Raw genomic sequence first — 70588 nt, 5'->3', positions numbered from 1 at the left:
CCACATCTGGGTTTCCCACTGCTATTACAAAAGTAGAGACATCTGGGACATTGCAGATACCCAGTCCACTCCCTGTCAGCACAGAGCTCAAGCACTTGGAACTCATCTCAGAAAAACATCTCAACCATTAAATAAACAACTTCTCCCCCCTTGGCAAGAGTATCAGCTCCTGTGGTTCAGAATGACCAGATGTGCGTCAAGAGCATCTTTGGCCATTTGGAATCAATTGACTGCTTGGATCGGGTTCTATAACGATTCTAACAAACCACATGCGTAACTCATCTTGATGAATTGACGCCAAGCCATCTTATTGGCTCTTCTGCCAATTTCTGTTGGTCTTGTGGTTGTTTGGTGTGATATTGGGCGTTCCCTAATCTGCACGGTTAGAATCCTCCACTAAAGCAATGGTTGATGTTCAGTGGAGCCATAAAGTAAAACTGAAACAGATTCTCTGAGATGAGAAGTCCATGTCTTCTCTACCCCTCATAACCTCAGCCACTATGGCCCAATCCTAACGTATTGTCCCATCAATACATAATTTATGCTTAAGTTTGAGTTACCTGTATCTCGGGTTGGGATTCAGTGATCTGTATATACAGGACCATAATGAGACACAGACGCTGGAGTAGAGAGTAGTAGTGATGGTACAGGGGAGAACAGATGTTCTACAGAACAGTGTCTTGCTGGCCGTAGTGTGTGTGGGTGGGTATGTACCCATGGTGGCCAGGGGACATGGAAAGGTTAAGCACATGACGGTGTGTGTGTGCAGGAAGGGTGGAAAGGCATGCCCTGTGTGTGTCAGCATGTGCAGTGCAGCGTGGGGAAGCGTTCACGCGCGGGCGTGTATGTGGTGGTAGGCCCTGGGTCACCAGAGGGAAGAAGTTCCTGAGCAACCAGAGACTAGAGGAGAGCAGGAGACGTGTGCAGGAGGAACACACTGCTGTGTTTGCTCTCTCTCTGTGCAGGAATTTCTACCCACCCCCACCACCCCCCATTTAGAAGGCTGGAGGGCACGGGGAATCTGTGGGAGCAAGGCTGGCTGAACTGGGAAGAAAGGGGGTGGGGGACAGAGATCCCAGAGAGAAAGCAAACACAGCAGTGTGTTCCTCCTGCACACGTCTCCTGCTCTCCTGTAGTCTCTGGTTGCTCAGGAACTTCCTCCCTCTGGGGGCCCAGGGTCTACCACCACAGGAGGAATGAGAGATGTGTTTAGGGGATAAGTCAGAGGGAGGGAGGGGAAAGTGCGGAGAATTCTCTGGTGTTATCCTTCTCCAAACACAGGGGCCTGTATGGGAGGCTGTAGAATATAGATCAACATTCCCCACCCAGGGATCTATGGGAGGCTGTAGAATATAGATCAACATTCCCCACCCAGGGATCTATGGGAGGCTGTAGAATATAGATCAACATTCCCCACCCAGGGATCTATGGGAGGCTGTAGAACAGGGATGGGCAACTCCAGTCCTTGGGGGCCTGATTTTGCCCCAGCCTCAGCTAACACACCTGACTCCAGTAATCACCTGGAGGCTGTAGAATATATTCTAGATCAACAGGCAAAAGAGCACAGCTAGGGAGAACTGTGTCATAGGGTAGAACCATAACCTAGTATATTATAGAAAGATACCCATGTGTTAAATAGTGTGTAGCGTTGAATTGAAGGGGTAGGCTGTGTGAGTGAAGGGGTAGGCTGTGTGAGTGAAGGGGTAGTCTGTGTGAGTGAAGGGGTAGGCTACTTCATACTCTTTTTCCATAGCCAACATACATCATGTATTAACATACTTTCACACTTATGCTTATTTCACAAGTACTATTTTAGAAGGTCCGGTCACACATTTCCTAGGTGGCAAAGGTCTGAATTGATATAGTCATTTATCGGTGTAGTAACAAACCCCTACCTCGCAACCCCAAACTGTTCACACAACTCTTGCTGGTGGAGAGAACATGTTTCTTTCAATTCTACAAATTTTGCATGGGGCAGAGAATTGTTTTTGCTGTTTTAAAGCTAATTCTCTGCAGTTCTACACATTTTCCCATGTCTTACGTGCGTTTAAATGATACCAGGGGTCGAAGCTCGACCCCATTCTGGGTCCGGACCGCTGTTCGCCAGTTGATTATGAGGGATAAAGGGAATAGGGTGACTGTGGTTCATATCCTGGATCTGTTCTGGGCCTATAAAACAGATCAGCAGTGAGGCCCTCCAAGACAAAGAGTTCCAGTGTTCAGCTGCACATTAACAGGACCAAACACACTGGCCCAATTTGCTTAGTAACTAACGTCACAGCTCCATTTGTGTTGACTTAAAAATACCCTATCTCCCAGGCAGCTCCAGGGGTGCATCCCAAATGGCACCCTATTCTCTTTTATAATGCACTATAGGCCCTGGTCAAAGTAGTGCACTGTATAGGAAATGGGGTGCCATTTGGGACACAGACCAGGAGAGGAGTGTTCAAAGACCGCATTGTGTCAGCGTCCCACTGTGTGTCTACTTTCTAATGGCCACCTGCACTATTCACTAAAAGACCAAGTGTGACCACCGTTACTGTTCTGACCATTGGCTCAGACAGGTATAGGGCATTGGCCTAGTTCTCAGTCTTTTAGGTCAACAATTTAACAAAACATTTTTTATTTATTTAACTCGGCAAGTCAGTTAAGAACAGATTCTTATTTAAAATGACGGCCTAGGTTGAGCCACTCTAAGGAAAATGTTATGAGCATCAGTTAAGAGTAGCAGCTGGGTAGTTCCACTCATTTATAGATCATATGGATGTGTCAGGCTCATCAGTTGTTTTACTGTTTGGAAATCAAGAGGGTTGAAAGAGTAGTGGGATCTACAGACAGACAGGCCTCTGATTGGTGTCTGGGGTCAAATAGAATGGGCTTTCAACAGTCAGTCTGGCTCATGTGAGGTTTATGGAGTAGTATGAAGTTGCTCCTACTTCCAAGACACTGATCTAAGGTCAGTTTTGTGTTTTCCTCACTAATGGTTAAGGTTCGGAATAATCGTGGGCTGATCCTAGATCTGTGACTACGGGCAACGTATACCTGTAGTGGAGTTTAAAGGATGCCTGCTGGGTTTATTTGGGCCTGTTAAAACCCTATGAGGGGAGTCCGTGAGAACACAGAGCAGCCATTTCTCTTTAACTCCAGTCTTGCTGAGTGAACGCAAGGCTAACCTCTCCATATATGTGGAGAGATTTCTCTGGAAAGAAAAGAAGACATGGAACCACACTGAGTCACAGCTTTAGTCTCTGAGTATTTCAAATGTGGAAACTATTCTAGGAATCCTTCTACAGTGTTCATAATAGAGCTGTTGGAAAATGACTTACGGGAGGGAGGGAGGGAGGGAGGGAGGGAGGGAGGGAAGGAAGGTACTGTAGATTGAAGGGATTGGAGGCTTTCTCCTTCATGGTGTAGCAACTTTGAATGAACTAGAGTAGAACCAGGGTATCTTGAAATGTTTTAACAAGATGTTATCACTTTTCTCGTGGGTGACAGTGTGCGCATTTGTGTTGTTTTAACAACCTGTCAGAGAATTTACACCATCTACAGTGAGCCAGAATAGCCCCAGGCTGGCAGGTTGACGTAACATAGTAGAAATCTGTTTAAAACTTCAGCCTCCGGGCCCTGGCAACCACACTGCCTCCGGGCCCTGGCAACCACACTGCCTCCGGGCCCTGGCAACCACACTGCCTCCGGGCCCTGGCAACCACACTGCTGTCCAGGCCATTTATGCCCTGCTGGCTGGCCAGGGATCTGCTGAGTTGCCAGGGTGACTGGGTCCTCCCCTCTTTGATCAGGGAAGGTCTTTGTTTGCCTGGCATGGTCTGGCTCGTCCTGGTGGTGTGTGTGTGTGTGTGTGTGTGTGTGTGTGTGTGTGTGTGTGTGTGTGTGTGTGTGTGTGTGTGTGTGTGTGTGTGTGTGTGTGTGTGTGTGTGTGTGTGTGTGTGTGTGTGTGTGTGTGTGTGTGTGTGTGTGTCACATGCCTGTGGTGTCCTGTGTAGTTTTCCACCAGTCCTGGCACGGATGCCCAGCATCTCCCAGGGCACACAGGAAAGAGAGGGCATGCCACCGGGCACGAGGCAGGGAGGAGACGACTGGAGGATAAAAGAAGGGGGGGATGAGGGAGGGAAGAAAGAAAGATGAAAAGGGGACAGAGGGATAGAAAGAGAAGGCATGCCACTGGGCACGAGGCAGGCGGGCAGCAGGGAGGGAGGGAAAGAATAAATGACAGGAGGAAGGGAGGGATAACAGACAATTAGGAGAGAGAGGAGGAAAGGAAAGAGGGAGCATGCCATGGTTGAGGCGAGCAGGGTAAAGGGGAGGAGGGGGACTGAGTGCCAGGGAGAATGGGCCCAGTGTTGTTTGAGTTAGCATAGTCTGGTTATTGTTTTACCCAACTGCTTCGCTCCATGAATCAGCAGTATAGGTCTAGGACATGGAGGCCTCGTTGGGCAAGCCACATTTTTGATCTCTCTTCCCTCTCCTCTCTCTTTTGCTCTCTCTCGTTCTCTCTGTCTTGTGGGGGGAGGGGGGGGTGTATACGTGGAAACAAACTTAGTGTTAACAACATCTCTCTCTCTCTCTCGCTCTCTCTCTGTCTCCTCAAGACCTTTATATTCACTGATGGGGAGGACCAGGAGCTGAGGAGGAGAGCAGGTCAGTCTACACTCTAATAGGTGGATAATGGAGGTACAAATAGGAGAGCAATTATTGTGTCACTGTACCTTCTTAAATGTAACCGTTTGTCAAATGTGATTGGAGTTCTTAGAAAGACTTATAATATGTTATCAGGCGTATGTGTATTTGATATCCGAGCATTACTGTGTCAGTAGTACGGTAAGTAGACTCAACATCCCTCATCTTTTCTCTCAGGGGCTAATGTCGTCAACACCAACTGTTCAGCAGCACACACGCGGCAGGCCCTGTGCTGTAAGATGTCTGTGGAATACGACAAGTTCATCGAGTCGCAGAGGAAGTGAGTCTTTACATACTTTACCTTACTTCCTGCTATTCACCATCACATTGCATGCTAAGAACATAACTATAGATTAAGTTATTTATTATTTGGCCAATAAGAAGCCAATTCAGAAGTTAGTTTGTTCTCCTGCCCTGATCAGAGAGACCAAGTAGTCCCACTGGCTTGGTGGTTAAGATGCTGCCTTTGTCAAGAGTACTGAGCCTCTCAGTTTCAGGAGACTGCCTGTCTTATGTAAAGAAATATTTATCTTTCTTTACTGGTGAGAAGAGGAAAGGCCTATTTTGAGAATACATCTCACGCGTATGTCTTAGATTCTGTGTGTTTAGTTAAGGAGGTCAACAGATGGATAGGACTGTATGTCTTCAGGTACAGTAGCTCTTGCAAGCACAGATTGTAGGAACACACTGTCGGCACTGCATCTCAGTGCTAGAGGCGTCACTACAGACCCTGGTTCGATCCCGGGCTGGATCACAAACGGACATGATCGGGAGTCCCATGGGGTGGTGCACAATTGGCCCAGCGTTGTCTGGGTTAGGGGAGGGTTTGGCCGGGTTAGGCCATCATTGTAAAATTAGAATTTGTTCTTAACTGACTTGCCTAGTTAAAGGTTAAATAAAAACAGTGAAAATAGGGACACATTTGTTCCAGTCCCATGTACTATATATGATACTTTGTGAGCTGCTATACATTCCAATGAACACCATCATTGTCGTGATGATAACAACACCTTAACATGTCAGTAACACTTTATAAAATGTATTTTTAATAACTGTATTAATGTAATAACTTACATCTCTCTCTGTCCTCCCCCCTCCCTCCCTTTCTATTCTCTCTCTCTCCTCCTCCCAGGTGGTTCTGCCATATGGATGATGATAACTATGTGATTGTACCCAGTCTGCTGAAGCTGCTGTCCTCCTTCCAACACACCCAGGATGTTTACCTGGGCCGGCCCAGCCTCGACCACCCCATAGAGGCTGCAGAGAGGGTCAAGAGTGACGGATCTGTGAGTACACCCTGTCTGTTTGTCTCTCTCTTTCTCCAGACCATCCTTCTCTCTCGCTCCATCCCTTCCATCTCGGTGATTCTGTCTATGCCTCCCTTCCTGTCTCTCTCTTTATCTCTCTCCCTCTCTGCTGGTCTTACTCCTGACCTCTGACCCTTGTTTTCTTCTCCCAGGTGTCGGTGAAGTTCTGGTTTGCTACAGGAGGTGCAGGGTTCTGTATCAGTCGTGGTCTGGCCCTCAAGATGAGTCCATGGGCTAGGTGAGTCTGAACAGTTTGACACTCTCAATGTTCTTCAGATGCACATATTATTGTAGCTGTTAAGCTATTAAGCCAAACTGTTTTGAGCAGTTAACTCACAACCTCCTCCTCCTCCCCCAGTCTGGGGAACTTCATCAGCACGGCGGAGAAGATCCGTCTCCCTGACGACTGCACTATCGGTTACATCATCGAGGCGCTGCTGGAAGTGCCGCTGACACACACCCACCTCTTCCACTCCCACCTGGAGAACCTGCAGAGGCTGCCCACAGACACCGTGCTGGAACAGGTAGGGGTGGGGGGTCTGTCTGTGAGAGAGAGAGATTGTCTACACACAAGTGTGTGGGTGAAAGAGAGACACCCTACTTTGTCTTTTGTCTGTGATGTATACAATAGCTACCAATTGTTTGTGTGTGTGTGTCTAGGTCACTCTGAGCTATGGGGGTTTTGAGAACAGGAGGAATGTGGTCAGCATTGGAGGAGCTTTCTCTCTGGTGGAGGACCCCTCACGGTAATCAGACAACATCCACCCAGCATTCAGTGATGCACAAGGCAATTACATGACACTGGTTTACTAAACCTCTGCCTCAGTGCAAAGTTTGCTCTAGCTGAATTGTGAATTACATGTAAATGGTTATCCCCTCTCTCTCCACCAACTCTTTTTTTTTGTCTTACCATCTCCCTCACCCCCGGCATTGCTCATCTCTCCCTCTCTCTTCATCCATCTGCCCCCTCTCTCTTCCTCCCCTCCCTCTATCTCTCCGTCTCTCTCTCTCTAGGTTTAAGACTGTCCACTGCCTCCTCTACCCAGAGACTGACTGGTGTCCTAGTGAGGGGCACCATTGATGGCCACTAAAGTATATCTACAATACTTCCTACCAGCCTGGTTGACTGGTGTCCCTGTGTATGCTAGCTATATCATTGCCATGGCAAAATGACAATTTGGCCAAAGCAAAACCAGACTGGCACCCTGGCTAACCCTACAGAACCACTTCACTCAGATGAAATGGTTAAAAGTCTGTGTATCTTTGAGAGGAGACAAGATTAGGTAAATGGAGTGAGGATCACTTTGGTCGTGGTGGGATGATGAAGAAATGCCCCACTACTCTTATCATTACTGTGCCCTCCACTCATCGCAGTAAGTTGTCGTCGCTGGCTGTTGCTGTGACGATGTGTATCACCACTCGTTGCTTTAAATCCCAAACTCTAATCTTTTAGTATTGTGGTCCAGGGTTTTTTGAAGGAGTGTTAAGGTACTTAAATTACTGTTGAAAAGGTACCGTAAGATGCTGAACAGGGTGAAATGTTAATTTATTTGCTTTTAGGTCTAAACATTTACCGGACTGATGTTTTTTATACAACAGCTCATGACCAGAAGTCATCAGAGATGATTATCTGATATCAGTGTTCCAGGAAGAGAGAGAGACAGTTTAAGTAATGAGTGAGAGGTGTTTGTGCTAATGTAACGGAGTTAAGAACGTACCGTAAGCTGACTCCAAGGCTAGCTTGCAATGTTGCAGATGGAGCTATCCAATTGGATCCTTTTGTATAGCTCAATCGATTGGTACGTTGTCAAGGAGGGCGGTCACGTGTGTTTGCGAGCAGAGGATCACTAGTTGAAGCCCGGTATGGGGAGAGGGACAGTGGAGGAAGCTAATACTGTTAGCTGCATGTCGGTTTCACTTCAGACTACCCTTGTGCCCCTCATGTCCTGAAGTTAATGTCTTACCAGAAGAGGTTTCAAACTGGTGTGTGTACATATGTGCAGGTTTGTGTGCAACCTAATAGTTTAACCACTCAATCAGAATGCTTTTAATATCTTATAGCCAAAGATGATACCAGTGCCTTATGTTTCAATCAACTAGACTTTGGAAATGCTTAAGAGCACATAATGAAAAATGAATTGAAGGAATGAAAGGGATTGTATGTGTGATAGTAGGAATGAAAACAAGTGTGCACCACACATATACACACAGCCCTGCAGTAACCAAAACAGACTCCTCTGAAGGTGAGCACATTATCTTGAAGATCATTCATTAGAACCCTTTGTTGCGTTTTTCCCCCAATACATGTTATTTCTCTGTCAAAAAGACTACACATTTTGCACTCATCTCAATTCCCGTGTTTAATATTTCTGTGTATTAAAAGTTACATTAGTGTTGTTGACTTGTTGTAATGTGTGAGCTTGAGCTGGAAGTAGGTGTGTTTTACTGATGTCTCACATTCCTTTTTGCACGAAAACACTATAATCCAAATACCGAATCTGTCTTTCCCACTGCAGGTCAGTGGCTGAGAGAGAGGAGTCTGACTCAGACTCGAGTCAGGATGTGATATTTTTCCTCTCATCTTCTCCTGTCCTCCGTTTCACCACTGATGTATTATTTTGTTTTCTGTTGAATAAAGCATGTTTTGCAGCATTACCAAACACTCCTCTCAGCCCTTTGCTTTACAGATTCATTGTTTTTTATCATTATAATTATTAAGACACAATTACCAACACAGTGATGTACAGGAGGACAGTGGAACAATGTTAATGGCACCGAAATACGCTGTTTCTAGCTACTAGCCACCTTTGCAGTATTTTTTTGTGTGTTATTTCTTACAATATTTGCTCAGAATGTTTCTTGCGTTATTACCTACAGCCGGAAATAACTTTTGGATTTTAGATCGGTATTCACTCACCAGCATTTCGACCAGAAATTCAACTTCCCTGAATTGGTTCCTTTGTTTGAATTTCCCGAGCCAATTCCATTAATTCCAAGGTCTGCTGCAAAACAACGTCGCCAGAGAAGAGGAATAAGAAGTGGGTTTTTAGTCGGACTCAGGAGGCATGCATACCATCCATCACTTCCGAGTATATTACTCACTAACGTTCAGTCCCTGGACAATAAAATATACGAGCTCAGGGCGAGGATCTCCGTCCAGAGAGACATCAGGGACTGTAACATACTCTGTTTCATGGAATCATGGCTCTCTGGATATACTGTCCCCATCCATTCAGCAAGCAGGGTTCTCCATCCATCGCGTGGACAGGAAGAAAGAAATCTCCTAGATAAATAAAGGTTGAGGTGTATGTTTCATGATTATCAAATCAAATTTTATTTGTCACATGCGCCGAATACAACCATACAGTGAAATGCTTACTTACAAGCAGTTAACCAACAATGCAGTTTCAAGAAAAATACGTGATAATTAAATAAGAAATAAAAGTAACAAATAATTAAAGAGCAGTAGTAAATAACAATAGCGAGACTATATACAGGGGGTACAGGTTAGTTGAGGTAATTGAGGTAATATGTACATGTAGGTAGAATTATTAAAGTGACTATGCATAGACAAGAAACAGAATAGCAGCAGTGTAAAAGAGAAGGGGGGGGCAAAGCAAATCATCTGGCTAGCCATTTGATTAGCTGTTCAGGAGTCTTATGGATTGGGGGTAGAAGCTGTTGAGAAGCTTTTTGGACCTAGACTTGGCGCTCCGGTACCGCTTGCCGTGCGGTAGCAGAGAGGACAGTCTCTGACTAGGGTGGCTGGATTCTTTGCCAATTTTTAGGGCCTTCCTCTGACACCGCCTGGTATAGAGGTCCTGGAGTGCATGAAGCTTGGCCCCAGTGATGTACTGGGCTGTACCCACTACCCTCTGTAGTGCCTTGCGGTCGGAGGCCGAGCAGTTGCCATACCAGGCAGTGATGCAACCAGTCAGGATGCCCTCTGGTGCAGCTGTATAAACTTTTGAGGATCTGAGGACCTATGCCAAATCTTTTCAGTCTCCTGAGGCAGAATAGCTTTTGTCGTGCTCTCTTCACGACTGTCTTGGTGTGCTTGGACCATGATAGTTTGTTGGTGATGTGGACACCAAGGAACTTGAAGCTCTCAACCTGCTCTACTACAGCCCTGTCAATGAGAATGGGGGCGTGCTCAGTCCTCCTTTTCCTGTAGTCCACAATCATCTCCTTTGTCTTGATCACGTTGAGTGAGAGGTTGTTTTCCTGGCACCACACAGCTAGGTCTCTGACCTCTTCCCTACAGGCTGTCTCATCGTTGTCGGTTATCAGGCAAACTTAATGATGGTGTTGTAGTCATGCCTGGCCATGCAGTCATGAATGAACAGGGAGTACAGGAGGGGACTGAGCACGCACCACTGAGGGTCCCCGTGTTGAGGATCAGCGTGGCAGATGTGTTGTTACCTACCCTCACCACCTTGGGGCGGCCCGTCAGGAAGTCCAGGATCCAGTTGCAGAGTGGGGTTTTTAGTCCCAGGGTCCTTAACTTAGTGATGAGCTTTGAGGGGACTATAGTGTTGAATGCTGAGCTGTAGTCAATGAATAGAATTCTCACATAGGCGTTCCTTTTGTCCAGGTAGGAAAGGGCAGTGTGGAGTGCAATAGCGATTACATCATCTGTGGATCTGTTGGGGCGGTATGCAAATTGGAGTGGGTTTAGGGTTTCTGGGAGCACTTCATGGCTACAGACATGAGTGCTATGGGTCAGTAGTCATTTAGGAAGGTTACCTTAGTGTTCTTGGGCACAGGGACTATGGTGGTCTGCTTGAAACATGTTGATATTACAGACTCAGACAGGGAGAGGTTGAAAATGTCAGTGAAGACATGCTTGTACACGTCCTGGTAATCCGTCTGGCCCTGCGGCCTTATGAATGTTGACCTGTTTAAGGGTCTTACTCACATCGGTTACGGAGAGCGTGATCACACAGTTGTCCGGAACAGCTGATGCTCTCATGCATGTTTCAGTGTTATGTGCCTCAAAGCAAGCATAGAAGTAATTTAGCTTGTCTGGTAGGCTCGTGTCACCGTGCAGCTCGCGACTGTGCTTCCCTTTTGTAGTCTGTAATAGTTTGCAAGCCCTGCCACATTTGACGAGCATCGTAGCCGGTGTAGTACGATTTGAACTTAGTCCTGTATTGACGCTTTGCCTGTTTGATGGTTTGTCGGAGGGCATAGCGGGAGTTCTTATAAGCTTTCGGGTTAGAGTCCCGCACCTTGAAAGCGGCAGCTCTACCCTTTAGCTCAGTGCGGATGTTGCCTGTGATCCATGGCTTCTGGTTGGGGTATGTACGTACAGTCACTGTGGGGACGACATCATCAATGCACTTATTGATGAAGCAAGTGACTGATGTGGTGTACTCCTCAATGCCATCGGAAGAATCCCAGAACATATTCCAGTCTGTGCTAGCAAAATTGTCCTGTAGTTTAGCATCTGCTTCATCTGACCACTTTTTTATTGACCGAGTCACTGATGCTTCCTGCTTTAGTTTTTGCTTGTAAGCAGGAATCAGGAGGATAGAATTATGGTCAGATTTGCCAAATGGAGGGTGAGGGAGAGCGTTGTATGTGTCTCTGTGTGTGGAGTAAAGGTGGTCTGGAGTTTTTTCCCTCTGGTTGCACATTTAACATGCTGGTAGAAATGAGGTAAAACGTATTTAAGTTTCCCTGCATTAAAGTCCCCAGCCACTAAGAGCGCCGCCTCTGGATGAGCGCTTTCCTGTTCGCTTATGGCCGTGTACAGCTCATTGAGTGCGGTACTTAGTGCCAGCATTGGTTTGTGGTGGTAAATAGACAGCTACGAATTATATAGATGAAAGCTCTCTCGGTAAATAGTGTGGTCTACAGCTTATCATGAGATACTCTACCTCGGGCAAGCAAAACCTTGAGACTTCCTTAGATATCGTGCACCAGCTGTTGTTTACAAATATACACAGACCGCCACCCCTTGTCTTACCAGAGGCTACTGTTCTATCCTGCCGATACAGTGTATAACCCACCAGCTGTTTGTTATTCATGTCGTCGTTTAGCCACTACTCGGTGAAACATAAGATATTAGTTTGAATGTCCCGTTGGTAGGATATACATGCTTGTAGTTGGATAATTTTATTATGCAATAACTGTACATTGGCTAATAGGACCGATGGTAAAGGCAAATTACCCACTCGCCGCCGGATACTTACAAGGCACACCGACCTTCGTCCTCCATATCTCCGTCTCTTTCTCCTGCGAATGATGGGGATAAGGGCCTTGTCGGGTGTCTGGAGTAAATCCCTCTCGTCCAACTCGTTAAAGAAAAAATTGTCTTTCAATACACTGTCCTGATTTCTAGAAGCTATTTTCGGTAATAAGAGACATTTATTGTAGCTGGGGGATTTAATAAAGGAAAACGCTACCAACGTTTTATCAACACCTGTGCTTGACCATTGCTTCTTCCCCTTCCGGAATGGCTACAAGGCCTTCCCTGCCCCTCCTTCAGCAAATCAGATCACGCCTCCATTTTGCTTCTTCCCTCCTATAGGCAGAAACTTAAACAGGACGTAACCATGGTAAGGACAGTTCAATGTTGGTCTGACAAATTGGGATCTGAGAATGGTATTGACGTATATGCTGACTCGTGACTGTTCATCAGGAAGTGCATAGAGGATGTTGTTCCCACTGTGACGAAAATAACTTACCCAAACCAAATACCTATAGCTCCTCCCACCAGCTGCCTGTGACATGTACAAACAGATTAGCAATGCCCTCCGTAAGGCAATCAAACAGGCAAAATGACAGTACAGGGACAAAGTGGAGTCACAATTCCAACAGCTCAGACGTATGTGGCAGGGATTCCAGACAATCATGGATTATAAAGGGAAAGCCAGCCACGTCGCGGACACCAACGCCTTGCTTCTGGACAAGCTAAATACCTTCTTCAGCCTCCTGAGGTTGAAGAGGCGCTATTGCGCCTTCTTCGCCACACTGTCTGTGTGGGTGGACAATTTCAGATTGTCAGTGATGTGTATGCCGAGGAACTTGAAGCTTTCCACCTTCTCCACTGTGGTCCCGTCGATGTGGATGAGGCATGCTCCCTCTGCTGTTTCCTGAAGTCCACGATCAGCTCCTTCATTTTGTTGACATTGAGGGACCATTCTGCCAGGGACCTCACCTCCTCCCTGTAGGCTGTCTCGTCATTGTTGCTAATCAGGCCTACAACTGTTGTGTCATCTGCAAACTTTATTGAGTTGGAGGCATGCATGGCCACGCAGTCATGGGTGAACAGGGAGTACAGGAGGGGGCTGAGCACGCACCCTTGTGGGGCCCCTGTATTGAGGATCAGCGAAGTGGAGGTGTTGTTTCCTACCTTCACCACCTGGGGCGGCCCGTCAGGAAATCCAGGACCCAGTTGCACAGGGCGGGGTTCAGACCCAGGGCCCCGAGCTTAATGATAAGCTTGTAGGGTACTATGGTGTTGAAGGCTGAGCTACAGTCAATGAACAGCATTCTGATGTAGGTATTCCTCTTGTCCAGATGGGATAGGGCAGTGCGCAGTGCGATTGCATCGTCTGTGGATCTATTTGGGGCGGTAAGCAAATTGAAGTGGGTCTAGGGTGTTAAGTAAGGTAGAGGTGATATGATCCTTAACTAGCCTCTCAATGCACTTCATGATCACAGAAGTGAGTGCTACGGGGCGATAGTAATTTAGTTCAGTTACCTTTGCTTTCTTGGGTACAGGAACAATGGTGGACATCTTGAAGCAAATGGCGACAGCAGACTGGGATAGAGAGAGATTGAATATGTCCGTAAACACTCCGGCCAGCTGGCCTGCGCATGCTCTGAGGACGCAACTAGGGATGCCGTCAGGGCCGGCAGACTTGAGAGGGTTAACACGCTTAATTCTCTTACTCACGTCGGCCACGGAGTATGAGAGCCCACAGTCCTTGGGCCGCATTGGTGGCACTTTGTTATCCTTAAAACGGGTGAAGAAGATGTTTAACTTGTCTTGGGAGCAAGACATCGGTGTCCGTGACGTGACTGGTTTTCCATTTGTAATCCGTGATTGTCTGTAGACCCTGCCACATACGTCTCGTGTCTGAGCCATTGAATTGTGACTCCACTTTCTCTGTACTAACGTTTTGCCTGTTTGATTGCCTTACGGAGGGAATAACTACACTGTTGGTAGTCAACCATATTCTCAGTTACCTTGCCGTGGTTAAATGCGATGGTTCGCGCTTTCAGTTTTGCGAGAATGCTGCCATCTATCCACGGTTTCTGGTTTGAGTAGGTTTTAATAGTCACCATGGGAACAACATCGCCTATACACTTGCTGATGAACTCAGTCACCGTGTCTGTGTAAAAGTCAATGTTATTTTCAGAAGCTACCCGGAACATATCCCAATCCGCATGATCAAAACAATCTTGAAGCATGGATTCCGATTGGTCAGACCAGCGTTGAATAGACCTTAGCACAGGTACTTCCTGTTTGAGTTTCTGCCTATAGGAAGGGAGGAGAAAAATGTATTTGTGATCTGGTTTGCAGAAGGGAGGGCCTTGTAGGCATCTTGAAAAGGCAAGTATCAGGGGTCTAGTGTTTCCTAAGCGAGTACTACAGTCAATGTGTTGATAAAACTTCGCCAAGCGTCACGTCTGGAGGAAACCAGCCACCAGAGCGCTCAGGACATCTGACTGTGGGTCGAAGGTTCACCTTCCAACAGAACAATGACCCTAAGCACACAGTCAAGACAATGCAGGAGTGGCTTCGGGACAAGTCTCTGAATGTCCTTGAGTGGCCCAGCCAGAGCCCGGACTTGAACCTGATAAAAAATATCTGCAGCGACGCTCCCCATCCAACCTGACAGAGCTTGAGAGGATCTGCAGAGAAGATTGGGAGAAACTCCCCAAATACAGATGTGCCAAGCTTGTAGCATCATATCCAAGAAGACTCGAGGCTGTAATTCTTGCCAAAGGTGCTTCAACAAAGTACTGAGTAAAGGGTCTGAAGACTTATATAAAGTTGATATTTATATATTAGCAATAATGTCTAAAAACCTGTTTTTGCTTTGTCATTATGGGGTATTGTGTGTTGATTGATGAAGATTGTTTTTGTAATCAATTTTAGAATAAGGCTGTAACATAATTATTTTTTAAGTCAAGGGGTCTAAATACTTTCCGAATGTATATACTATATTATACACTGGGTGGGTCGAGTCCTGAATGCCGACTGCCTGAAAGCCGTGGTATATCAGAGGCCACATTATACTCGTATACCACGAGTATAACAAAATATTTATTTGTACTGTTCTAATTATGTTGGTAACCCATTTATAATAGCAATAAGGCATCTCTGGGGTTCGTGGTATATGGCCATTATACCACGGCTAAAATCTGTATCCAGGCACTCCTCATTGCGTTGTGCATAAGAACAGCCCTTAGCCGTGGTATATTAGCCATATACCACACCCCCTCAGGCCTTATTGCTTAATTGTATTCTAGTCAAGGCTCATCCTATATAACTACTGCTGTACACACCTTTCTATTCATATACTGTCTACACACACCATCATATACACATACTGTATATTTATATTCCAGACTCTGACATTGCTTGTTCTGATATTTCTTTATTTGGATGATGTGTGTATTGTTAGGTATTGTTAGGTATTACTGCACTGGTGGAGCTAGAAACATAAGCATTTCGCTGCACCTGCAATAACATCTGCAAAGTATGTGTACTCAACCATTAAAATGGGATTTCATGTTGGCACATTTACTATTCTTATTACAGTAAATAAGGGGCAGATAGGTTTGAAATGTTTGAGTTAACATAATCAGCTTCTCCCACCCTTTGGAACAACGTGCTTGGCCCATGAAGTTTGTCAGTGAGCTAATGCCGTGATTCCCAACTGCTGTGCTCGAGTAGCCACAACAGTACACATTCAAATGTTTGCCCTGGACAAGCACACCTGAATCAACTTGTCAACTGATCATCAAGCCCTCGATGAGTTAAATCAGGTGTGTTTGGCGAGGGCAACAACAAAAAATGTGTGGTGTTTGGGGTACTCGAGGGCTGGAGTTGGGAAACGCTGAGCTAATGCATGGAGGCCTATGAAATGTTTGTTTCATTGGAACATAATAACCCAGCTCGCATTAGATTTATGCCTGATTACCTCACTCTCTCCTTTACCCAATCATGGGCTGCCATCAATCCAACTCCATTTCCAGCAGAGAGGGAAGATAACTCTGGGATAATTGCTTTATGCACTGGGGTAATTTCTCTCTCTGACTGAAACTCAATTGGAGAATGTGATAACTCAGTGAGACAAATTCTCATGGCCTTATTTAATAAACCATGTCCGAGTAGGAGTGCTATACAGACTGGTGGGTACCTGATCCCAGATCAGCACTCCTACTCTGAGAGATGGGGGGGTATGATCAAGGAGGGATATGTCGCAGACCCAGAACAACAACAGTCATTGAATTGCTGCTAGTGTATGATTCCACTGCCTGTCTTGAAGAGACTGAAAATTGTAAATGACATAGTGCTGTGAAAAAGTATTTGCCCCTGTCTGATTTTCTCTATTTTTGCATATTTTTTACACTGAATGTTATCAGATCTTCAACCAAAAACTAATATTAGATAAAGGAAACCTGAGTTAACAAATAACAAACAAAATGTATTTATTTTCTTTATTTAATTAACAAAGTTATGCAACACCCAATTCCCTTGTGTGAAAAAGTTATTGCCCCCTTAGGTGCTAACTGGTTGTGTCACCTTTAGCTGCAATGACTGCAACCAAATACTTCCTGTAGTTGTTGATTCGTTCAGCACATCGCTGTGGAGGAATGTTGGCAGAACTGCTTTAACTCAGCGACATTTGTGGGTTTTCAAGCATGAACTGCTCATTTCAAGTCCTGCCATAACATCTCAATTGGGATTAGGTCTGGACTTTGACTAGGCCATTCCAAAACTTAAAATGTGTTGCTTTTAACCATTTTCATGTAGATTGTGTTTTGGATCATTGTCTTGCTGCATGACCCAGCTGCGCGTCCGCTTCAGCTCACAGGCGAGGTTCTTACTGTGGAATGCAGTGTTTGGTTTTCACCAGGCATAATGGGGCCCATGTCGTCCAAAACGTTTGACTTTTGACTCATCTGTCCATGGAACATTCTTCCAATAGTCTTGATGATCATCCAGGTGCTTTTTGGCAAACTGGAGTCAACTTTTTGGACGAGATGGGTCCCATTATGTCAGGTGAAAACCAAACACTACATTCTACAGTAAGAACCTCATATCAAAGGTCAAGCAGGGTGGTGGTAGTGTGATGGTTTGGGGATGCTCTGCTGCCTCAGGACCTGTACGACTTGCCCTAATAGAAAGAACCACGAATTCTGCTCTGTATCAGATAATTCTACAGGAGAATGTCAGGCCATCTGTCTGTGAGCTGAAGCTGAAGCGTAGCTGGGTCATGCAGCAAGACTGTGACCCAAAACCAACAATCAAGTTAACATGAAAATTGTTAAAAAAGCAACACATTTGAAGTTTTGGAATGGCCTAGCCAAAGTCCAGAGCTAATCCCAATTGAGATGTTTTGGGGCAGGACTTGAAATGAGCAGTTCATGCTTGAAAACCCACAAATGTTCCTGAGTTAAAGCAGCTCTGCATGCAAGAGTGGACCAAAATTCCTCCACAGCGATGTGAGAGACTGATCAACAACTACAGGAAGCATTTGGTTGCAGTCATTGCAGCTAAAGGTGGCACAACCAGATATTTAGTGTAAGAGGGAATTACTTTTTCACACAGGGGAATTGGGTGTTGCATAAATGTGTTAATTAAATAAATAAACTAAGTATACATTTTGTTTGTTATTTGTAAACCTTTACCTAATATTAGGTTTTGGTTGAAGATCTGATAACATTCAGTATCAAAAATATGCAAAAAGAGAGAAAATCAGAAAGGGGGCACATACTTTTTCACCACTGTATATGGTGCATGCATCACTATCATGTAGTTTGGCTAACTAGATCATTTGATAGAGTAAAAAGGCTGCCTTTTGACTAAATCTGAAGTTTTATTGACTTTGGCCTGTACAATATGGTTTACTGAGATTATATTTTATCAAATGAAAGTATATCTCTAAATACACATGAAAACATACATATAATGGATTGTAAATATTAATCTACAGTGAATTTGATGTTGGTTGTTGAATACTGTGTTCTGATGCAAGACTGAATATTAAGTTGCCTATGTACCCGTTGCTTCTAGGGGTCAACTTATCCATTAACATTTTGTGCAACTTTGTTTCTTGCAAGTGGAGAGGTCTGAAATTCGAGGTGCACTCTTCATACATCACATCCGTTTCCACTAAAATTCATGAGAATATAAATTTGCTTTATGGTTTTAATTTAAGGTTAGACATACATTTAGCAGTGTGGTTAGAGTTAAGGTTATGTTTAAAATCACGTTTTAAGAAAATACATTATAGAAATAGGCGGGGTTTATGACTTTGCGGCTGTCGTAACTAGTGACAACTGGGTAAGTAAATTACTTTATAGAGCTCAATATATCTTGCACTGTTCATATATTAGAATGAAGAATATTTATTTTAACGCGACATTTTTCAATATTTGAAAGTGAGGAGGGCATGTAGTATCGATTTCGCCCTTATCTATTTTGTTGCATTGTATCTCTCACCCTTTGCTCTCCATATTGTGCAACATTTACTTGTCTCATAAATTCGCAGCGAAGGTCTGAAGAGCAATGGAAATCTCTTTCGCAGGCAAGCGGGCCATAGTCACGGGGGCAGGAAAAGGTACGAAAATTACCACCATATTTAAAGATAGTGTCGACGTCTGGTTTGCTGAGAAAACACAACCAATTGCACTTACAACAAGTAAATCAAACTTGTCTATGTAGTTTTGAGCTCAAACTAAGCAACATCCGATGTGTCCTGAATGAACCACTGTCATGATTGTGGGTAACCGAAGAACCTAAACACGATCGAAATGTGTGTGTCAGGTTGGCCGTCACACTGAGATCTCCAGTGAATAATGGTCATTGTGTTTATGGATATTTTCACACAGGCATCGGCCGGGCCACGGCGCTTGCTCTGGCGCGCTGCGGGGCAGAGGTCGTGGCAGTCACACGTACGCTGGCTGACCTGGACAGCCTTCTGCTGGAGGTAACCCCCGCAACACCCATATACACCCCCCCATACCCCTACAACAGTGGGGGTCGGTGCCGTTTAAGATTGGAGAGGACGTGTTTTTTTGTTTGTTTTTATGAGCATGGCCTTATGTCTATTACAGCATATTGGATAACTGTCATTCATATTTCTTTCACCCAGTTCAATGTAACATCGATAGGTTTAGTCTAGTATGTGATACTAAATTTTCCCTATACCCATCATGAGGTTGCTACAATCTAGCATACGAATGAAAGTTTATAATGTAGGTGCACATGTCAAAAGACCAATTGGAGTAATCAAGGTAACAGACAGTGAGTGACATGCCCAATAACACCTTGCACACTCTTGCCTGCATCAAGCTAACCTTGACTTGGAAGAGTTCCAGTGTTGGATAGCCTTAGCTTAGTGTTGGATAGCATTTTCAGTTAAATAAATAACAAAAATAATAATAAAAGCCAGTTAGCTAACAAATAGCATTCCTCTCTGTTTGAGTAGGCTAAATTACCTAGCTGCATTCGCGAGCCAAGTAAGTTAAATTGAAAAGAAATCTAACAAAATAGCTATTTCTCTCTCTCTCTCTACAGATCATTTTTTAAAAGAAATTAATTTGTTCAACTATTGTCTTTCTCTCTCTTTTGAGTCAACTAGTCACCACATTGTATGCAGTGCTAGCTAGCTGTAGCGTATGCTTTCTGTACTAGATTCATCCTCTAATTGATTGGATGGACAACATGTCAGTCCATGCTGCAAGAGCTCTGATAAGTTGGAGGATATCCTCCGGAAGTCGTCATAATTACTGTGTACAGTTGTGGCCAAAAGTTTTGAGAATGACACAAATATTAATTTCCACAAAGTTTTCTGCTTCAGTGGCTTCAGATATTTTTGTCAGATGTTACTATGGAATACTGAAGTATAATTACAAGCATTTCATAAGTGTCAAAGGCTTTTATTGACAATTGCATGAAGTTGATGCAAAGAGTCAATATTTGCATTGTTGATCCTTCTTTTTCAAGACCTCTGCAATCTGGCCTGGCATGCTGTCAATTAACTTCTGGGCCACATCCTGACTGATGGCAGCCCATTCTTGCATAATCAATGCTTGGAGTTTGTCAGAATTTGTGGGTTTTTGTTTGTCCACCCGCCTCCTGAGGATTGGCCACAAGTTCTCAATGGGATTAAGGTCTGGGGAGTTTCCTGGCCATGGACCCAAAATATCGATGTTCTGTTCCCCGAGCCACTTAGTTATCACTTTTGCCTTATGGCAAGGCGCTCCATCATGCTGGAAAAGGCATTGTTTGTCACCAAACTGTTCCTGGATGGTTGGGAGAAGTTGCTTTCGGAGGATGTGTTGGTACCATTCTTTATTCATGGCTGTGTTCTTAGGCAAGATTGTGAGTGAGCCCACTCCCTTGGCTGAGAAGCAACCCCAGACATGAATGGTCTCAGGATGCTTTACTGTTGGCATGACACAGGACTGATGGTAGCGCTCACATTGTCTTCTCCGGACAAGCTTTTTTCTGGATGCCCCAAACAATCGGAAAGGGGATTCATCAGAGAAAATGACTTTACCCCAGTCCTCAGCAGTCCAATCCCTGTACCTTTTGCAGAATATCAGTCTATCCCTGATGTTTTTCCTGGAGAGAAGTTGCTTCTTTGCTGCCCTTCTTGACACAAGGCCATCCTCCAAAACTCTTCGCCTTACTGTGCGTGCAGATGCACTCACACCTGCCTGCTGCCATTCCTGAGCAAGCTCTGTGCTGGTGGTGCCCCGATCCCGCAGCTGAATCAACTTTAGGAGACGGTCCTGGCGCTTGCTGGACTTTCTTGGGCACCCTGAAGCCTTCTTCACAACAATTGAACCGCTCTCCTTGAAGTTCTTGATGATCCGATAAATGGTTGATTTAGGTGCAATCTCACTGGCAGCAATATCCTTGCCTGTGAAGCCCTTTTTGTGCAAAGCAATGATGACGGCACGTTTCCTTGCAGGTAACCATGGTTGACAGAGGAAGAACAATGATTCCAAACACCACACTCCTTTTGAAGCTTCCAGTCTGTTATTCAAACTCAATCAGCATGACAGAGTGATCTCCAGCCTTGTCCTCGTCAATACTCACACCTGTGTTAACGAGAGAATCACTGACATGATGTCAGCTGGTCCTTTTGTGGCAGGGCTGAAATGCAGTGGAAATGTTTTTTGGGGGGATTCAGTTCATTTGCATGGCAAAGAGGGACTTTGCAATTCATCTGATTACTCTACATAACATTCTGGAGTATATGCAAATTGCCATCATACAAACTGAGGCAGCAGACTTTGTGGAAAAATAAATATTTGTGTCATTCTCAAAACTTTTGGCCACGACTGTAAGTCTATAGAAGGAGGTGAGAACCATGAGCCTCCTAGGTTTTGTATTTAAGTCAATGTACCCAGAGGAGGACGGAAAATAGCTGTCCTCCGGCTACACCATGGTGCTGTTGAGGCTACTGTAGACCTGTAGAACTTCTTTGCAAAACAGTGTGTTTTAATTAGTTATTTCGTGACGTGAATATATTTAGTATAGTTTTATCCAAAAAAATGTTCACTATTTTTCAGAAATTCACTGAGTAGGATGGTCCTCCCCTTCCTCCTCTGAGGAGCCTCCACTGCGTTACGACCCTCATATCCCTACAACCCCGCCCAGCCCCCCCCTCCACTGCTCAGGGTCCTGACCCACCCCCCATTGCATGCTCTATTGTCCCCTTATAGGACTTCTCCTCTCCACTAGCCCTATACGCATATCATTAGAGGCTAGCTAGTTTTCCCTGCTGCTCTTTTCACCTCCATGTCCCATTGTTTTGGCTCCGTGACGAGAGATGATGGGAGATTCTTTGTGGTGATTCGTTGGGGTGATTCTCTCTGCTGTCTTTTCTCTCTGTGTGATTGGTTCTGGTGCTGGTTGTTCCCTGCAGTGTCCGTCCATCAGGCCGGTGTGTGTGAACCTCGGGGACTGGGGGGCCACAGAGGAGGCGCTACGGGAGGCCGGCGGTAACGCGGATCTGCTTGTGAATAACGCAGCCTATGCCACGCTGCAGCCCTTCCTAGAGGTCACCCCTGACCAGTTTGACATGTAAAGACGCTCTCATCGCTGTCCTTTAAATCAGAAATTCTCAACTGGGGGGGGGAGGGTCGCGACCCAAATTTTGATCACGGGAGGTTTAAAAACAACACGTTTTTAGATTTTTTTGGGGGGGAGGGATGAAAAATACTCCAGTCTGAACTTAAACTACTAAAGCCAGGTAGAAAGTGTGTGGAAATGATAATGAATCTAATTTTTTTTTAAACAATTTAATGTCAGAATTTTTGTAAATTCAATTAGTATTTTCAGTAGAGCTTTTAGCAGCGCTATTTAGTGTATTTGGTTGATTTTTGTGGTCTCAAACCAGTGAGCTTACTAACATTTTTCATCAAGAGTATGGGCAAAATTGATTGTCAATTGAAATGGTCGGAATGTTGATCCCTTGTCATATAAATTGCTACATTACTGTCAATATAGTATTAAAAATAGCTTTCCAGGTGGCATTTCGGCAATTTTGTATCGCAATGCGAATATTGGGTCGCAACTGAGACAACCTGGTCCAATTTGGGTCCCGAGGCAAAACCAGTTGAGAACCACTGCTCTAAATCATGTTGTGATTGTAATTTATATTCATAGAAGTGAAACACAAGTCACTCAAGACTCAGTAGAAGGACTTTGCATTAGACCTACACTACCGTTCAAAAGTTTGAGTTCACTTAGAAATGTCCTTGTTTTTGAAAGAAAATCACTTTTTTTTCCCTCCATTAAAATAACATCAAATTGATCAGAAATACAGTGTAGACATTGTTAATGTTGTAAATGACTATTGTAGCTGGAAACTGCATTTTTGTTAATGGTATATCCACATAGGCGTACAGAGGCCCATTATCAGCAACCATCACTCCTGTGTTCCAATGGCACGTTGTGTTAGCTAATCCAAGTTTATCATTTTAAAAGGCTAATTGATCATTAGAAAACTTGTCCTCTTGCTCTGTTATGACTCCCACTCCTCTTTCTATTCTGGTTAGAGCCAGTTTGCGCTGTTCTGTGAAGGGAGTAGTACACAGCGTTGTACGAGATCTTCAGTTTCTTGGCAATTTCTCGCATGGAATAGCCTTCATTTCTCAGAACAAATATTGACTGACGAGTTTCAGAAGAAAGGTCTTTGTTTCTGGCCATTTTGAGCTTGTAATCGAACCCACAAATGCTGATGCTTCAGATACTCAACTAGTCTGAAGAAGGCCAGGTGTATTGCTTCTTTAACCAGAACAACAGTTTTCAGCTGTGCTGACATAATTGCAAAAGGGTTTTCTAATGATCAATTAGTCTTTTAAAATGATAAACTTGGATTAGCTAACACAACGTGCCATTGGAACACAGGAGTGATGGTTACTGATAATGGGCCTCTGTACGCCTATGTAGATATACCACTGAAAATCAGCTGTTTCCAGCTACAATAGTAATTTACAACATTAACAATGTCTACACTGTATTTCTGATCAATTTGATGTTATTTTAATGGACCAAAAAATAGCTTTTCTTTCAAAAACAAGGACATTTCTAAGTGACCCCAATCTTTTGAACGGTAGTATACATATTAGACCTGTTATTTAAACATGGTTAAAAAATAGCTTTCCAGATAAGATGGTTTAAATAAACAAGTTTTAAACTGTGTTACCTCCAGGTGGCTAGTTACACAACAGAAATATTCCAAACATAGCCTTCTATCTGGACATTAATAGGAATATCTCATAAATCCCATTAAGATGTATCGATATTTTTTTTTCTTCTCCCTATTCCCAGATCCTTTAACATCAACGTGAAGGCTGTCCTCCATGTCTCTCAGGTAAGAAACGGCTGTCAGGTATTGAATTGGCTCCCTGTAACATAGTTATATGTTATAGGTAACTTAACAGTTTCTCCATACTCACTGTGCGTTCTTTGTTTTTCTGTGTGTGTGGGTAGATCGTGGCTCGGGGTATGAAGGCCAGAGGAACAGGAGGCTCCATAGTGAACATCTCCAGCCAGGCGTCTCAGTGTGCCCTCCAAGACCACACCGTCTATTGTAAGTCACTGACACAGACAGGGACCAGACAGCGCAGCACATGCATCCCATCAAACATATCTCAGCTATTGCTCGATTATATCAATTAACTCACTACATCTTGATGTAGTTGATATTTGAATGCATTCTGTCTGTGTGTGCAGGTGCCACTAAAGGTGCTCTGGACATGCTGACTAAGGTTATGGCCCTGGAGCTTGGACCCTATCAGGTAACTACAGGAGGACTGACCCAATAGCAGAGAGCACACATCAAGACACACATGGTTCTTCTGATGTCAGACCAGTACATTTAAATCTCTGTTTGCAACAGTTGTATTGTATTGTGGTGGCATCATGTTATGGGTATTCTTGTCACTGGCAGGGACTGGGGAGTTTGTCAAGATCAAAAGAAACATGAAAGGAGCAAAGCCCAGCTAAAAAGCTAGAGGAAATCCTGCCTCAGTCTTCTTAATACCTAACCCTGGGATAGTTTTATTTTTCAGCAGGACAATTACAAATGTTTTTTATGCCAAAGACACCAGAATGGCTTTCCAATGGGTGTTGAGTGTTCCTGAATTGTCCAGTCTCCATCCTGACTTAAATCTGTTTGAAAATCAGAGACAAGGTTTGAATATTGCTGCCCATCAATGACTCCAACCAAATTTACTGAGCTTGAGTAATTTATACAGAAACAATGGATATATGTTGCCCTAACAGCAGTGGCGTGTCCAGCGGTGGCCCAGAGTGGCCACGGCCTCCCCTGAAATCTGATTGGCCTCCCCACAAGAAATTCTGAGATCTGATCGGTCAGCTCTGAATATATTAATCATTTTGACCAAGACGCGCACCAACAGTAAGACTCATCAATCTCACCGGAGAAACATCGCCCCTGAAGCTAGGACAGTGGAGTCCCTCCCCATCTTCCAAAAACATCTGAAGCCCTACCTCTTCAAAGAGTATCCCCCTTTCGTGAACTAACACTCACACTTTACTTTTTCCCACTACTAGCACTTACTTTGCTGATAGCTGCTTTATTGAGGAAAAATGTGCTTACTATGACTGAGATACACTGAGTACACCAAACATTAGGAACACCTTCCTAATTTTGAGTTGCACCCCCTTTAGCCTTCAGAAAAAGGTGTTGAAGCGTTCCACAGGGATGCCGGCCCATGTTGACTCCAACGGTTCCCACAGTTGTGTCAAGTTGGCAGGATGTCTTTTGGATGGTGGACCATTCTTGATACATACAGGAAACTGTTGAGTGTGGAAAAACCCAACAACATTGCAGTTCCTGACACATTCAAACCGGTACTCCTGGCACCTATTACCATACCCCGTTCAAAGGCTCTTAAATATTTTGTCTTGCCCATTCACCCTCTGAATGGCACATATACACAGTCCATGTCTCAATTGTCCCAAGATTTAAAAATCCTTCTTTAACTTGTCTCCTCCCCTTCATCTACACTGATTTTTAAGTGGATTTAACAAGTGACATCAATAAGGGATCATAGCTTTCACCTGGATTTACCTGGTCAGTTTATGTCGGTCCCGTCCGGCTCAGTTGGTAGAGCATGGTGTTTGCAACGCCAGGGTTGTGGGTTCGATTCCCATGGGGGACCAGTACGGAGAAAAAATGTATGAAATGTATGCATTCACTACTGTAAGTCGCTCTGGATAAGAGCATCTGCTAAATGACTAAAATGTCAATGTGATGTCATGGAAGGAGTTCCTAATATTTTGTACACTCAGCTAGGTGGGACAACGACATACACTAACTGTAAGTCGCTTTGGATAAGAGCATCTGCTAAATGACTAAAATGTAAAAATATATGTGTAGCCCATGTATATGATTCTGTCTGGCTAAAAAGAGCATGACATGTCATTCTTTTTGGCCAGACTGCATCAGATACATGGGCTACAGATACTAAGACAGAGGGGTGCTGTTTGCCTTGCTCGGATGCTTTCTCTGGTGAAATGGATTCAGCCTCTTGCTAATTGAAGGAAAATTATGAAACATGAATAGACACGAATGAGAAATATATTCTTTTTTCTATTTTTATTTTTTATTTTTGGGGAAGTATGGCTTCCTTTTGCATCCATGAATACACAACACTTTGTAAGCTGAATGTCATTAGACATATGGTGTTTGTAAACGATGTCCCTTTCCATTCAATTGGCAGGTGCACAGTGCACTGCTCAGATGCTGGACTTATTTTGGAGTAGACGAACATGTGTAGATAACCTACTTTTTGAAGTGATTTGTTTGACAATCAGATAAAAACATGACTGGTTGTGTTCACGACACATTAAAAGGTAATACATTTTTACAGTTAAATGACATCTTTACTATAAACCCAGAACCCAAAAATTGTGCAAGCGCGTGAAAAGAAAAAAAATAGACCCCCCGAATGTCAGGGTATAATTCACACTCTGGATTGCACTTTCAAGTAAATTTACTGCTATATGCTAATACCCTTATATAAAACCCTGACCTTTAATCAATGTTAGTGTTTGCATTCATGTACCAAACCTAAGCTGAAGCATTTAATGCATTGAACCTTCATAATTTTATATATAAAAAATCCACCTTGCATCAATAAAGGTTCAAAATGTTATGGCCCCCCTAAACTGGGTCTGTTCCCCACCTTGGCCACCCCATTCCAAATGTTCTGGACACGCCACTGCCTAAGAGTTTGCAAAGTTGGTGGAAGCACCTATGGCAGCCATTGCAGCTGTGAAACATTTTGAATAAGATTCTACCAAGTATTAACTCTGGGGTGTGAAGTCACGCTATCAAGACCTCTTCATATAAAAATGTAAAAATAATTCAGAAATGTTCTATATTTTTTTTCTTTCACTTTGGAAATATGGAGTAGGTTGTGTACATCGGTAGAAAAAAATATCAAATGAATTTTTTTCAATTTTAAGGCAGAAAAATGTGAAGACTGCAAGGGGTGTGTAGACCTTCATTAGGCGATGTATTGATTATCTACAGCGACTAGGGTTTAGTGCCTTGCTCAAGGGCACAAGGACAGTTTTTTCACCTAGTCAGCTCGGGGATTTGAACCCGCGACCTTTTGTTACTGGCCCAACACTCTTAACTGCTAGGCTACCTGCCTTATTGACTGATAAGTATTGATTGATGTGGTGTACTTGTTTCTTGCTAGATCCGTGTGAACAGTGTGAACCCCACAGTCGTGATGACTAAGATGGGGAGACTGGCATGGAGCGACCCTGGCAAGGCCAAGACCATGACCTCACGCATCCCTCTGGGACGATTCGCAGGTCACATACATGTTGTTTTGTTACTAATAAGTTGTTTATACAGTGCATTCGGGAAAGTATTCAGACCCCTTGACTTTTTCCACATTTTATTACATTACAGCCTTATTCTGAAATTGATGAGGGAAAAAAAACAATGTAATCAATCTACATACAATACCCCATAATGACAAAGCAAAAACAGGTTTTTAGAAATTAGAAGAAAAAAAACAGAAATACCTTATTTACATAAGTATTGCATCATTACATAAGTATTTCTCCGGTGCATCCTGTTTCCATTGATCATCCTTGAGATGTTTCTACAACTTCATTGCAGTCTACCTGTGGTAAATTCGTTTGATTGGACATGTTTGGAAAGGCACACACCTGTCTATATAAGGTCCAACAGTTGACAGTGCATGTCAGAGCAAAAACCAAGCCATGAGGTCGAAGGAATTGTCCGTAGTCCTCCGAGACAGGATTGTGTCAAGGCACAGATCTGGAGAAGGGTACCAAAAAATGTCTGCAGCATTGAAGGTCCCCAAGAACACAGTGGTCTCCATCATTCTTAAATGGAAGAAGTTTGGAACCACCAAGACTCTTCCTAGAGCTGGCTGCCCGGCCAAACTGAGCAATTGGGGAGAAGAGCCTTGGTCAGGGAGGTGACCAAGAACCTGATGGTCACTCTGACAGAGCTTCAGAGTTCCTCTGTGGCGATGGTTGTACTTCTGGAAGATTCTTCCATCTCTGCAGCACTCCATCAATCAGGCCTTGGTAGAGTTGCCAGACGGAAGCCACTCTTCAGTGGCAGGGACTGGGAGACTAGTCAGGATTGAGGGAAAGATGAACGGAGCAAAGTACAGAGAGATCCTTGATGAAAACCTGCTCCAGAGTGTGCAGGAACTCAGACTAGGGTGAAGGTTCACCTTCCAACAGGACAACAACCCTAAGCACCAGCCAAGAAAACGCAGGAGTGGCTGTAATTGCTGCCAAAGGTGCTTCAACAAAGTACTGAGTAAAGGGTCTGAATACTTATGTAAATGCGATATTTCCGTTTAGACATTTTTGCTTTGTCAATATGGGTTATTGTGTGTAGATTGATGAGGGGGAAAAAACAATTGAATCCATTTTTGCGAATAAGGCTGAGACGTAACAAAATGCTCAAGAAGTCAAGGGTCTGAATACTTTCCGACTGCACTGTATACTGTATATTATATGTTCTTGTTTTTATTAACAGCTAACCATGAACATCTGATCACACACAGACTGCCCAACCCCACTCTTTATCATGTGAAAGCGGCACATGATGATGTGGGGGTGTGTTACTTTATGGTTGTGTGAGTGTGTATTATTATTATTATTATATGGTGTGTGTGTTCCTCTGCAGAGGTGGAGGATGTGGTGAACTCCATCCTGTTCCTGCTCAGCGATAAGAGTTCTATGACCAACGGTGTCACCCTGCCTGTGGACGGGGGCTTCCTGGCCTGCTAACCTCTCACCTTCTCATTCTGCCTCCTGATTGGCTGGCGTAGTCATTTTCCATGGGGTCCACTAGTACACATTTTTAATTCCTCTTCAAGCACTGATTATATTCAGACTTGATTTTGATTTATGTTACTGATTACATGTATCACCCAGAACAATAAAATTAGTCATTATGAGCTGCCCTGTTTGTTGTAACCTTAAGCAATTGTTTAATTTTTGCATATTGTGGGTGTGTGTTCGCTTATAGACAAAACTGCTGGATGAGACTAGTGTTTTATTTATATATATATATATATATATGTATATGTGTGTCGTGGCCAAAAGTTTTGAGAATGACACAAATATTAATTTTCACGAAGTCTGCTGCCTCCCCGTTTGTATGATGGCAATTTGCATATACTCCAGAATGTTATGTAGAGTGATCAGATGAATTGCAATTAATTGCAAAGTCCCTCTTTGCCATGCAAATGAACTGAATCCCCAAAAACATTTCCACTGCATTTCAGCCCTGCCACAAAAGGACCAGCTGACATCATTTCAGTGATTCTCTCGTTAACACAGGTGTGAGTGTTGACGAGGACAAGGCTGGAGATCACTGTCATGCTGATTTTGAGTTTGAATAACAGACTGGAAGCTTCAAAAGGAGTGTGGTGTTTGGAATCATTGTTCTTCCTCTGTCAACCATGGTTACCTGCAAGGAAACACGTGCCGTCATTGCTTTGCACAAAAAGGGCTTCACAGGCAAGGATATTGCTGCCAGTGAGATTGCACCTAAATCAACCATTTATCGGATCATCAAGAACTTCAAGGAGAGCGGTTCAGTTGTTGTGAAGAAGGCTTCAGGGCGCCCAAGAAAGTCCAGCAAGCGCCAGGACCGTCTCCTAAAGTTGATTCAGCTGCGGGATCGGGGCACCACGAGTACAGAGCTTGCTCAGGAATGGTAGCAGGCAGGTGTGAGTGCATCTGCACGCACGGTGAGGCAAAGACTTGGAGGATGGCTTGGTGTCAGGAAGGGCAGCAAAGAAGCCACTTCTCTACAGGAAAAACATCAGGGATAGACTGATATTCTGCAAAAGGTACAGGGATTGGACTGCTGAGGACTGGGGTAAAGTAATTTTCTCTGATGAATCCCCTTTCCGATTGTTTGGGGCATCCGGAAAAAAGCTTGTCCGGAGAAGACAAGGTGAGCGCTACCATCAGTCCTGTGTCATGCCAACAGTAAAGCATCCTGAGACCATTCATGTGTGGGGTTGCTTCTCAGCCAAGGGAGTGGGCTCACTCACAAGTTTGCCTAAGAACACAGCCATGAATAAAGAATGGTACCAACACATCCTCCGAAAGCAACTTTTCCCAACCATCCAGGAACAGTTTGGTGACAAACAATGCCTTTTCCAGCATGATGGAGCGCCTTGCCATAAGGCAAACGTGATAACTAAGTGGCTCGGGGAACAGAACATCGATATTTTGGGTCCATGGCCAGGAAACTCCCCAGACCTTAATCCCATTGAGAACTTGTGGCCAATCCTCAGGAGGCGGGTGGACAAACAAAAACCCACAAATTCTGACAAACTCCAAGCATTGATTTTGCAAGAATGGGTTGCCATCAGTCAGGATGTGGGCCAGAAGTTAATTGACAGCATGCCAGGGCGGATTGCAGAGGTGTTGAAAAAGAAGTGTCAGCACTGCAAATATTGACTCTTTGCATCAACTTCATATAATTGTCAATAAAAGCCTTTGACACTTATGAAATGTTTGTAATTATACTTCAGTATTCCATAGTAACATCTGACAAAAATATCTAAAGACACTGAAGGAGCAAACTTTGTGGAAATTAATATTTGTGTCGTTCTCAAAACTTTTGGCAACGACTGTACAGTTGAAGTCAGAAGTTTACATACACTTAGGTTGAAGTCATTAAAACTCGTTTTTCAACCACTCCACAAATTTCTTGTTAACAAACTATAGTTTTGGCAAGTCAGTTAGGACATCTACTTTGTGCATGACACGAGTAACTTTTCCAACAATTGTTTACAGACTGATTATTTCATTTATAATTCACTGTATCACAATTCAAGTTTGCATACACTAAGTTTACTGTGCCTTTAAACAGCTTGGAAAATTCTAGAAAATTATGTCATGCTTTCGAAGCTTCTGATAGGCTAATTTACATCATTTGAGTCAATTGGAAGTGTACCTGTGGATGTTTTTCAAGGCCTACCTTCAAACTCAGTGCCTCTTTGCTTGACGTCATGGGAAAATCAAAAGAAATCAGCCAAGACATCAGAATAAAAATTGTAGACCTCCACAAGTCTGGCTCATCCTTGGGAGCAATTTCCAAATGCCTGAAGGTACCACCTTCATCTGTACAAACAATAGTACGCAAGTATAAACACCATGGGACCACGCAGCCGTCATACCGCTCAGAAAGGAGACGCGTTCTGTCTCCTAGAGATGAACGTACTACGGTGCGAAAGGTGCAAATCAATCCCAGAACAACAGCAAAGGATCTTGTGAAGATGCTGGAGGAAACAGGTACAAAAGTATCTTTATCCACAGTAAAACAAGTCCTATATCGACATAACCTGAAAGGCCGCTCAGCAAGGAAGAAGCCACTGCTCCAAAACTGGCATTAATAAAGCCAGACTATGGTTTGCAACTGCACATGGGGACAAAGATTGTACTTTTTGCAGAAATGTCCTCTGGTCTGATGAAACTGTTTGGTCATAATGACCATCGTTATGTTTGGAGGAAAAAGGGTAGCAAGCCAAAGAAGGGTAGTAAGCCAAAGAACAAGCCAAAGAACACCATCCCAACCGTGAAGCACGGGGGTGGCAGCATCATGTTGTGGCTGTGCTTTGCTGCAGGAGGGACTGGTGCACTTCACAAAATAGATGTCATCATGAGGATGGAAAATTAATTGCATATATTGAAGCAACATCTCAAGACATCAGTCAGGAAGTTAAAGCTTGGTCGCAAATGGATCTTCCAAATGGACAATGACCCCAAGCATACTTCCAAAGTTGTGGCAAAATGGCTTAAGGACAACAAATTCAAGGTATTGGAGTGGCCATCAGAAATCCCTGACCTCAATCCTATAGAAAATTTGTGGGCAGAACAGAAAAAGCGTGTGCGAGCAAGGAGGCCTACAAACCTGACTCAGTTACACCAGCTCTGTCAGGAGGAATGGGCCAAAATTCACCCAACTTATTGTGGGAAGCTTGTGGAAGGCTACCCGAAACGTTTGACTGAAGTTAAACAATTTAGAGGCAATGCTACCAAATACTAATTGAGTGTATGTAAACTTCTGACCCACTGGGAATGTGATGAAAGAAATAAAAGCTGAAATAAATCACTCTCTACTTTTATTCTGACATTTCACATTCTTAAAATAAAGTGGTGATCCTAACTGACCTAAGACAGGGAATTTTTACTATGATTAAATGTTAGGAATTGTGAAAAACTGAGTTTAAATGCGTTAGGCTAAGGTGTATGTAGACTTCCGACATCAACTGTAGTATGATGAGACAAACAAATGTGTTTACAAAACACAATTATATTTTTTATTTTATTTATTTTTTCACCTTTATTTAACCAGGTAGGCAAGTTGAGAACAAGTTCGCATTTACAATTGCGACCTGGCCAAGATAAAGCAAAGCAGTTCGACACATACAACAACACAGAGTTACACATGGAGTAAAACAAACATACAGTCAATAATACAGTAGAAAAATAAGTCTATATACAATGTGAGCAAATGAGGTGAGATAAGGGAGGTGAAGGCAAAAAAGGCCATGGTGGCAAAGTAAATACAATATAGCAAGTAAAACACTGGAATGGTAGATTTGCAGTGGAAGAAAGTGCAAAGTAGAAATAGAAATAATGGGGTGCAAAGGAGCAAAATAAATAAATACAGTAGGGGAAGTGGTAGTTGTATGGGCTAAATTATAGATGGGCTATGTACAGGTGCAGTGATCTGTGAGCTGCTCTGACAGCTGGTGCTTAAAGCTAGTGAGGGAGATAAGTGTTTCCAGTTTCAGAGATTTTTGTAGTTCATTCCAGTCATTGGCAGCAGAGAACTGGAAGGAGAGATGGCCAAAGGAGGAATTGGCTTTGGGGGTGACCAGAGAGGTATACCTGCTGGAGCGCGTGCTACAGGTGGGTGCTGCTATGGTGACCAGTGAGCGGAGATAAGGGGGGACCTTACCTAGCAGGGTCTTGTAGATGACCTGGAGCCAGGGTTTGGTGATGAGTATGAAGCGAGGGCCAGCCAACGAGAGCATACAGGTTGCAGTGGTGGGTAGTATATGGGGCTTTGGTGACAAAACGGATGGCACTGTGATAGACTGCATCCAGTTTATTGAGTAGGGTATTGGAGGCTATTTTGTAAATTACATCGCCGAAGTCGAGGATTGGTAGTATGGTCAGTTTTACGAGGGTATGTTTGGCAGCATGAGTGAAGGATGCTTTGTTGCGAAATAGGAAGCCAATTCTAGATTTAACTTTGGATTGGAGATGTTTGATGTGAGTCTGGAAGGAGTGCTTACAGTCTAACTAGACATCTAGGTATTTGTAGTTGTCCACATATTCTAAGTCAGAACCGTCCAGAGTAGTGATGCTGGATGGGCGGGCAGGTGCAGGCAGCGATCGGTTGAAGAGCATGCATTTAGTTTTACTTGTTTTAAGAGCAGTTGGAGGCCACGGAAGGAGAGTTGTATGGCATTGAAGCTCGTCTGGAGGGTTGTTAACACAGTGTCCAAAGAAGGGTCAGAAATATACAGAATGGTGTCGTCTGCGTAGAGGTGGATCAGAGACTCACCAGCAGCAAGAGCGATATCATTGATGTATACAGAGAAAAGAGTTGGCCCAAGAATTGAACCCTGTGGCACCCCAATAGAGACTACCAGAGGCCCGGACAACAGGCCATCCGATTTAACACATTGAACTCTATCAGAGAAGTAGTTGGTGAACCAGGCGAGGCAATCATTTGAGAAACCAAGGCTATTGAGTCTGCCGATGAGGATGTGGTGATTGACAGAGTCGAAAGCCTTGGCCAGGTCAATGAATACGGCAGCACAGTATTGTTTCTTATCGATGGCGGTTACGATATCGTTTAGGACCTTGAGCGTGGCTGAGGTGCACCCATGACCAGCTCTGAAACCAGATTGTATAGCGGAGAAGGTGCGGTGGGATTCGAAATGGTCGGTAATCTGTTTGTTGACTTGGCTTTCGAAGACCTTAGAAAGGCAGGGTAGGATAGATATAATACAGTACAACATTTTGTATTTATTAATTAACATACACTACTGTTGAAAAGTTTGGGGTCACTTAGACATTTCCTTGTTTTTGAAAGAAAAGCACATTTTTTGTCCATTTAAAATGACATCAAATTGATCAGAAATACAGTGTCGACATTGTTAATGTTGTAAATGACTATTGTAGCTGGAAATGGCAGATTTGTAATGGAATATCTACATAGGCGTACAGAGGCCCATTATCAATAGCGGCAGCGTAGCCTAGTGGTTAGAGCATTGGACTAGTAACCGAAAGGTTGCAAGATAAAATCCCCGAGCTGACAAAGTACAAATCTGTCGTTTTGCCCCTGAACGAGGCAGTTAACCCACTGATCCTAGGCCGTCATTGAAAATAAGAATTTGTTCTTAACTGACTTGCCTAGTTAAATTTAACAAATCAGCAACTGTCACTCCTGTGTTATAATGGCATGTTGTATTAATTTATAACTTTAAAAGGTTAATTGATCATTAGAATACCCTTTTGCATTTATGTTAGCACAGCTGAAAACTGTTGTGCTGGTTATAGAAGCAACAAAACTGGCCTTCTTTAGACTAGTTGAGTATCTGGAGCATCAGCATTTGCTGGTTCGATTACAGGCTCAAAATGGCCAGAAACAAAGACCTTTCTTCTGAAACTCGTCAGTCTATTCTTGTCCTGTGAAATGAAGACTATTCCATGTGAGAAATTGGCAAGCAACTGAAGATCTCGTACAACGCTGTGTACTACTCCCTTCACAGAACAGCGCAAACTGGCTCTAACCAGAATAGAAAGAGGAGTGGGAAGCCCCAGTGCACAACTGAGCAAGAGGGCAAGTACATTAGAGTGCCATACAGCAATACTGCATTCAACCGCACTAGTGATCCAGCAGCGCAATTTTTTTAAAGCATGTTTTAAGTTTAAATGTTATAACAACCTAGCTAAAAAAATACATATTTTGAGTTATTACATGGTCACAGCTTATTATGCATAGCAGCTAAGGCTGGACAGATATTAAGTATCTCTTTTGTTTTAATATGTTAAAATGTTATATACAGCATCCTATGTATTGAAAGGGCCATATTTATTTAATAAAACAATGGCCAGTTTGGGCCAGTTGTGTGCACGTTGTTTTGTAAAAACAAACATAATAGGCTATGTCTGGCCCGCAAATTCAAATTTTTTCAATATGGCCCTTGCACTGATTGAGTTTGACACCCTTGCTTTACACCATACATTGTTAAAACAAAGCCCCAAAATGATTTACTGTAACACTACGTGTGTTCATTTCTTACACTGAGAAAGTGTAACAGAGTCAGCACTAAGCAAAGAGAGTCCAGTTTACTCTAAATCAAGTGTTATGTTTGACACTGTAGGTGTTGCGTATTACTCTACAGTAGAGCTATGGAAACAAATACCACAATCAAGTTCATTTGAACACTTTAAGAGTAAAATGGGGAACTAAATAAATAAATTACGCATTCAAAAGTGTTATTTATCACCAGCATAGTGGGACTCATATGTTCGCTGAAAATAGTGTATATTTTACACTTTCAGAGTTAAATGACAAAGGTGATCTTTTACAATGTTGCATGGGGCAGAAATGGCATATAACACCATGCAACGTTTTTACGGTAGCCAACTGCTTTACAGTACCCGATTTGTGATGTTTTGTCCTATGTATGTTCTGTATACAGATAATGAAATTGTAAGACTGACATATTTCTCAACATGCTCACAACCTGCCAATGGATACAAATGATTAAAACAATTGTGCATGTCAAGTTTAAATCATATACTAAACTCAGCAAAAAAGAAATGTCAACTCCGTTTATTTTCAGCAAGCTTAATGTGTAAATATTTATATGAACATAACGAGATTCAACAAATGAGACATGAACTGAACAAGTTCCACAGACATGTGACTAACAGAAATGGAATAATGTGTCCCCGAACAAAGGAGGGGGTCAAAATCAAAAGTAACAGTCAGTATCTGGTGTGGCCACCAGCTGCATTAAGTACTGCAGTGCACCTCCTCTTCATGGACTGCACCAGATTTGCCAGTTCTTGCTAGGAGATGTTACCCCACTCTTCCACTAAGGCACCTGCAAGTTCCCGGGCATTTCTGGGGGGAATGGCCCTAGCCCTCACCCTCCGATCCAGCAGGTCCCAGACGTGCTCAATGGGATTGAGATCCGGGCTCTTTGCTGGCCATGGCAGAACACTGACATTCCTGTCTTGCAGGAAATCACGCACAGAACGAGCAGTATGGCTGGTGGCATTGTCATACTGGAGGGTCATGTCAGGATGAGCCTGCAGGAAGGGTAGCACATGAGGGAGGAGGATGTCTTCCCTGTAACGCACAGCGTTGAGATTGCCTGCAATGACAACAAGCTCAATCCGATGATGCTGTGACACACCGCCCCAGACCATGACGGACCCTCCACCTCCAAATCGATCCCACTCCAGAGTACAGGCCTCGGTGTAACGCTCATTCCTTCAACGATAAATGCGAATCCGACCATCACCCCTGGTGAGACAAAACCGTGACTCGTCAGAGAAGAGCACTTTTTGCCAGTCCTGTCTGGTCCAGCGACGGTGGGTTTGTGCCCATAGGCGACGTTGTTGCCGGTGATGTCTGGTGAGGACCTGCCTTACAACAGGCCTACAAGCCCTCAGTCCAGCCTCTCTCAGCCTATTGCGGTCAGTCTGAGCACTGATGGAGGGATTGTGCATTCCTGGTGTAACTCGGGCAGTTGTTGTTGCCATCTGTCCCGCAGGTCTGATGTTCGGATGTACCGATCCTGTGCAGGTGTTGTTACGCGTGGTCTGCCACTGCGAGGACGATCAGCTGTCCTAGCGCTGTCTTAGGCATCTCACAGTACAGACATTGCAATTTATTGCCCTGGCCACATTTGCAGTCCTCATGCCTCCTTGCAGCATGCCTAAGGCACGTTCACGCAGATGAGCAGGGACCCTGGGCATCTTTCTTTTGGTGTTTTTCAGAGTCAGTAGAAAGTCCTCTTTAGTGTCCTAAGTTTTCATAACTGTGACCTTAATTGCCTACCGTCTGAAGCTATTAGTGTCTTAACGACCATTCCACAGATGCATGTTCCTTAAATGTTTATGGTTCATCGAACAAGCATGGGAAACAGTGTTTAAACCCTTTACAATGAAGATCTGTGAAGTTATTTGGATTTTTACAAATTATCTTTGAAAGACAGTGTCCTGAAAAGGGATGTTTCTTTTTTTGCTGAGTTTATATGGAAAAGTATATCTACCCTCTATTAGTCTTTCTAACCAACACTTAAAAAAATAACAGTTTTGTCTTTTTTGGTATCTTATCACCAATCTGTTGTATTGGTGATAAAACTAAATGTTCTCATGGTATTTTACGAAAAAAGTAGATTTGGGTGAAGGACTCAAGGGTGAAAGATGTGTGAAACCCCAATGAATGCACAATCATAGGTTCTGAACATAAGATAGTGGGCATTACAAGTGTTATCAGTTTAGAGTTTTGAAAATATACCACTTACATCAGGAAAATGTGGCAAAGTTACTGAAAAAACCCATAACTGAAAGTACTTCAGTAACAATGTGATGATTCACCTCTTTCTTATCGCTTTCCCTCCAGAATAGATTTCATTATCTTAATTATCTTATCCATTGTTCTTTTTATTGTCATACAGAAAGTGACTACTAGTTTCAAAATGTCCACAGTAATAATGTGAATAAGCAGCAACAGTAATAATGAGTTTTGTCCTTACCTGTCTCTCAGTCCTTTCTGATTCAGCTAGGACTGTATCATGGCCTTTATGTTCATCCATTGTACACAGATAACAGATAAACTGCTGATCGTTGCAGCAGTAAATATCCAGCAGTTTGTCATGACGAGAGCAGATCTTCTCCTGTAGTTGTTTATTTTTATTTTATTTTTTATTTCACCTTTATTTAACCAGGTAGTCCAGTTGAGAACAAGTTCTCATTTACAACTGCGACCTGGCCAAGATAAAGCAAAGCAGTGCGACACAAACAACAACACAAAGTTACACATGGAATAAACAAACGTACAGTCAATAACACAATAGGAAAAAATCTATATACAGTGTGTGCAAATGAGGTAAGATTAGGCAGGTAAGGCAATAAATAGGCCGTATTGGCTAAGTAATTACAATATAGCAATTCAACACTGGAGTGATAGATGTGCAGAAGATTAATGTGCAAAGGGGTGCAAAGGAACAAAAAAAATAATAATATGGGGATGAGGTAGTTGGATGGGCTATTTACAGATGGGCTATGTACAGGTGGAATGATCTATGAGCTGCTCTGACAGCTGATGCTTAAAGTTAGTGAGGGAGATATGAGCCTCCAGCTTCAGTGATTTTTGTTGTGTGGAGGCTTGGACCAGCTTGTGCTTCTTAAAGGCAAGAGTTTCATAGTGATGCTGGAGGTGAGTCTCACAGAAAGAGGCCAGACGCACCAGACAGGACTTGAAAGCATTGAGTTTTATCCCACTATAGGAGTCACATGCCACATCTCCAGGTCCAGCGTAATAGTGAGCAGGAGGAGCAGCCTGGAGTCCTGTCTTCTTCAGATTCTCCACCAATTCAGCCATTAGTATTTCTGTTTAGAACAGGCCTAGGGATGAAGGTCTGTCTGCACTGGGGGCAGCTCTATTTGTACTTGCATTTATTATGGATCCCCATTAGCTGCTGCCAAGGCACTCTTCCTGGGGTCCGGCAGAATCAAGGCAGTTATACAATGTAAAAAATATTACAATACATTCATTACAGAATTCAATACATTCATTACAGAATTCATTACAGAATTCACAACACACTAAGTGTGTGCCCTCAGGCCCATACTCCACTACCACATATCTACAACTCAAAATCCATGTGTACGTGTGTATATAGTGCGTATGTTATCATGTGTGTGTATGCATGTGTCTGTGCTTATGTTTGTGTTACTTCACAATCCCCGCCGTTCCATAAGGTGTATTTTTACCTGCTTTTTAAATCTGATTCTACTGCTTGCATCAGTTACCTGATGTGGAATAGAGTTCCATGTAGTCATGGCTCTATGTAGTACTGTGCCAGGGGCGGAAATCCCAGGGGGGACGGGGGGGACACGACCCCCCCATCCTGGGAAAAATATGATTTGTCCCCCCCAATATATCACTGAAACATAACTATGTAATTTAAATAATATTAATAATACGCAATGAAAGCAATTGTGCTGATTATAGACACTTAATAGCTCGTTTTTAAGTTTCAACAGATTGCGACCCTCCCACCCTTTGCCTCACAATGGTTTGATCCACTGCCAGTTCCTTAGCTTGTGAGGTAACGTAGAGGTCGTATCTACTGTCTGAAAGGCACTCAATGCACGTAACTGACGTGAGGTTAATCCAGTCAATCGCGCACACACACTAGCTGAATATGCAGAGCTAGCGCGCAAATATTAACTATTAAGCTAGCTAGTACCTATTCCATTTATGTGGCGTCGTCAAAGATGGAATCTTTTGCTATCGTCAATTTATTCCAAGATCAGCATGCATGTAAGTTAGTGCTTCAAAGTCCCTGTGATAAGGTTAGCGATAAACTGAACAGAACTACACTCTCTTCTGCCATTGTTTTAAATATATTTAATGGTCTCGTTGCAAAAGCTAAATTGTCGCAAGGGAACTTTTATTTATATATTTTATTTCACCTTTATTTAACCCGGGTAGCAAAGATTATAGCAAACACCACTGAATTGGTGCTCGCTAGCTTTGCAAATTCAGCTATTGTTAGAAGCCAGCCAATATGAAACAAACGATTAAAATTACAAAAGGTTGCAGCATATGTTGTGTAAATGGTGAACTCATACAGCTGTCAACTCTTGTCACTGCAATCCGTTTCACATTTGCTGGCTACCTTTTAGATCGAAGCCCATATAGAATGATAGAAGATAAGATGATAGAAGCCCATCTCCTACTGTAAATAACCTACACACTGTGTGTGTGTGTAGCCAACCAGGTAGAAAAATGGCAGACAAATGGCAGAAAAAAGACGGACATCAGAGTATTTTTCAGTACACCAAAACGCAAAGTAAGAACCCTAGTAGCCTAATATCTCAAAGACTAGTTGATAAAATGTTCATAAGAAAGAAATGAAATTCTAATGGAAATGTTTCACAATGATGTCACTAGGCAGAGCAGGCAACAGATGGCACACAGACAGCAGAGTTGACGACAGATATGCAGGGACAGACTGGCAGAGACAGGGAGTCTCAGGTAAGTTTGTTGAGTCTTTGTTTGGCAACATTATGAAAGGTTCTCAATTTTTTTGACTTGTAAAATAGGAACATAATTGGAAAATGCCATGGATACCCCCACTCTCAACTTAAACTGGTGACTGAACTAAGATTTGTTAAAGGCAATGGTATTGCTGTTGTGATTAGTTGTGTAGTTTTGGGTACCGGTAGTTAGGAGTACGGCAAACACCTTATTTCTTTGGTTCCTCAATATACATTTACCATATTAAACGTAGGCTATGTGTTACAGCACTACTTTTGGTGTCCCCCTCAGGAATTGCTCTTGAGAAAATGTAATGTAATTGTCCCCTCCAAAGTTGATATCAGATTTTCGCCCCTGTACTGTGCGCCTCCCATAGTCTGTTCTGGACTTGGGATTGTGAAGAGACCTCTGGTGGCATGTCTTGTGGGTTATGCATGGGTGTCCGAGCTGTGTGCTAGTAGTTTAAACAGACAGCTCGGTACGTTCAGCTTGTCAACACCTCTTACGAAAACAAGTAGTGATAAAGTCAATCTCTCCTCTACTTTGAGCCATGAGAGATTGACATGCATGTCATTAATGTTAACTCTCCGTGTACTTTTAAGGGCCAGCCGTGCTGCCCTGTTCTGAGCCAACTGCAATTTTCCCAAGAGCCTCTTTGTGGCACCTGACCACACTACTAAACAGTAGTCCAGGTGCAACAAAACCAGGGCTTGTAGGACCTGCCTTGCTGATAGTGTTGTTAAGGCAGAGCAGCACTTTATTATAGACAGACTTATCCCCATCTTCGCTACTGTTGTATCAATATGTTTTGACCATGACAGTTTACAATCCAGGGTAACCAAGCAGTTTAATCACCTCAACTTTCTCAATTTCCACATTTTTCATTACGAGATGTAGTTGAGGTTTAGGGTTATGATAGTCCTGGTCAAAGCAGTCGTTCATTTCGGCCTATACAGTAGCTGTGTCCACAAGGAAAAGCCACATGATCCTACAGCAGATCTGACAACTAATAGGATCCACAGATGTTGCCATGTTGGAGCTGACACTAACAGACTGAGCTGCAGAGTATAAGCGATCAGTATTGTTTCTCTAGAAGTATTGATGTTTCTAAGAGGGAGAATGTACTGGTTGTGTATGTTTACTCTGTACCTGTACAAGGTGTGGTGTTGGACCAAGACCAAGAGGAGAGTGGCTGTGATTGGACAACCGATGGATGTGATAGGGGACGAGTGGAGTATTTGGACTGGAGTCATGCCTCCATTAATCAGAATGAGAAAATTTTAAGAATGCAGAAGAACCAGACTTGAACTTCATCTTGACAGAAAGCAATCACATTGGTCTGGGAGCAGGGAGATGTGGTGTCTTGCTGAAGATGAAAACCCACACACACATTGCAAAGAATGGTAAAATAATTTAGACACTAGTACACTTCAGGACATTTGACACAAAAACCTGTTACATATACATTTGTATTTATTATACAAAATTGAAAGATATCACGACACTGACATGTGAAGTCATAAAAAATAAGACAAACAATTAAACCATTATACAAGTCATCTTACAGTACATTGCCAGTGCATTAAAAAAAGCTTCCTTCTTAATAACAATGGGCACGAATCACCAGTTCATATCCATGCAGTAGTAGTTTTAGTAGCTTTTCAGAAATCTGATCTACAGTATTGAGGAATAGGATGAAGTTACCACTAGACACTGATCTAAGACCAGTTTTGCAAATCCCCCTAATGGTTAAGGTTAGGATTGAGTAATGGTAAGCTGATCCTAGATCTGTGCCTGAGGAAAACTTCTACCCAAAGCCAGTATATTGACACCTTGGACAGGCTCAGAGACACATTATTCAACCACACAATTGCTATGCCAACCAAAAACGTCATGACAGAGAAGACTGCAGTTCTGTATCTCACCACCAGAGTGGGACATACAGTTATACTGCAGGTCCACAACAACCACAGAAATGCACTGGTTAATTAATTATATATTTTTGCAATATGATACCTCCTAGATTCAAAGTGAGTTACTATTATCCTTTTATTTTGAATTGTCTGGAATTAAAGAGTTAAATATTCAGGTACATAATAAATAGATATATCCATAATGAATTCCTCCTCCAAAGTTATTATTTTTTTTTAACATTACTAGACTTAGTTTGGGTAACACATAAAACAGACCACGGTTGTGATCGTCCATTTCCCTTTTCTTTTCTTTTCTTTTTTTGAGGCGACAGTTTGTTGCAAAGTCTTGTGTATCACTACAATACGAAATAGTACCAAAAACTTGACACTGCTTGAAACTTTACTCTCTCACACATACAGTGACATGCGAACACACACACACACACACCCACACCCACGCACACACGCGCAAATGAACATATACAAAGGACGTTGGGAAAATGAAGACAGATTGTTTAGACCCATGCAGGCACCTCCATCAGAGGCATTACTTAGGAAGCAAGGTTGTACAGCTCCCACTTTTGGCATGCTTGTCTGTTTATCACATTATTCACTTCACAGAGTAGGGTGAAATTGACCCTAAACACTGATCTAAGGTCAGTTTTGTGTTTTTTTCTCCCCGTAATGGTGAAGGTTAGGATTTGAGGTGGGTACGCTGATCCTAGAACTGTACCTAAGGGCAACTTCAACCCAGAGCCACATATTCACAGTACAGGCTGTTTTGAGTGCTGTATCAACTCAAGCAAACAAGACTGAGAGGGAGGAGGGTTGTATGAGTGAGAGTAGACACTTTAACTGTCCACAGAGGAGTGCTTTCCTCTGTGGAAAACAAACAAATGGAAACTTGACGACGCATATCTTTATACCAGATCAAATCGTTTTCCCACTGTAAAAAAAAAAAGTCCAGTAATTCTCTTTCTCTTAGGGCCGAATCCTAACTTAAGATCAAATATTCCATTGACATGAATGTGTTATTTACACAAACATCAGTTAAATTGCCGTTACGTGGTGTCTCATGTCAAGATTCGTCCCGAAGAGAAGTAGTGGTCATTATGGTGATGTTTTAGTAGTACCAGACGTATCATCATGACAATGGCCGCCATGTTGGCTGTTTCTCCTGGACCAATGAGAGCCCTCAGAACACGGTGCACCTCTTGCCCCTCTTCTTGACGGGTGGTGGGCAGAGCACGGCGCGGATGGCCTCGTCAAACACAGTCTTCAAACCTCGCTGGGTCAGGGCAGAGCACTCCAGGTACTTCACAGCACCTGACCACCACACACAAACAACAACACGTTTATTTCACATCTATAAACATAGAGCAAAAAAACATCTGACTCTGGGTAAGTAGATAAAGGGCTTAATTGACAATCTCGCACTATCCCAGACTCAGCAATATGACATCATCTCACACAGCGGGTCACTTCCTGCTTAGAGCAAAACCCTGTGAAAGTAACCACCCCTTCTGCTTTCCTTCCGTATCATGTCCCCTAATCTTTTGAATGGGCTTCACGATTATATCATGAAATTCGTGAAAACACGGTCATTTAAGATATATACATAAAATTATATTTGTGTTAGTTGATGAATTTACTTCTACCAGATGCCTTTTATTACGTTTTTGCCCTGAAGACCATTCAAAAAGCCTACAAAAGTTTAAAAAAACTACAAGGCTACTTCCTGGAAAACCACACATCACTTGCATAGCGTATTAACAACAACAGAATCCAAATCTGCCAAGACCACCACCAATGGCTCTTCAATGTGGGCATGGATGGGCAGACACCCACACCCACACAGACTGACCTATCTCCCGTGCCATGGCCAGGCCCTGGGGGTAGGTGATGGGGGACAGCTTCTTGTCCCTCAGCCTTTCGATGGTGTCCTTGTCATCTCTCAGATCCAGCTTGGTGCCCACCAGGATAATGGGGGTGTTGGGGCAGTGGTGTCTCACTTCAGGGTACCACTGAGACAGAGGGTAAAGGTCATTAGGTCAAAAGTCAAAGATGGAGAGCAAGGCTGGGTGGAACAGAGCTATTGAAATAAAACCTCTAATCTAGTCTGTAGGGCCATAGGTGGATTATAGGACTATTATGGCTAGAGTGGAGCAGAATAGTATAATAAAATAGAACACAATTAGGCACTGTTGAAAAAACCTCACCCATCCTTTAAAAACACAACATCCCAATTAGTGAATCTTCATTTTGAACCAGAGTCATATAGAGAGAGAGAGTTTGACAAACAGAAAGGTGTGTGATGTCATCTAAGAGCATTGTAATGCTTTTGGGTTGAAACCACAATAGCCAAACTCTCTCTCTCTATAAGCAGGACTGTAGCTACAGAACATGAACCAGGGAGAGCTATAGATGTGCTTCTTTAGGTCAGGCTCGGCAGGTCCCCTGTTCCTGTGTCTGTGAGCAGGAAGGTTCAGTACTGACCTTAGCTCGGACGTTCTCAAAGGAGGCCGGGCTGACCAAGGAGAAGCATATCAAGAACACATCCTGGGGAGAACCATAGAGAGACAGACCTTAGGGTGAAACCACTGAGATCAACCAACCACGGAATCACCTGACTCCACATGGGACAGACTGGAAGAAAAGCTCTGCTGCGGAATAGTAGATTGCAAATCAATCCTTCACAGAAATGTAATGGGTTTTGTGTGTGTGTGTGTGTGTGTGTGTGTGTGTGTGTGTGGTGTGTGTGTGTGTGTGTGTGTGTGTGTGTGTGTGTGTGTGTGTGTGTGTGTGTGTGTGTGTTACCGTCTGTGGATAGGACAGTGGTCGGAGTCTGTCGTAGTCTTCCTGTCCTGCTGTATCCCATAGACCCAGATTCACTGGTTTCCCATCTACCATCACATTGGCAGAGTAGTTGTCAAAGCTAGAGAGATAGGGAAAATATCTTTATCTCTGAATGCCCGCTCTCTGTAAAGTATACTTGTCAGAAACACAAACACTACATAGAGGAAAGCAGACACTCAGTCACCACTCAGTCACATCCATGTGTGTGTGTGTGTGTGTGTGTGTGTGTACTCACACAGTGGGTATGTACTCTCCGGGGAAGGCATTGGTGGTGTAGCTGATCAGCAGACAGGTCTTACCTACGGCCCTGTGAGAGAGATTCGGTTCTTACTCACTGCTATAGAAAAACACAAGTCTAATAACGAGACAAATAAATGCTGCTGAGGTAGGTAGGCTGATACTCTGCGTGTGTGTGTGGTTCTGCCCTTCTCTTTCAGTTTAAGTGTCACACAGACACTGGCCTACATTCACTTTGCCTGGGGGACATACTACCACCCTCACGCCCTACTGCCCCCATCCCTGTTATCGACAAACACACAATACAGGAAGGGTTGGTGACAGTGGTGTGTGTGTGTGTGTGATTATGTGTGTCCTGTATGCCAAAATTATATGAACAGATTGATGGTTGCATGGCATAGTAGGGGGTGAATGGTGTGCGTTAGAATGTGTGTGTGTGTTTGAATAGGAAGAGGGAGGGGTAATGAAAAATAGTTTTTTGTGAGCGCAGGCCACTAAAAGTATTTTGGTTGCTCTGGGAATGACTGATTAGCAGATGCAATTTTAACACATTATGCTAATGCACTGATGTCATTAATTGATTAATGACCCCTAGTCATCAGAAATCCTCCTGAAGGGATTTGGCATTAGTAGGGCACTGTAGATATCAACATTTAGCCTAGTACAGACAAACTAAGATACAGGATGAATTCTTTCTATAGTAAAATAACTACATAGGCCTACTATACAATTAGCTGTTTTTCATACCAAACCCCCAAATACTGTAAATGCATTTATTATGCGTGGTAGTTAATTATGGATCGTGCATGAAGGCAGTCAAAACTATAACTGTATAGATAATTTATATTATCACACATGGTAAAAAAAAAAACGTCTGTACATTAAGATTCTTATAAAACAACGCCTAGAGATTCCTTAGCCCGCATCGTCACTGATGAAGCCTAATTCCGACGGCCTACGACGCGAGTAGGTGTTTCCCATAGCATCGCTACAGCCTGGGCGTTTTCTCAGCGTAAAAATACAAAACTGTACATTTTACACATCCCACATATTATTCCAAACATTCCACAAATGAACGGAATTTAATAAGTTTTTTTATAACCTAGCTGTGCATTTTCCAAGTGAATGCTTAGAAAGACTTCCCATATAACAGAGAGCCCCAGCCCCTTTTCCTACACACTGCATCTCCCATCCATGACCGCATCACTGATCACACACACACACAGAAAGGATGAGAAAAATATCTCTACGTTGAGATTGAGATTCTTACCCGTCGCCGACCACCACGCATTTAATTGCTTGCATTTGCGAAGGAGCAGGCGGTGTCAAAAAGCCGAGAGAAATGTTTCTTGTTTATATTTCACAATGAAAGCTAGCTGTGATTTGTATGAGAAGCGGGCCAGTCCGCTCAGTTTTTGAGCCGCAGTGAAAGGGGTCGATGAAGAGTGGCGCCAGAAAACAACGGAAAAGACCGAGCGTATTTAAAGGGCCAGTGACCATCCGAACTGTATTTACCGCTTTCTCTTAGTATTTCTTTGTATCCCCAATTAGCCGCTGCCTTCCTGGGGCCCAAACAGGAAACAAAACACAACAAATAAAATACATACTATACATAACACTACATAATACAATACATAATACAAAGCAAAATGCAGTACAAAATATATAAACATGTCTGTGTCAGTCCCCTGGTCCCATAATGTGTTTTTTATCTGGTTTTTGAATCTGGTTTTATTGCTAGCTTGAGTTACCTGGGGTGGCAGAGAGTTCAATGTAGTCATGGCTCTATTTAATACTGTGCGTTTCCCAGCCTCTGTTCTGGACCTGGGGAATGTGAAGAGACCTCTGCATGTCTTGTGTAGTACCAATGAGTGTCCGAACTATGTGCCGACTGCTTGAAAAGACAGTTCGGAACTTTTAACCCATCAACACCTCGCACAAAGACCAGTAGTGATGCAGTCAATCTCTCCTCAATTTTGAGCAAGGGGAGATATACATGCATACCACTGAAATTCCCCATCTGTGTACATCTAAGTACAATTCGTGCTGCTCTGTTCTGGACCAACTGGAATGTCCTTTGTCGCATAGGACCACAAAACTGGGAAGTAGTCCAGGTGCGACAAAACTAGGTTTTGTAGGACCTGCCTGTTTGATTTAGATGTCAAGAAAGCAGAGCAACACCTTACCATGGACAGACCTCTTCCCATTTTAGCAAACATTGAGTCTACATTGAGCTCCAAAAGTATTGGGATTTAAAGTATACAATGACGAGGTTAATGTGTAGACTGTCGGATTGAATTTTAGGGTATTTACATCCATATTGGGTGAACCATTTACAAATTACAGCACTTTTTGTACATAGTCCCCCCATTTTAGGGGACCAAAACTATTGTGACACATTACCTTTGGTCCCATATTCATAGCACACAATGACTACATCAAGCATGTGACTCTACACTTTTGTTGGATGCATTTGCTGTTTGTTTTGGTTGTGTTTCACATTATTTTGTGCCCAATAGAAATTAATGGTAAATAACGTATTGTGCCATTTGAGTCCCTTTTATTGTAAACAAGAATAGAATATGTTTCTAAACACTTCTACATTAATGTGGATGCTACCATGATTACAGATAATCCTGAATGAATCGTGAATAATGATGAGCGAGAAAGTTACAGATGCACAAAGATCATACCCCCAAGACACGCTAACCTCTCACAATGACAGGGGAGGTAGCCTTTATATTGGGGGGGGGGGGGGGGGATATGAGATTTGTGAGTCTTAACTTTCTCACTCATCATTCAGGATTATCTGTAATCATGGTAGCATCCACATGAACCTTTTACTACTTTCATACACATAAGTGACACTGAGTGTGCAAAACATTAGGAACACCTGCTCTTTCCACTGACCAAGTGAAAGCTACAGTTGATGTTGGAAGTTTACACCTTAGCCAAATACATTTAAACTCAGTTTTTCACAATTCATGATATTTAATCCTAGTAGAAATTCCCCGTTTTAGGTCAGTTAGGATCACCACTTTATTTTAACAATGTGAAATGTCAGAATAATAGTAGAGAGAATGATTTATTTCAGCTTTTATTTCTTTCATCACAATCCCAGTGGGTCAGAAGTTTACATACACTCAATTAGTATTTGGTAGCATTGCCTATAAATTGTTTAACTTGGGTCAAACGTTTCAGGTAGCCTTCCACAAGATTCCCACAATAAGTTCGGTGAATTTTGGCCCATTCCTCCTGACAGAGCTGGTGTAACTGAGTCAGGTTTGTAGGCCTCCTTCCTCGCACACGCTTTTTCAGTTCTGCACACAAATTTACTATGGGATTGAGGTCAGGGCTTTGTGATGGCAACTCCAATACCTTGACTTTGTTGTCCTTAAGCCATTTTGCCACAACTTTGGAAGTATGCTTGTGGTCATTGTCCATTTCTATTCTATTTTTGTTTCACCAAACCAGAGGACATTTCTCCAAAAAGTACAATCTTTGTCCCCATGTGCAGTTGCAAACCATAGTCTGGATTTTTTATGGCGGTTTTGGAGCAGTGGCTTCTTCCTTGCTGAGGACTTGTTTTACTGTGGATATAAATACTTTTGTACCCATTTCCTCCAGCCTCTTCACAAGGTCCTTTGCTGTTGTTCTGGTATTGATTTGCACTTTTCGCACCAAGGTACGTTCATCTCTAGGAGACAGAACGTGTCTCCTTCCTGAGCGGATATGACGGCTGCGTGGTCCCATGGTGTTTATACTTGCGTACTATTGTTTGTACAGATGAACGTGGTACCTTCAGGCGTTTGAAAATTTCTCCCAAGGATGAACCAGGTCTACATTTCTTTTTCTGAGGTCTTGGCTGATTTCTTTTGATTTTCCCATTATGTCAAGCAAAGAGGCACTGAATTTGAAAGTAGGCCTAGAAATACTTCCACAGCTACACCTCCAATTGACTCAAATGATGTCAATTAGTCTATCAGAATCTTCTAAAGCCATGATATAATTTTCTGGAATTTTCCAAGCTGTTTAAAGGCACAGTCAACTTAGTGTATGTAAACTTCTGACCCACTGGAATTGTGATACAGTGAATTATAAGTGAAATAATCTCTCTGTAAACAATTGTTGGAAAAACTAATTGTGTCATGCACAAAGTAGATGTCCTAACCGACTTGCCAAAACTATAGTTTGTTAACAAGAAATTTGTGGAGTGGTTGAAAAATGAGTTTTAATGACTCCAACCTAAGTGTATGTAAACTGCCGACTTAAACGGTATATCCCTTATTGATGTCACTTGTTAAATCCACTTTAATCAGTGTAGATGATTGTGTACTACAGGAAAAAGAGGACCGAGCACGCCCCCATTCTCATCGACGAGGTTGCAGTGGAGTAGGTTGAGAGCTTCAAGTTCCTTGGCGTCGACATCACCAACAAAGTAACATGGTCTAAGCACACCAAGACAGTCGTGAAGAGGGCACGACAAAACCTATTCCCCCTCAGGAGACTGAAAAGATTTGGCATAGGTCCTCAGATCCTCAAAAGGTTCTACAGCTGCACTATCGAGAGCATCCTGACTGGTTGCATCACTGCCTGGTACGGCAATTGCTCGGCCTCCAACCCCAAGGCACTAAAGAGGGTAGTGCGAACGGCCCAGTACATCACTGCGTCCATGCTTCCTGCCATCCAGGACCTCTGTACCAGGCGGTGTCAGAGGAAGGCCCTAAAAACTGTTAGACTCCACCCACCCTAGTCATAGACTGTTCTCTCTGCTACCTCACGGCAAGCGGTACCGGAGCGCCAAGTCTAGGTCCAAGAGGCTTCTAAACAGCTACTACCCCCAAGCCATAAGACTCCTGAACAGCTAATCAAATGGCTACCCAGACTATTTGCATTGCCCCCCCCCCCCACCCCTCCCCATATTTTACACCGCTGCTACTCTGTTGTTATCATCTATGTATAGTCACTTTAATAATTCTACCTTCATGTACATATTACCTCAACTAACCGGTGCCCCTATACATTGACATGTGACTAATAACATTTGATCTGATGGGCAGGAGATTTTCAAGCCTTGAGACAAATGAGAGATAGAGTGTGCATGTGTGCCATTCATAGGGCGTGATTGGGCAAGACAAAAGATGTAAGTGCCTTTGAATGGGGTATGTTAGTAGGTGCCATGTGTATTGGTTTGAGCGTGTCAAGAACTGTAATGTTTTTCATGCTCAAAAGTTTCCTGTGTGTATCAAGAATGGTCCACCACCCAAAGGATATCCAGCCACTTGACACAACTGTGGTAAGCATTGGAGTCAACATGGGCCAGCATCCTTGTGAGTCGCTTTCAACCCCTTGTACAGTCCATGACCTGATAAATTGAGGCTGTTCTGAGGGCAAAAAGGAAGTGCAATTCAATATTAGGAAGGTGTTCCTTATGTTTTGTACACTGTGTATGTTTTGACCATGATAACTTGCTATCTAGGGTTGAGTGACTTGTCCCAAAAACAATGCTTTTAGTTTGAGATATTTAGTAGCAGCCTATTGCTAGTTAGCTATTCTTAAACTGACTGGAGCTCTATGTTAAGGGTGTCAGTTATATTTTGTATTGTCGTAGCTGACGTCTATACAGTTGAGTCGTCAGCTTACATAGACACACAGGCTTTATTCAAGGTCATTGGAAGGTCATCAGTAAAAACAGAAAATAATAATGGTCTAAGTCGGCTGCCCTGCGGTACACCACACTCAACCGAATTTGCATTAGAGGCTTCCATTATAGAAAACCCTCTGTGTTTTATTAGATAGGTAACTCTCTTCCATGATAAGGCAGAGGATGTAAATCCATAACACCTACATTTCAGAAATAAGTTACGATCAACGATATCTGTGGCACTATGAAAGGCATGGGCATAGGTGTGGCTGAAGGATTCCCAGTGCAGCACCATGGACAGAGCCACCCACATCAGCACAGGAGAGAGGTGTGCTCACTTCAGCACCATGGACAGCGGCACTGGCTGCAGCACTGTGGAAGGCTGCACTACCTTCAGCACCAGGCCAACAGAAGACAGTGCTACAGCTCTGCTCACCCAACACAACTGTGCAGGATTACTAATCAGTACACCTGTAAAGCATTCCCTAATCCACTGACTGGCACAAGAGTGCAGGCTGGACCTCACTCAAGTGGAGCAGTTTGGAAGACAGAGTGCCTACTCGCCCACACCGCCGCAAGAGACTACAGGTGGCCGCTGTCTTTAACCATCCTCTTGCCTGAACGCTTGTAGACTAGAATGCCAGAGACACTGAAAGCATCTGAAACATGCTGTTTTGTTGTGTGTTTACACATTGCCAGCTTGTGTAATCGGGCAAACCCCACTCTTCCTGACAATATCAAAAGCTGTACTTTTGACAACCATTGACAACCATTGATTAAAAAAATGGAATCTTGTTGATTTATGACTAAACAATTTAGCCTAAACTTAACAAAAAACAAGTTTTTATTGAGAAAAAAAAACGCAGTACCAATCCCAAAACTGCAGTGCAAAAACCATATAAACACATAGAAAAATGTACATCACACATAGGGCTGTTGTGGTGACCATATTACTGCCACACCTGCAGTCATGAGTCAAGACCGCAGTAAAATTCCATGTGAAGGTTGAGTCATGGTAATCTCCTTTTATGTACTCTGGACATAACACTACCATCAGGTCACTAATGGCCTGGTACTCAGAGCTCTAGTGTCCCTCTAACCACTCTGACATCAATGCAAATGCAATCGAAAAACACATCAAACACATCAAAACAGTAGGCCTATAGTACTTTAAAACTCACCTCACTGTGATGATCAATTTGAAGAAAGAAGTTCAACAGCAGGTTGAAACAGTAAGTGGTTGTTGTGGATGTTGTTTCAAAGCCTAACACAACAAAATGGACAGTGATTTCATTTAATACACCCATACATATTTTAGAGCTTCTGCATTTGCATAGGCTTATGAGCCCAAACCCGAAAAAAAGAAACCTGAATTAAAATTACGATTCGTTGCGAAAACATGTTATTATCGATGTTCCCGAACAGATTTCACTTGGTTTCCCAAATTAAGCACTGGGTAGCTGCAGGACCAGGGTTGGAGAGCCCATGGCATAAAGCGTTTGGGCGGAATATCACCTAATGGGGCAGTGAGAGCATGCTTCTCAAACAGTGGTTGATGCATGGAGTGAAATAAGAGTAATATTTATTTCTCAGCTGCTCATATTAAGCACATTCTCTGCTATAAAACCGAAGTAGATTACAAAACGGACTGGCAAGAAAGCGCGTGGCCTTCATTCGCTATTCCAGTGCATACAGATGACATCTACTTTTACCCCTGCTCCTCTTTCTGTCCATTTGATAACGGGCCATTCTAAATTCAAAAGTAATTTTACATAGTAAAGACCTGTTGTTTCAAAAGATCACTTTCACGCTCAACATAGTCACTTCATATGCGCAGTCGCTCTGTAATGTGAAAAATATATTTCTATTTTATTCTGCTAAGTTCAATTATATTCTTATTACTATAAAATCATAAAATAATGGCACAGGATTTCTAAGCATATCTTGTCATCTAAATGAACAAGCCTACAGCCTACGGCACGGAGCAAAGCCAGATAACATAAGTTACAGTAGGTCAACTGATATTCTGAAATACCTTTTCTTTTGACCTGACTAAAATAAATAATGGATTTATTCTGATGGTGTATAGTAAATTGACTTAGACTTTTTAAAATGTTGATGTTCCAAAGGCACGCCTGGAGATGTTAATTAATGGTCAATTACCAGTGGGACAGGCAGTCTTTTGCATTACAATAACCATCTGACAAAATATTATGACTGTCACAGCTCTAATCACACACCATTCAATTTCACTTGATTTGTACAACCATAAAAGCTTCAAGGATTGTGATATGTAATAACTGTCAGTCATTGATATCGATGAGCACATCTTAAAACCTGGTGTAAGTAGCTTGTGAACACAACAGTTTATTACTATCCCGGACTGAGTCTGAGAGAAACTACAGTGTATTCAGAATGTATTCAGACCCCTTTACTTTTTTGACATTTTGTTAGGTCACCTCCTTATTCTAAAATGGATGAAATCGTTTTTTCCCCTCATCAATCTACACAAAACACCCTATAATGACAAAGAAAAAAGTTACTTTCTTATTTATTTTGCAAGTGTATTATAAATAAAAAACAGAAGTACCATATTTACATAAGTATTCAGACCCTTTGCTATGAGACTAGGAATTTAGCTCAGGTTCATCCTGTTTCCATTGATCATCCTTGAGATGTTTCTACAACTTGGAGTCCACCTGTGGTAAATTCAATTGATTTGACATGATTTGGAAAGGCAAACACCTGTCTATATAAGGTCCCACAGTTGACAGTGCATGTCAGAGCAAAAACCAAGCCATGATGTCAAAGGAATTGTCTGTAGAGCTCCGAGACAGGATTGTGTCGAGGCACAGATCTGGGGAAGGGTACCAACACATTTCTGCAGCACTGAAGGTCCCCAAGAACACAGTGGCCTCCATCATTCTTAAATGGAAGAAGTTTGGAAGCACCAAGTCTCTTCCTAGAGATAGTCGCCCGGCCAAACTGAGCAATCGGGGAAGAAGGGCCTTAGTTAGGGAGGTGACCAAGAACCCGATGGTCACTCTGACAGAGCTCTAGAGTTCCTCTGTGGAGATGGTTGTCCTTTTGGAAGGTTCTCCCATCTCTGCAGCACTTCACCAATCAGGCCTTTATGGTAGAGCGGCCAGACAGAAGCCACTCCTCAGTAAAAAGGAACATGACAGCCCGCTTGGAGTTTGCCAAAAGACACCTAAAGGACTCTGACCATGAGAAACAAGATTCTCTGGTCTGATGAAACCAAGATTGAACGCTTTGGCCTGAATGCCAATCGTCACGTCTGGAGGAAACCTGGCACCATCCCTACGGTGAAGCATGGTGGTGGCAGCATCATGCTGTGGGGGTGTTTTACAGTGGCAGGGAATGGGAGACTAGTGAAGATCGAGGGAAAGATGAACAGACCAAAGTACAGAGACCTCAGACTAGGGCGAATGTTCACCTTTCAACAGGACAACGACCCTAAGCATACACTCAAGAGCGGCTTCGGGACAAGACTCTCAATGTTCTTGAGTGGCCCAGCCAGAGCCTGGTCTTGAACCCAATTGAACATCTCTGGAGAGACCTGAAAATAGCTGTGCAGCACGCTCCCCATCCAACCTGACAGAACTTGAGAGGATCTGCAGAGAAGAATGGGAGAAACTCCCCAAATACAGGTGTGCCAAGCTTGTAGCGTCATACCCAAGAAGACTCGAGGCTGTAATCGCTGACAAAGGTGCTTCAAAAAAGTACTGAGTTAAAGGTCTGAATACTTATGTAAATGTGATATTTCAGTTTTGTATTTGGAAAAACCTGTTTTTGCTTTGTCATTATGGGGTAGTGTGTGTAGATTGATGGGGAAAAATACAATTGAATCAATTTTAGAATAAGGCTATATAACGTAACAAAATGTGGAAAAAGTCAAGGGGTCTGAATACTTTACGAATGCACTGTACACCCGAAGCTGAGGATGTCTAGAGGTGAATATCTGTGCTGTTGATATTTTGTGCTGGGGTGGTTTGGAGGGACCAAAGGGGAGAGGGGGAAAGACCGGAAAGGAACACATGGAGTATGGGTGGAATAGAAAGGTTTGGGTCACTTTAGTGTCCCACACTTGTGAGGGTGTATGGGCACAAGGTTGTAGGGGTAAATGGGACAGGGGTTCGGGGTCAGAGGTTATTTCTTGGGATGGCAGAACCAAAGTGGTGACCCCTGTACTTAGTCCCTACATAAGGATGGGAAGGGTCAAAGGTTAGAAGTCAGAGGTCATTTCTTAGGACTGTAGTGCAGCGGTGACCCCTGTACGTATGTGAGTATAGCGTTCTGGAGGAAGCTAGCTCTCTGAGCCTCGTCCTCTCTCATCCTCTGGATCTCTGCCTCTCTCAGTCGCAGCTTCTCAAACAGAGATGATATCTCACTCTCCTTGTCCAGGATGGCCTCTCTGTGGTTACTGGCCAGCACTGTGGTAGACAAGACACATACACAGAACAAATACGGGTTGCTTCAAGTGTGTCAACAAATTATGTAAACTGTAAAACAGAGAGGGAGGACAGGTGAGAGGCGAGGGAGAAAGGGTGAGATGGGCCTTATGTAGAAAAGAGGACAGAGGTAGGATGAAGAGAGGAGATGGGAGAGAGAGTGTCTGACAGGGAGAGGAGGAGAATGTGCATACCTTTCATCTCTCTCTCAAGAGCAGCTATCTTCTCCTTCAGTCCTCCCTGTGCGGTCCTCTCAGCCTGCAGGTGTCCCATCTGCTCCTGTAGCTCCACCCTGACCCGACTCACCTCCGCAACCTTCTCCTGGTCCTTACCAGACAACTCCTGGAGGGGGGGGGGGGGGGGGACAAATTCTCTACATTAATTACACCAAAGCGCAAATATTATCATCCCAGTAAACATACAACTCCCACACGACGTTGTCTCTGCCCTTACTCATATGAACATCATTCAGTGCTGAGAATTCACCAACCTGATTATATCAATCAGTAGAAATCAGTTATAAGCATCAAATTGTCCCAGACAAATGTAAGACAACTACACTGTACTTGATCTAGGTATTGTTTCAGTGTGTATAGTTGGTTGTTTTGTGCCAGTGGTCTCTCTGACACATTCCCAATCTGACCTGCTGCAGCTCCTCTATCCTGCGTCGTAGTCCGTCTGTCTCGATGCTCTGCTGTCCGCTACGAGCCTGCAGCTCAGCTATGGTCTGTTTCTGCTGGGAACAGTGGCTCTGGGACTCATCACGGGACTGACGCAACCCACGCAGCTTCTCCTCTAACCCACTCACACGCTGCTGCTGCTCAGACAGAGGAGGGGAGAGAGAAGAAAGAGTTGAATCCTCACATTGTTACTGCTTTTCCAAATGTCAGGCACACACACTGATACACAGAGACCCGGACAAACAAACACAGTTTGTAACCTATTACATTGAGTTGTTCTACAACAGGTGTATAAAGTACCTCCTCCAGGCGAACCTGTACCCGCACCTTCCCCAGTTCCTCCTCTGCCTGGGCTCTCTCTGTAACACAGGCTGCCTTGGCCCTGCTCAACTCCTACAAGACAGTTCAGGACAGAGAGACACAGTTACACCTCCGTACTGTCATCTATAGGGATCTTGTGTCACATAATGTTCATTGGAATTTAATTGTGATTTACTGAAGGCAATACATTATCAAAAATATCCAATATAAAGAGCTGACCTCCTCCAGCTGTATCCGCTGTCCCTCCAGTTTGAGGATCCGGTCCTGTAGAGCCCTCTCACTCTCGTCAAGGTGACGATTCACATGGTCCACCTACACGCACACAAACCCACAATGTACACTCAATAGAGGGAAAAAGAGAGAGTCTGTTGTATATTTAGTGAGAGACATGGTCAGACAGCAGGTTGTCTTCTCTACCTCTTTCTGTCGAAGGTTATCCATGTCCTCCAGAGACTGTTTAGATCTCTTCTTCTCCATCTCCAAACGCTCTGAGGGGGAGAAAAGAGATTGAGTATACTCTGTGTGTGTGTGTGTGTGTGTGTGTGTGTGTGTGTGTGTGTGTGTGTGTGTGTGTGTGTGTGTGTGTGTGTGTGTGTGTGTGTGTGTGTGTGTACCTTCTGCCTGTGCTAGCCGTAGCTTTAGCTCTGCTGTGCTGTTGGTGAGCTCCTGCTTCAGCTCAAAAATCTGGTCCTGCTGAGACTTACACCTGCTCTCCATCTTCTCCAACTAAACACACACACAGATAAAGAGAGACTGACTCCATAAACAGCTTAGGTACTGCATCAAAAACACGAACATTATATTCATACACATAAGCGCCCACACAACTTCATACCTTATTCTTGAGCTGTACGTTTGTCTCTGACATGCTGTTCATCTCTCTGAGAAGCTTCCCTTCCCTCAGAGCACTGTCCTGCAGAACCAAAACACACACGCCACAACGTTAAGCTCACATACATCTTAACCAGACCATCTGTACGTCAGTCCCCCCTCCCGAGTACCTTCCCGAGTACCTTCCCTCCATTCATACCTCTTGTTCCTTCTTCCTCTCCCTGCTCTGTCGTTCTCTCTGCTCGTCTTTCTCAGTCTTCACTCTGGTCAGCAGCTCTCCCAGGTTGTGGTTCTTCTGTTCCGACATGGCCAGTGCTGCCTCCGTCATCTGGAATCTAGACACACAGAATGGTCAGGTGTGTGTCTGTGAGAGTGTGTGTGTGCGTGTGTCTATGTGGCTGAAACATCTGGTTATGACAGTGTTATGTAGGCCTTATTACAGACAGCTCAAGTGAACTGTTACCATCCGTTCCATTTATACAATATGAGCAAGAGGACAAGTACATTAGTGTCTAGTTTGAGAAACAGACGCCTCACAAGTCCTCAACTTGCTCAGTTGTGCACCAGGGCCTCCCATTCCTCTTTCTATTCTGGTTAGAGACAGTTTGCGCTGTCTGTGAAGGGAGTGGTACACAGCGTTGTACGAAATCTTTAGTTTCTTGGCAATTTCTCGCATGGAATAGCCTTCATTTCTCAGAACAAGAATAGACTGACGAGTTTCAGAAGAAAGTTCTTTGTTTCTGGCCATTTTGAGCCTGTAATCGAACCCACAAATGCTAATGCTCCAGATACTCAACTAGTCTAAAGGCCAGTTTTATTGCTTCTTTAATCAGAACAACAGTTTTCAGCTTTGCTAACATAATTGCAAAAAGGGTTTCTAATGATCAATTAGCCTTTTATAATGATAAACTTGGATTAGCTAACACAGCGTGCCATTGGAACACAGGAGTGATGGTTGCTGATAATGGGCCTCTGTACGCCTATGTAGATATTCAATTAAAAATCAGCTGTTTCCAGCTACAATAGTCATTTACAACATGAACAATGTCTAAACTGTATTTCTGATACATTTTATGTTATTTTAATGGACAAAAAATGTGCTTTTCTTTCTAAAACAAGGACATTTCTAAGTGACCCCAAACTTTTGAACAGTAGTGTATATCTAAGACAGAGTGGAAGCCACCCTCAACAGGGTTTATCCAGAGGTACAGTAGTACCTGTGTCATGTATGAATGAGCCCTGAGGGAGAGGGGACTGAAGTGGGTCATCATGTATATATATAGCCCCCTGCCAGGGTCCTCTACCTGAGAACCAAAAATAGCTGTCTTTGTAAGTGCCTGATTAAAAATTCAACATGGGTTTCTTCTAGTCACAGCGTCAGTATCTCATTAAGATAAGGAGATGTGGTGATGAGATTTAAAACAAGATATGGAAGGTGAGGAACTTCCACCTAAGACTCATATTAGTTAAATTCTCATATATTTACATGTGGCTCAAACATCTTCTAATCATTGTAGATCTGAACATAGACAGTAGGAAGTACCAGTAACGCACTCAGTACGGAAATGATTTGATGAAGCGGATGCTAAACTACAGGACTGTTTTGCTAGCACAGACTGGAATATGGTCCAGGATTCATCCGATGGCATTGAGGAGTTTACCACATCAGTCATCGGCTTCATTAATAAGTGCATCAACGATGTCGTCCCCACAGTAACGAGTACGTACATACCCCAACCAGAAGCCATGGATTACAGGCAACATCTGCACTGAGCTAAAGGCAAGAGCTGCTTCTTTCAAGGAGCGGGACACTATACCGGACGCTTATAAGAAATTCCACTACGCCCCCCAACGAGCTATCAAACAAATGCAAAGTGTCTTGCTACACCGGCTCCGACGCTGGTTGGATGTGGCAGGTCTTGCAAACCATCACGGTTTACAAAGGGAAGCCCAGCCGCGAGCTGCCCCGTGATGCAAGCCTACCAGACAAGCTAAATACCATCTATGCTCACTTTGAGGCAAGCAACACTGAACCATGCATGAGAGCACCAGCTGTTCCGGACGACTGTGTGAGTAAGACCTTTAAACAGCTAAACATTCACAGAGCCGCAGGGCCAGACGGATTACCAGGACATGTACTCAGAGCATGCGCTGACCAGCTGGCAAGTCTCTTCACTGACATTTTCAAACTCTCCCTGACCCAGTATGTAATACCTACATGTTTCAAACAGACCACCATATTCCCTGTGCCCAAGAACGCCAAGGTAACCTGTCTAAATGACTATCGCACCGTAGCACTTACATCTGTGCGAATGAAATGCTTTGAAAGGCTGGTCATGGCTCACATCAACACCATAATCCTAAACACCCTGGAGCCACTCCAATTCACATACCACCCCAAAAGATCCACAGATGACGCAATCTCTATTGCACTCCACACTGCCCTTCCCCATCTGGACAAAAAGAAAACCTGTGAGAGAATACTGTTCAATAACTACAGTTCAGCGTTCAACACCATAGTGCCATCCAAGCTCATCACTAAGCTAAAGATCCTGCGACTGAACACCTCCCTCTGCAACTGGATCCTGGACTTCCTGACGGGCCACCTCCAGGTGGTAAAGGTAGGCAACAACACATCCACCACGCTGACCCTCAACACGAGGGCACCTCAGGGGTGCGTGCTTAGTCTCCTCCTCTACTCCCTGTTCGTCCATGACTGCGTGCCCACGCACGACTGCAACACCATCATTAAGTTTGCAGACGACACGACAGTGGTAGGCCAAATCACCGACGACGATGAAACAGCTTATAGGGAGGAGGTTAGAGACAACAACCTCTCCCTCAACGTCAGCAAGACAAAGGAGCTGATCGTGGACCACAGGAAACGGAGGGCCGAGCACGCCCCCATTTACATCAACAGCTTCAAGTTCCTCTGTGTCCACATCACTAAGGAACTATCATGGTCCAAACACACCAACACAGTCATGAAGAAGGCACGACAATGCCTCTGCTCCCTCTGGAGTCTGAAAAGATTTGACATGGGCCCTCAGATCCTCAAACTTCTACAGCTGCACCACTGAGAGCATCTTGGCTGTATCACCGCTTGGTATGGCAACTGCTTGGCATCCGACCGTAACATGCTGACTACACCGGGCGTGCGCGCATGTTTATTTTGTCCACACACACCAGATGCGACTAGGACACGCAGGTTGAAATTTCAAAACGAACTCTGAATCAACTATATTAATTTGGGACGGGTCGAAAAGCATTGAACATTTATGGTAATTTAGCTAGCTTGCTTGCTGTTAATTTGTCCTGGGATATGAACCTTGTTATTTTACCTCTACTCCGACAATTAATCAACAGATAAAAGGGTAAACCAAGTTTGTTTATAGTAATCTCTCCTCCTTCAGCTTCTTCTTCTGACTTTATATGGTGGTTGGCAACCAAATTTAAGGTGCATTACCACCACCAACTGGCCTGGAGTGTGGACCTCAGTTCATCTTTCAATCACCCACATGGGTATATTCTCCCAAAAAACAATGAGGAGTTGGTAGAGGCGGGACTTGCAGCACGTCAAGTGTCACAAATAGAACCAAGTTCTATTTTAGCACCTGGCTGCGCAGACGCTCGTTGACGAGTGCGAGCAGTGTGGATGCAATGATTGAATAACATGTATGTGGAAATGTATTTTGCAACACTCACGCACGTAACACGAGCGGTGTGGTCAGCATGTAAGGCGTTACAGAGAGTAGTGTGTACAGCCCAGTACATCACTGGGGCTGAGCTCCCTGCCATCCAGGACCTCTATACCAGGTGGTGTCAGAGGAAGGCCCAAAAAATTGTCAAAACTCCAGTTACCCAAGTCATAGACTGTTCTCTCTGCTACCACAAGGCAAGTGGTACCGGAGATCCACGTCTGGGACCGAAAGGCTCCTGGACAGCTTCTACCCCCAAGCCATAAGATTGCTAAACAGTTAATCAAATGGCTACCCGGACTATTTGCATCGAACCACGTTTTCTTGCACTAACTCTCTTGCAATGGCTCTATGCCCTCACTGGACTCTACCCACACTCACACGTACTACACTGACACTCCAACACACACATACGCTCACAGACACGCACGCACGGATATCGACGCCACACACACAGACACTTTCACACACGCTGCTGCTACTCTGTTTATTATCTATCATGATTGCCTAGTCACTACCTCGTACCCCTGCACATTGACTTGGTACCGGTTCTCCTTGTATATAGTCTCGTTATTGTTGTATTACTATTTCTTTCTTTCTTCTTTAAAAAAAAAAAATGTTTCTTACTTTTTAACTGTGCATTGTTGAGAAAGGGCTCATAAGTAAGCATTTCACAGTAAAGTCTACACCTGTTGATGTGACTTGAGGATGAATGTGGAGTTTAAACATGGACTGATGAGGCCTGCTTACTTGGCTGTGAGAGAGTTGACGACAGACTTCCTCTCGTTCAGGGCCTCCTGTAGCTGACCCACATGGATAGATGTGGTCCTGGAGGAGAGGGAAACACAGGGTCATTAATATGTACAGAGCCTTCAGAAAGTATTCATACCCCTTGACTTATTCCACATTTTGTGTTACAGCCTGAATTCAAAATGTATTAAATAGATCTTCACACAATAGCCCATAATGACAAAGTAAAAACCTGTTTTTAGAAATGTTTGCAAATGTATTGAAAATAAAGAACACTCATTTACATAAGTATTCAACCTCTGAGTCAATACATGTCAGAATCACCTTTGGCAGTGATTACAGTTGAGTCTTTCTGGGTAAGTCTCTAAGAGCTTTGCACACCTGGATTGTACAATATTTGCAAATTATTACTTTTTTTATTCTTCAAGCTCTGTCAAGTTGGTTGTTGATGATAGCTAGACAGCCATTTTCAAGTCTTGCAATTGATTTTCAAGCCGATTTAAGTCAAAACTGTAACTAGGCCACTCAGGAACATTCACTGTCCAGTGTATATTTGGCCTTGTGTTTTAGGTTATTGTCCTGCTGAAAAGTGAAAGTCTCCCAGTGTCTCTTGGAAAGCAAACTGAACCAGGTTTTCCTCTAGGATTTTGCCTGTGCTTAGCTCTATTCCGTTTATTTTTATCCTAAAGATTCCCTAGTCCTTGCCAATGACAAGCATACCCATAACATGATGCAGCCACCACCATGCTTGAAAATATGAGTGGTACTCAATGATGTGTTGTGTTTACCCCAAACATAACGCTTTGTGTTCAGGATATAAAGTTGATTTATTTTGGGGCAGTTTTACTTTAGTGCCTTATTGCAAACAGGATGCATGTTTTAGAATATTTGTATTCTGTACAGGCTTCTTCCTGTTCACTCTGTCATTTAGATTAGTATTGTGGAGTAACTACAATGTTGTTGATCCATCCTTTTCTCCTATCACAGCCATTAAACTCTATAACGGTTTTAAAGTCACCATTGGCCTCATAGTGAAACCCCTGAGTGGTTTCCCTCCTCTCCAGCAACTGAGATCCAAAGTGTAATTAATAACTTCACCATGCTCAAAGGGATTTTCAATGTATGCTTATAAAAAAATTATATATATACACATATACATATATACATTTACACACACACACACCAATAGGTTCCATTCTTTGTGAGGCATTGGAAAACCTGCCTGGTCTTTGTGGTTAAATTTGTGTTTGAAATTCACTGCTCGATAGAGAGACCTTACAGATAACTGTATGTGTGGGGTACAGAGATGAGGTTGTCATTCAAAAAAATCATGTTAAACACTATTATTGCAAAGTCCATGCAACTTATTATACGAATTGTTAAGCACATTTTTACTCCTGAACGTATTTAGACTTACCATAACAAAAGGAGTTGAATACTTATTGACTCAAGACATTTCAGCTTTTAGTAAAATATCTAAAAACATAATTCCACTTTGACATTATGGGGTTTTGTACGTACGCCAGTTACACAAAATCTAAATTTAATCAATTTTAAATTCTGTCCATAAAACAACAAAATGTGGAAAAAGTTAAAGGGTGTGAATACTTTCTGAAAGCACTGTATGTCTATATATTGTATATACAGTGCATTTGGAAAGTATTCAGACCCCTTACCTTTTTCCACATTTTGTTAAGTTACAACCTTATTCTAAAATGATTACATTTAAAAAAAAAACTCAATCTACACACCCCATAATGACAAAGCGAAAACAGGTTTTTATAATTACATTGTTTTTTAAACAGAAATACATTATGTAAATAAGTATTCAGACCCTTTGCTCTGAGACTCTAAATTTAGCTCAGATGTATTCTGTTTCCATTGATTGAGATGTTTCTACAACTTAATTGAATTTACCACAGGTGGACTCTGATCGATTGGGCATGATTTGGAAAGGCACACACCTGTCTATATAAAAAGGTCCCACAGTTGACAGCGCATTTCAAAGCAAAAACCAAGCCATGAGCTCCGAGACAGGATTGTGTCGAGGCACAGATCTGGGGAAGGGTACCAACAATTTTCTGCAGCATTGAAAGTTCCCAAGAAAACAGTGGCCTCCACCATTCTTAATGGAAGAAGTTTGGAACTACCAAGACTCTTCCTAGAGCTGGCCACCCGACCAAACTGAGCAATTGGGGGAGAAGGGCCTTGGTCAGGGAGGTGACCAAGAACCCGATGGTCACTCTGACAGAGCTTCAGATTTCCTCTGTGGAGATGGGAGGACCTTTCAGAAGGATAACCATCTCTGCAGCACTCCATCAATCAGGCCTTTATGGTTGTGGCCAGACAGAAGACCCTCTTCAGTAAAAGGCACTTGACATCCCACTTGGAGTTTTCCAAAAGGCACCTAAAGGACTCTCAGACCATGAGAAACAAGATTCTCTGGTCTGATGAAACCAAGATTGAACTCCTTGGCCTGAATGCCAAGCATCACGTCTGGAGGAAACCTGGCACCATTCCTACGGTGAAGCATGGTGGTGGCAGCATCATGCTGTGAGGATGTTTTTCAGCGGCAGGGACTGGCAGACTAGTCAGGATCGAGGGAAAGATGAACGGAGCAAAGTACAGAGAGATCCTTGATGAAAACCTGCTCCAGAGCGCTCAGGACCTCAGACTGGGGCAAAAGTTCACCTTCCAACAGGACAACAACCCTAAGCACACAGCCAAGACATCACAGGAGTGGCTTCAGGACAAGTCTCTGAATTTCATTAAGTGGCCCAGCAAGAGCCCGGACTTCTCTAAACGAACATCTCTAGAGAGACCTGAAAATAGCTGTGCAGCGATGATCCCCATTCAACCTGACAGAGCTTGAGGATCTGCAGAGAAGAATGGGAGAAACTCCCCAAATACAGGTGTGCCAACCTTGTAGCGTCATACCAAGAAGACTCGAGGCCCTAATCTCTGCCAAAGGTGCTTCATCTGAGTAAAAGGGTCTGAATACTTATGTAAATTTAATATTTACATTTTAGTTTTTTAGACATTTTTAAAATGTCTAAAAACATGTTTTTGCTTTGTCATTATAGGGTATTGTGTGTAGATTGATGAGAAAAATAAATAATTTTATCAATTTTAGAATAAGGCTGTAACACAACAAAATGTGGAAAAGGTCAAGGGGTCTGAATACTTTCCGAATGCACTGTAGCTACATGACTTATGTTAGCCTGGGTGCCAATCTGTTTCTGCTTTTAAGCCAAGTTCTCATTGTCTAGCCAGACAAGTCCTGTTGTCAACACAATAACGTTGCTATTGTTATTATTTTTCTTATTATTGTTGATGCAGAAACAGTCAAGGCTAGTCTTATTGTACCACTCACGCTGACCTGGTGCTTCGGCCCATCTCGTCTCTCTGTTTGTCTATGGTCTCCATCAGACTCAGGAACTAAAGGGAGAGAGGGAAAGGCAACATAAATATCTTACATACAGGGCTTCTTGTTCATCTGCACACACATTTCTAAACATAAAATGGTAAATAATAAACCAAGATATAGTATATTATGTGCAGTGCTATTCCCTTGTCCCTCCCCTTACAGTTCTACAAGGAGGAGAACTCCATTTCCCAGCAGCTCCATACCTGGCGTCCCTTCTCCTCCTTGAGGATCTGGATCTCCTTGCTGAGGACTTGGGTTCTGCTGCGGCTCTCTCTCATAGTGGACTGCCTGTCCGAGTTATGATCCATCGCCTGCTCTATGGAGGGAGGAGACGATAGGTGGGGGGTGGTTACTTTAATCAAAAACATTACAATAACAGACGTTCAGCAACACACAAGCTTAGACAGACAGACACACACACAAACAGCTTACCGAGGGCTTTGAGTGTGTCGCTGGGGATGTTGTTTCCAGCCATCTCCAGGTGTGTCAGGGTCCTGTTCTGCTGTAGAGCCTCCAGGAAGGACCGGCCACCCAGCAGACCAATGTTGTTCCACCTCACATCTATACAACCACAACACAGGCACCAGACCAGAGAGAGAACCATGACACCTATGCTGTCTAGGCATCAAATGGTACATTGTTCACGGACCCAGTCTCCCAGAAAAAAATCTAGTTCCAGCCTGTATCCTAGCCACCAAAATGTGATATTTTTGGTTCTGAAGGTATTGAATGGGTGTAAGCAATATGGTGATGACCTTGCTTTCTCATGGGCTCTGGGGACCATATTGCTTACACCTCTCTGGTTCTTTCAGTTGTGAAGACAGTGACACCAAAGGTGTAGGTGCTAGGAGAATAGCTTCTGGGTTGTTTTCAGACAAGGCTTTGGTCTACTCTACAGGGATGTAATGATTCACAATACCCATCAGTCCCGGTTCAAATGTTTAAGACATGAGTGCATCGGTCCGGACCCCAAACCGATCGAAATGTAGCATGCATCAGTCAGGAAATCCATTCAAACATTACGAATCGCCGGTTCACTAAAATGTTTTGGACAAATTACTTTCTTTCTACCTTCCGAAAAACTGCTCATCTTTTGTGACAACTGCATCCTCTTCTTCAGTGTGGAACTAAGCATGTCATTGTGTTAACAGTCATTGATCTACAAGTCATTTTGCATGCCGAACAACCCCAGGCCATATCAGTAGCCTAGTCAAACTACACGCTAATTTCCGTTTATGTGACAAAACAAGCAGTCATTGTGTAGAGAATCATTGTACAATCTAAATGGCTGCGTTTCCATAACCAAAACTATTGTATTTTCAGCTAGTGTACAAAACCAAAAGTAAAAGACTCAAAAATGAAACTAAAGAACGGGAAGCATAGAAATAGTGCGCATACAACCGATCTACTGCTTCTTAGACTAGCTTTCAACGAGAATGACAGATCTACACTGAGTATACAAAATATTAAGAACACCTGCTTTTTCCATGACATTGACTGACCAGGTGAAAGCCATGATCCCTTATTGATGTCACTTGCTAAATCCACTTCAATCATTGTAGATGAAGGGGAGGAGACAGGTTAAATAAGGATTTCTTTTTTAGCCTTGAGACAATTGGGATATGGATTGTGCATGTGTGTCAGAAGGTGAATAGGCAAGACAAAATATTTAAGTGCCTTTGAACGGGGTATGGTAGTAGATGCCAGGCGCACTGGTTTGTGTCAAGAACTGCAACGCTGCTGGGTTTTTCACGCTCAACAGTTTCCAGTGTGTATCAAGAATGGTCCACCACCCAAAGGACATATACAGCTCAGAGGCTCAGCTTATGAGCTCCATCAGCAGCTGATTTTAATTTAGAATGGAAAATGAATGCGTTTATGCAACAAATGTTAGTACATCGAATCGTATCGCATCTAACCGAATCGATTCTTTCCTCTAATCAAATCGCATTGAATCGCTTCAAACTAAAACGTATCGTTCCTGTATCGGTGCCCATGCATCTAGATAGATATTGAATCGTCTTGAAAGAGAAAGATGCACACCCCGACTACTCTAGTTGAATCTTGACTCTAGTGATCTTGGCTGTATTGAGTCATTTCCAATGTGAGGCGCTCCTTTGTGAAGTTTTCCCTACGTACAGATCTAGGATCAGCTTCGTCTACCCCCATCCTAAACTTAACCATTTGTGGGGGAAATGCAAAACTGACCTAAAATCAGCATCTAAAAAGTAACTTCACCCTACACCCACTGACCCAGTTCCTGCAGGGTGCTGTTCCGCTTGAGGGCCAGGCAGAGCTCTGAGGCCCCCTGGTGGTTGATCTGGTTGTTGCGCAGGTCCAGCTGGGTTAGACAGGCGTTGGTGGCCAAACCCTCACAGAACACTGAGAACGCCTCCTCCCACATCCCCAACGCATTCCACTCCAACACCAGCCTGTGTCCAACACAACAACCTTAGCTTGGGTTATGGTTCCCTTAGCAATGCAGTATCGTTGTGTATGCACAACTCATGCTGGTCCCAGAAGAAAATAGAGGGATACTTTTTATTTATTTAAGAATATATATATTTTTAAATGTAATCTTTATTTAACTAGGCAAGTCAGTTAAGAGTTATTATTTCAGTTATAATCCCTCTATTTTCTTCTGTGAGCGTAGGGCGGCACTCAAATTGGCCCAGAGTCGTCCAGGTTTTCTTCTGGGACCAGCATGAGTTGTGCATACACAACGATACTGCATTGCTAAGGGAACCAATGACGGCCTACCCCGGCCAAACCTGGGCCAATTTGAGTGCCGCCCTACGCTCACAGAAGAAAATAGAGGGATTATAACTGAAGTAATCTTAACATACCTGAACGCTTAGCCATGTTTCATAGACATTTCAATAGAAATTTCTACCAAAAAGTTAATTGAATGATCTAGCTTGCTACTAGTTCACTAACCAACTCACCTGCACAGTGTCTTGTTTCTCACCAACAGCTTCCCTAAAGCCTCAGCTCCTGTTGATCTCAAGTTATTTCCCTGACAGCAAATAGAAAATATATGATCAAATTGAAATTTGTCAAGTCAGACTGGCCACCCCAACTCAGACTGGTCAAGTGGTCTGCAGTGTGTTGAGACCTCTGATAGTCCTTACCTTCAGATCCAGGACTTTAACAGTAGTGTTGGCACACAGCCCATTCAGGAGCAGCTTGGCACCTGGACATGACAAAGACAAGTGGCAGTCAGGAGCAAGTGTTATCAAAGCATTGCTATAAAAGTGTTATCTAAGCATTATAACAATGTAACTAAACAGCAGCAACAAAGCAAACAGTTCTAGCTATATAATCTTTGTGCAGCAGTAGCAAAAGCCCTATAGGATTCATAGTACATTCATGGCTCAAATATATACAGTATCACACAGTCAGCACAGTAACAAAAAGACAGAAAGATCCCCACACGACTACCACCCAACAAACACATACCTTCCTCAGTGAGCATGCAGTCACTGAGGGCCAGCTCGGTGAAGAGTGTGTCTTTGTGGAGGACCTTCCCCAGCACGGCACAGGTGTCTACAGACAGGCTGTGTCCCCTCAGGTCCAGCCTGGATCCTGCTGCGACTCCCCTGGTCTCCTGGAGCTGAGCTAGCACTGACTCCTGGGGCTCCACGCCCCCCTCCTTACACAGACGCAGGTAGGTCCGTCTGAAATCCTCCATACTGGGCAGTACACTGTCTCAGAGCTGTTTGGATTCCTTTTGAGCTCCTCTGTCGTTTGTTACTAGTATTCTCCTCCTCGCTTTCAGTCCCTCTGTTCCACTCCAGGTTCTCTGTGCTGCTTCAATCCCTCATCCACCGACACACCCCTTCTTTTCCTCTTCAGTTTTTCTTTGTTCCTTCCCGGACCCTCCGATCCTGCCCAGCACTGTGCTGTCGCCCTGGCCTGATGGAGCTGTGGGGTGAACTGGGAGACAAGTGAGGAAACTCAGCTTAGACTATGTCTGTCTGACATACAAAATAAATTACACATCATTCCTAGGCCCTTTACTCTCCCTCTCTGGGGTTTGGATGTCTTAAAATAATAATAATAATAATAAAATCAGCTCAAGAGCTTTGTAAGATGGTCATTTACATCATTGAGCAACTGGAACTGGCTACAATAATCAACATTGCATAAATTACAGCAAGAACTATGATTAACAAGCTAGCAGCTGGTGCAGAATTGTCAAAGCCTACTTTTGAGCACTACATCAATTAGGATGCATTCAGAGCTAAAAGTGACATCAGGCAGGCAGCAATCATCTCTTTCAGTGATTTTGGCAGATAATGCATGGCTGAAGAAGATGAAGTAAGCCAGTCCACTTCCCAATTAGTGATGATGGCCCTTCAGCAACTGCCACCACTGCTGATTTATCTAGCTAACGTTACCTAGCTATTTCCCTAACTAGCTAGCTATTTAAATAGTAAGACTAAGGTTGCAGCACAGGGTGGTTCACTGTTTATCTGGTTAACCAAAACATTGTTGATGAAAATTGTTGGATGAGTAGTAACACCACCTTATTGTTGTTGACAAATGAGCTTATCCATGGCTGACAGGCTAGCTGTTACAGTAGTACAGTAACGTTAGCTAATCTGTTAACATGAGTAATGGCTAATAGACTAACTGACACTGTTTCTATTAGTAAACAATGAGATTAACGTTAACTAGCTAACTACAGTACTGTAGTTACTGGCAGCTTGTTTAGCTAACTAGCTAACGTTACCTGTTCACCTTCCTGCAATATCTTGCTTCCTAGCTTTAAAAAAACAAAAGTCAAGAGATGAAACGAGAGGAATTTACACTGTAGATCACATCGCTATAAGGTTTTTGCAAAGATCAAACCTTGTTAGTTGTTGTTGACTGGTGCAAGTTTTCAAGTGTGGGTTGAGTTAGCGCGAAGGTAACCAGGAAGTGTAATTCACAACGGATTGATATGTACGTAAGCGCAGTGCATGCTGGTAAGTGTAGTTGTGAGGAGCGCGCGCGATGGAGGAGTCTTGGCGCTCTATTTGGAACATTATAGACTGTCTGTGCTTGCCTTTCATCATGTTTTCTAAAGAAATGACTCAGTTGTTGCTTAGTCGCTCATTTTGTTCAACATCTGTAAACTGAAAGTAATGTTAATGGCGGCACGTAGCCTAGCAGTTAGTGCAGAGAGACAGCAACAGGAG

At 43.3% G+C, this 70588-nt stretch overlaps 4 protein-coding genes across 11 annotated transcripts in view; 2 read left to right on the top strand and 2 right to left on the bottom strand.

Moving 5' to 3' along the window:
• Nucleotides 1–8662, top strand: part of LOC106589611 (beta-1,3-N-acetylglucosaminyltransferase radical fringe) — a 13476-nt gene extending 4814 nt beyond the window's left edge. For both annotated transcript variants that reach the window (XM_014179797.3, XM_014179796.3), the window contains exons 3-9: nucleotides 4608–4656; nucleotides 4873–4975; nucleotides 5828–5981; nucleotides 6155–6240; nucleotides 6361–6526; nucleotides 6663–6748; nucleotides 7017–8662. In XM_014179797.3, coding sequence (XP_014035272.3) covers nucleotides 4608–4656; nucleotides 4873–4975; nucleotides 5828–5981; nucleotides 6155–6240; nucleotides 6361–6526; nucleotides 6663–6748; nucleotides 7017–7083 — 711 coding nt within the window. In that variant the 3' untranslated portion in view covers nucleotides 7084–8662. The remainder of the gene's footprint in view (nucleotides 1–4607; nucleotides 4657–4872; nucleotides 4976–5827; nucleotides 5982–6154; nucleotides 6241–6360; nucleotides 6527–6662; nucleotides 6749–7016) is intronic.
• Nucleotides 8663–18335: 9673 nt separating this feature from the next.
• Nucleotides 18336–29204, top strand: dcxr (dicarbonyl/L-xylulose reductase). Of its 2 annotated transcripts, XM_014178878.3 has the most exons (9): nucleotides 18336–18534; nucleotides 18743–18811; nucleotides 19083–19180; nucleotides 22133–22290; nucleotides 24043–24085; nucleotides 24205–24304; nucleotides 24448–24512; nucleotides 27450–27567; nucleotides 28931–29204. In XM_014178878.3, the coding sequence occupies exons 2-9, from the start codon at nucleotides 18760–18762 to the stop codon at nucleotides 29032–29034; spliced, it is 738 nt and encodes a 245-aa protein (XP_014034353.1). In that variant the 5' UTR covers nucleotides 18336–18534; nucleotides 18743–18759; the 3' UTR covers nucleotides 29035–29204. The 2 variants fall into 2 exon arrangements, with proteins under 2 accessions (XP_014034353.1, NP_001134103.1); NM_001140631.1 differs by lacking the exon at nucleotides 18336–18534 and having other exon boundaries at nucleotides 18742–18811; nucleotides 28931–29203.
• Nucleotides 29205–43610: 14406 nt separating this feature from the next.
• rac3b (Rac family small GTPase 3b) lies at nucleotides 43611–47029 on the bottom strand. Of its 3 annotated transcripts, none has more exons than XM_045710411.2 (6): nucleotides 46853–47029; nucleotides 45581–45652; nucleotides 45307–45424; nucleotides 44986–45048; nucleotides 44350–44513; nucleotides 43611–43815 (listed from the first exon to the last, which is right to left on the bottom strand). In XM_045710411.2, the coding sequence occupies exons 1-6, from the start codon at nucleotides 46885–46887 to the stop codon at nucleotides 43755–43757; spliced, it is 513 nt and encodes a 170-aa protein (XP_045566367.1). In that variant the 5' UTR covers nucleotides 46888–47029; the 3' UTR covers nucleotides 43611–43754. The 3 variants fall into 3 exon arrangements, with proteins under 3 accessions (XP_045566367.1, XP_014035263.1, XP_014035264.1); XM_014179788.3 differs by having other exon boundaries at nucleotides 44354–44513; XM_014179789.3 differs by lacking the exon at nucleotides 44986–45048 and having other exon boundaries at nucleotides 44354–44513.
• Nucleotides 47030–52052: 5023 nt separating this feature from the next.
• Nucleotides 52053–70382, bottom strand: lrrc45 (leucine rich repeat containing 45). Of its 4 annotated transcripts, XM_014179765.3 has the most exons (19): nucleotides 70260–70336; nucleotides 70141–70173; nucleotides 68865–69341; nucleotides 68537–68598; nucleotides 68351–68421; nucleotides 67659–67837; nucleotides 65838–65966; nucleotides 65609–65721; nucleotides 65352–65416; nucleotides 61979–62056; nucleotides 57730–57865; nucleotides 57535–57612; nucleotides 57314–57425; nucleotides 57117–57187; nucleotides 56919–57011; nucleotides 56679–56771; nucleotides 56342–56515; nucleotides 55893–56040; nucleotides 52053–55680 (listed from the first exon to the last, which is right to left on the bottom strand). In XM_014179765.3, exons 3-19 carry the CDS (start codon nucleotides 69094–69096, stop codon nucleotides 55487–55489), a joined length of 2028 nt encoding a protein of 675 aa, XP_014035240.1. In that variant the 5' UTR covers nucleotides 69097–69341; nucleotides 70141–70173; nucleotides 70260–70336; the 3' UTR covers nucleotides 52053–55486. The 4 variants fall into 4 exon arrangements, with proteins under 4 accessions (XP_014035240.1, XP_014035238.1, XP_014035241.1 ...); XM_014179763.3 differs by lacking the exon at nucleotides 70141–70173 and having other exon boundaries at nucleotides 70260–70382; XM_014179766.3 differs by lacking the exon at nucleotides 70141–70173 and having other exon boundaries at nucleotides 65358–65416; nucleotides 70260–70382.
• Nucleotides 70383–70588: the final 206 nt, after the last annotated feature.

This window comes from Salmo salar, chromosome 28 (genome assembly GCF_965601325.2).
Source record: "Salmo salar chromosome 28, fSalSal1, whole genome shotgun sequence".
NCBI lineage: Eukaryota > Metazoa > Chordata > Actinopteri > Salmoniformes > Salmonidae > Salmo > Salmo salar.
The sequence above is the reverse complement of the archived record's forward strand: the minus strand, read 5'-3'. Positions and strand labels throughout refer to the sequence as shown.

What these genes read in the sequence shown, in the direction of transcription:
- dcxr (XM_014178878.3), top strand. Translation starts at nt 18,760, where the DNA reads ATGGAAATCTCTTTCGCAGGCAAGCGGGCCATAGTCACGGGGGCAGGA. An exon ending in ACCCCTGACCAGTTTGACAT is followed by an intron (nt 22,291 to 24,042) that starts GTAAAGACGCTC and finishes CCCTATTCCCAG; the next exon opens with ATCCTTTAACATCAACGTGA. An exon ending in CTGTCCTCCATGTCTCTCAG is followed by an intron (nt 24,086 to 24,204) that starts GTAAGAAACGGC and finishes GTGTGTGGGTAG; the next exon opens with ATCGTGGCTCGGGGTATGAA.
- lrrc45 (XM_014179763.3), bottom strand. Translation starts at nt 69,096, where the DNA reads ATGGAGGATTTCAGACGGACCTACCTGCGTCTGTGTAAGGAGGGGGGC. An exon ending in GTCAACTCTCTCACAGCCAA is followed by an intron (nt 57,866 to 61,978) that starts GTAAGCAGGCCT and finishes CTGTGTGTCTAG; the next exon opens with ATTCCAGATGACGGAGGCAG. An exon ending in TACAGGTTCGCCTGGAGGAG is followed by an intron (nt 56,516 to 56,678) that starts GTACTTTATACA and finishes CTGTCTGAGCAG; the next exon opens with CAGCAGCGTGTGAGTGGGTT.
- rac3b (XM_014179788.3), bottom strand. Translation starts at nt 46,887, where the DNA reads ATGCAAGCAATTAAATGCGTGGTGGTCGGCGACGG. An exon ending in TGCGTGGTGGTCGGCGACGG is followed by an intron (nt 45,653 to 46,852) that starts GTAAGAATCTCA and finishes TCTCTCTCACAG; the next exon opens with GGCCGTAGGTAAGACCTGTC. An exon ending in GGAGAGTACATACCCACTGT is followed by an intron (nt 45,425 to 45,580) that starts GTGAGTACACAC and finishes CTATCTCTCTAG; the next exon opens with CTTTGACAACTACTCTGCCA.